Below are 72089 nucleotides of genomic sequence, written 5' to 3' on the forward strand. Positions count from 1 at the left end.
AGTTGAGTTATCCTTTAGGTATTTGTTGTTATTATCTAACAAACAAATAGGGGGAGATTAAAACGCATATCTCATAGCCTATTTGTTTATTCGAGGATTTAACTCAACTCAAATAAGGATGTAACAAGTAAATAGTGGTTCTATCGTCAGAGAGATCTCTCATAGTAACATATGTCAAAGGATTAAGTAACATTGTTCTTCTACAGACTTGATGACTTAATTCATTGGAAGAAGCTCAAGAAATTGATCAAGCCTCAATGATATAAATCAAGATTGTGGATTTAATCAAGTGACGAAGATCTCGTCAGGGTATCAATTAATTACAAGGATTTAGTCTGAAGAAAATCAAGAGTATCAAAGTCAAGGCATGAAGAAACGTCACGGAAGTTAGTCACTCATGAACCAGACAGTACATCGAGTGTCAACATTGAAGTGTGGAATTGATTCATAATTATCAGAAGATTCTCAGAAGAATGGTTGTTGTTCAAGAGTAGTATTAATTCTCTATTAATTAATTAAGTCGTATAATTTAATTAAGAAAATAAATTATATCTGCAAAGATTAATTTATTGATTAATTGATTAATTAATTCTGAATTAATATTATGTATTTTCAGAATTGATTTTGAATTAATATTCTATATTAATTCAGCAAGACTATCTTTTGTATTAGCAAGACAATCGGTATGACAATCAATAGTCATACCGAAAGTCATGCCAGTTCATTTGATTGTCTTGCCAGTTCAAATGGATTGTCTTGCCGAAAGTCTTTCTAGTTCAAATGAATTGTCTTGCCGAAAGTCTTTCTGGATTAAGTGGATTGTTTTGTTTACTTAACAACAGCAGCTGATTTCTCAACAGACGGAATTGAATACAGCCAACTACTCACGAACACAGAAAGAAAAACAGAAAGCAGTGAACTTATTATTCTCAACTGCAATATCTCAGGACATTCATTTCTAGTATTTATTGTTAAATCTTAACCACTAGAAATCCTTTTCTTGTTCTTGTGTAACTATCTAGCGGATCAAAATCCCTAGAACTTAATCTCAAATTGCATTTAGCATCTGATCCTTTTTATTACAAAAATAGAAAAAGTTTGTCGAATTTATTCTAGATTTGGAATAATTTATTTGAGATTAATCCCTTGTAAACGATACCGTTGTTGTAAAACCTTTAAAGTTTAATAATAGTTTTATTTAACTTGAATTTTGTTTCACTTTTTTATTCCGCATTTTATTCGATTAAACGGTATTGTTTGTATTCAACCCCCCTTCTACAAATATATTGAGACCTAACAATGCTCTATCTGAATACTGTCCGGCTTCATTTCAAAAGTGTTAGCCTGAATAGCCGGATGAAGGATGCTTGACTGAATGTCATCAATTTTAGGTCAAGAAAAGTCCATGAGAGCTGGATCTGCCGGAACTATACGATCACCCATGATTACTGGTTCTTTCTGCTCACTCTCTTTATCCGAATCTTCAAAATCTATCTTCTCCGGAATATCAAGAACTGAGTCTGTCTCCTCAGTCGTATCTAAAGTCCTCTTGCGAGTACGAGAACGTGTTTGCATAAGTGCTCGCTAAAGTACCTGAAACACAACCGGAAATAATAAGTAACACGTCTTAATCAATGAGTCCTAATGACCACTGATGGTAAGTACATAAACTAAACAAATATGCTGAGTCCCCGGCAGCGGCGCCAAAAACTTGTTAGGCACAAAACACGCGCTAATAATTCATGCAAGTATACGCGTTCACAAGTAATATAGAATAATTTCTAGTTCGTTCCCACAGAGACTCAGACTAATTATGTTCAATTAACACTTACTCACCAATGTATGATTACTTCTCAATGTCAAGACAATAACACGTAGATTTGATTAACTAATTATTAACTATAATTAACTACGAGAATTAAACACTTAATTGACACTTGAATTAACAATATTAAACACACATGAGATCATAACTTCATTACTACTTCCTTCAATAGTTATTGTTATTACCCTCAGCATGTAACGGTGATGATATTAATCGAACAACACGAAACTGATAAAAGACAACTTTCGTTGTACTAATACCATTCTACCAAACATCCACAATTAAGATAGAAGTTGAATAGCCATCAATTATGTTGAGACCCTATATGTCTACAGAATTTGACAACATAACAATTTAAGCACAAGTTATTCCTTATGATTATACAGGGCAAGTAAAACAGTTAGAGTTACCCACTAATCATGCATACACAAACATGAACCTATGCTAGCATGGCAAGTTCTAAACCTCAAGATCCACTGTCGCTTCACAAGAGATTAACACCCTATCTTATATGTTCGCGACGCACATAAGATGAATAAGCGCAACCTATACTAGATATCATACAATCATCACACACTAAGGTATTAAACAACTAACTAAATAATTCCATAGTAAATCCGTTACGACCCCATGATCACGATTAGCCCATGATAAAACTCATCGTCACCATGGGTTCATATGAAAACATGATAATAACACACAAGAATAACTAATAAGAATACTTATTAAAACCAGAGTACGTCACAAGAGTAATAAGGTTCAAAGTAAATAAAACTAGCATCTACTGATACAACGAATAAAAGAATCACAAGAAAACTATGCTTCCTCTTCTTCGTTGCGATGTGCTAAAACGGTCTTCTTCCTTCTCTCCTTGCTCCTTGATTGATACCACTATTCTTCTGTGAAACGTCTCTGAAACTACTTATATAGAAGCCCCACAAGACCGAACCATCTCAGAAGTCGGAAGTCTAACAGAAATAGAACTCTAAAAATCAGTATTTAATTCTACGCCCCTGAACGGGCGCCCAGCTTCCTAAGCGGCCACCCAGCCAGGCTGATCGGGCTCCCAGCACCTTACTGGAAAAATGCTTATTTTGCTCCCGTTCTCTGCTGCGTTCTGCTCCTAACTTCCCACTTGCAATGCCAAGCACTCCCTTAGGCTTATTCCTGATGAAATCTCCCCCTCAAACACAAGTAATACCCTAAAATGCAAAAACACTAGAAAAACGCATCAAATACACAAAATACTTGATTTAAAGATATCAATTCAAGCCATTATAAGACGTTCTAAGTGGTATAAAATGCCACTTATCAGCATATTTGAATTGCATTAAAGAAGAAATAATACCAAAAAGATTTCATCAACATACCAACAAAAAATTAACCGCCGCTAATAACTCAAACCTCAATGTAGTTAGTAAGGTTGATGCCTCTATCAATAATAAAACCTTCCAAATTAAGACATCTTTTCTCCTAGTTAAAGGAATACATCATCTTGTCATATTAGGTACACCTTTCTTCAATTTAACCCCCTATACTGTCACCTACGAAGGTATTACTTTCAAAACCCATGACACCAAACTTACCTTCCCATTTCTTGAAAAACCCAAAATAAGGAACCTCAATATAATAAAGGCATATTTTATATATAATAACGAGATAAATGCATTAATACAAGGCAAACATATACAATTATCCCATCTAAAATAAGACCTTTCCTCTCACAAGATTGAGAAGCAGTTACAAGACCGCTTTATCAAAGAAAAAATCTTAAAATTACTAAAACAAATAGAAGTGGAACTCTGTTCTGACTTACCAAATGCATTTTGGCATAGAAAACAACATATGATTGATTTACCTTATAAAAAGATTTTGATGAGAAGGAAATACCAACAAAAGCAAGACCTATCCAAATGAACTCCGACCTAGAACAACATTGCAGAAAAGAAATCACTGATCTCGAATCCAAAGGAATCATATCAAAATCCAGATCCCCGTGGTCCTGTGCAGTTTTCTATGTAAACAAAAATGCTGAAATTGAGAGAGGGACACCAAGGCTAGTTATCAATTATAAGCCTCTAAATAAAGCCTTAAGATGGGCACGATACCCTATACCTAATAAAAAAGACCTTTTACAAAAATTAAGATCTTCGGTAATATTCTCCAAATTTGATTTAAAATCACAATTTTGGTAGATTCAAATCCACCCAAAAGATAGATATAAAACCGCTTTTACGGTCCAATTAGGACAGTATGAATGGAATGTCCTTCCATTTGGAATCAAAACTGCCCCTAGCGAATTCCAAAGAATTATGAATGACATATTCAATGACTATTCTACATTCTGTATAGTATATATTGATGATGTTCTAGTTTTTTCAAAATCTATTGAACAACATTTCAAACACCTTAAAACTTTCTGCCATGTATCTAGGAAAAATGGTTTAGTCATATCAAAATCCAAGATTTTCCTATTTCAAACTCGTGTAAGATTTCTTGGCCACTACATATCAAAAGGAACAGTTACACCAATTAAAAGAGCCCTAACTTTTGCAACAAAATTTCCCGATAAAATCACAGATAAAACCCAACTCCAAAGATTTTTAGGAAGTCTCAACTATGTCCTAGACTTCTATCCAAACATCAATAGGATAGCCACGCCCTTACATGACCGCCTTAAAACTAACCCCGTCCCTTGGTCATCTGAACATACCGAAATTGTTCGATAAATCAAAGCTCAGGTTCTAGAAATCCCTTGTCTACACCTTTCTGATCCAAATGCTTCTAAAGAAGTTAAAACAGATGCTTCTGAGTTAGGATATGGCGGTATACTAAAACAAGTAGTCAATGGTAAAGAACAAATAGTCCAGTTTACATCTGCACATTGGAATGATTGTCAAAGAAATTATTCTACTATAAAAAAGGAAATACTTATAATTGCTTTATGTATTATAAAATTTTAGAGTGATTTATTAAATCAAAAATTTCTCCTTAGAGTCGATTGTAAATCTGCAAAAGAGGTTTTACAAAAAAGATGTCCAAAATATTGCATCAAAACAAATTTTCGCTAGATGGCAAGCATTATTAAGCATTTTTTATTTTGATATTGAACACATTAAGGGAGATATGAATTGTGTCCCTGATTTCCTGACCCGTGAGTTTCTACAAAACATATAGTCTCATGCCTCGAAAAGGCAGAGGTGGGGTAAAAACCCCAGCCTTTTCCGGACAACTCCCGGTCACTCAACAAAGCAAAGCGAGTACTTCTTCAGGAAAACCGATCACATCCTGGATCGATAAGGTAATTCCAGATGAAGAAGACAATAACTTATTTCTAGCCCTTCAAACCATCAAAGCCCATGGCCTCAACATCCAAAATCCCTCAACAGCCTCCCAAAGCTCTTCAAAAAAATCAACTAAAGTTACCCAACAAAACACTTCTTCCAGCCAACCTACAAATACTCCCTTTCAAACTATACAAACAGTCAGTTTTCAAAACTCAACCCTCTTAGTTCCTCAGAGACCTATGTCAAAATTAGAAATTGATACCCCAAAAATGCAAAACCAGGAGGTAGTAGTTAGTCAGTCAAAATTTTCAAAATCCAATTCTAATTATTATACCAAAAGAAACCATCAAAAAATAGTATCAGTCGAAAGGGGATTTAACAATGACGATGCCTCTCTAGCAATTTCAAATGTTTTCCCTAAAGGATGGATGTTCAAACCCTGGGATCTATAAAAAAAATAATGACTATTATCAAGCCATTCTCTTATCTACTGAATCGGTCACGTTCAAACATTTTTACAACGCCCAGGATAGAGAACACTCAACGCCTTCATACCCAACATGTCAAATACAAAAGGTCATCCACCCAAGTCAATGGGGCCAAGAACTCCACCGTCCAAAAAATTTTCCTTCAAACTTCAAAAGACAATTAAACCACTGCTCCTCATATTCCTACTGGGATTACCAGCAAGCATGGCATAATTCATTCTTTATTCAAAATCAGAAGAATAGTCATTCCTGGTTGTTTTATTTCAACACCAAAATCCAAGTTCAGGAACTCCCTGTTTGGTTCCTTCAATGGTGGGATTTCTTCGGAGCAATTGAAGAAATTCTTACTCCAAATGCATCTGAATGTCTAACTAAAACTGTTCAAAACACACTTCAAACCCACAGAATACGAAAGACGTTTTCCTCCTCTTTTAATGTTATGTTCAAATTTCTTTCTTACATGGGTCTGTTCGTGGGAGTTTAAAATTCATTTCAACCAAATACAATCATGTATTATTTTGTCCTTTAAAGTCAAATGGTGGAGCAATTTCAAAGAAGACCGAAAGATTTCCAAAGAGATCATTCAAAAATGGTTATCAAGTCAAAATTTTATTACCAACAAAGAAGTTACCACTTTCTTTGCCCAAAAATCAAATGTCTAGGCATTATTAGCCCAAGCAAAAACTAGAAGCCAATACAAAGAATCATTACTTCAACTCGCAAATTCAATTTATGATTCCGATGACGACAGCAGTCCGGTTCATTTAGGAGATGACAACGAAGATGACTGCCACGGGATATTTTTCCCTGTAGTTTCCACTGATTGAAATCTCAAAAAAAAAGAAAAAAAAAGAAAAAAGTTCAAAATACCCCCAAAAAATTTCATGCAAATTTACATCATTTCATATTGTTTAGTTTTCCTTTATTTCATTATTGTAATCAGTTTATATAGATATTTTTTACTCCAAATTATTAGGGTAAAATGGTAAAAAGTACTTAAAAAAAGGATATTATACAGTATTTAAATTTTGTATCTAGTTTTCATTATATCAGCATTTCTCCGTAAAATAAGCAGAAGACACAAAAGAAGACACTTCCCACTGAGACAACTTAGCATTATTCAAAAGAAGACAAAGAAGACACAAAAGAAGATTCCCACTGAGACCAACTCAGCATTATTCTCCAAACAAAGCAACTTTCGGTGAAAGAGGAATCAGACTCAAAATCCTGTGAAGAAAGCAGCCTCCCACTCAGGAAAGCAGAACTCCACTACAAGAAAAAGAATGATGTTGTTTCAAGAAATTAGACTCCTCATCCTTCTATAAATAAGAAGAATAAGAAGAAGAAGAAGAAGAAGAAGAAGAGAGTAGTAAACACACTTGAAATTAGAGAGCAAATAATATACACATCTTGTACCAGTGATAGCAGTTCATATTTTCGAAGTTTATTCTCAAGTTTTCTCAAATTGTACACAAAGACTAGCAGATTGCTTTCAGTTATATAATCAAAAGCTTTCCAAATAATTTCAAATCCTATTCTTGTTCATATCATGTTTTAATATTCTGTGTTAATTCTTATGTTTTGCCATGACTTAGTTATATATAATATGCATACCATGTCTTAGTCTTACTATATTACTATATATATATATATATATATATATATATATATATAGCTGCTCAAATAAGAACCTCTATTTTGGTGAGATATGAGATCTAATCTCGACCCTTAATTTTAATAATCTTTTATAATCTAAACCACACATTTTCATCTCCTTGGTTTCTCTCACCTGCCAAACAATTTCTTCATACACTTGTTATATACATACATAGATATACACTGCCTCTCTACACTCCCCAGCCAACCTACCCACCCACCCCCACTCATCGCCATCGCCGCCGCCGGCTTCTCTCACAGCTCCACCCCAAGCCAGTCGTCGGCTCCGACCCCACTCTTTCTCTCTCCCTCTCCTCCTTTAAAATTCACCGCCTTCCGCCACCTGAAACTCCGGCAATACATTTTCGTCGTCTCCACCATCATGAACACCTCCACTCATCCATTTAATCAGGCTCGAATTACAAACGCCAATTAAACCCAGATTTAATGTTACAATTAAATCATCGTCGAAGACATAGAAGACAAAAGAGATTCACGTGCAAAAGTCCTGTAGTCGATTGGGACGCCATTAAAGCTCTGCTCAAGCTCGAAACAGAAGCGATTTAGTGATTTTTCATTCAGATCTAAGAATTTTTAGTTTTCATATTAAGGTGTTTTTCTTGTCGACTCCGGTGATTTCTCTTATCTGGTGGTCGGAGTATGGTCGAAGTGGTGATGGGTGATGTTATTGTGGCGGTAAAAATTGTAAGTGGTGGTTGGATGGTTTAATATTGTGATTTTACTGTTCATCGGTGGTGATAATTGATGATTTTATGACGATGTGGTGGTTATTATGTTGGTATAATGGTTGAAGCGGTGGCCATGCCCGCATCGGGTTGAAAAAGAGAGTGACCGAATATAGTGATTTTTTTCTCCTGTGGTGATTTTCTGTTTTGCACGTGATCGGATGCGGTGATTTTTGATTTTCAGGTGGTGATTTTTGATTTGACGGTGGTGATTTTATATTTGACGGTGGTGATTTTCTGGTGGTGCCCGGAAATGGTGGTTGTCGGTGGTTGGAGGTGGTGGTGGGTCATGATAAGTAAAAAGATTATGATGGAGGATGTGATGGTTGAAGATGATATTGAGATTTAAAATGAGTGGTCCAGATTAAAAATAAATTTAAATTTTTATGGTGGAGATTAAATCTCATCTCACCATAAAAAAATTATCAATGGAGTAAGACCCTGTATATATATTTGTTTTTATTAATCTATCTACGGCAACAATTGCACCAACTTATACAAGTGACTGTGGGGTAATATTGATATGATTATTCACAAAAGTTTCAAACAAATCAATAACAGTTTTCAATTGTTTCGGTACTTATGCACTTCCAAAAATTACTAAGTTGATGGAATAGCCTATATGAATAGTTTTAAGTGTTCATATAGATGCTCCTTCTTTATCCTACATTTTCATGAGGAAAATAATAGGTCCAAAAGCGCCAGTTAAATTGATTTGTGCTATCTGGACCTCCTCATTCTGTACTCATTTGGCTTTTATAGGATTATACTTGTTTGATATTGAAAGTCAAATAACTCCAAATTTTAGAAATTTATATGTCAATATTACAATTGCTTATATAAGTCTCTTTTCATCTCATCTATTTTCATTATAGTAAAAAATTTGGGATTCTGTTAAGAAACCAATTTACTGCATCTGCAAAATGTGAATGATTTTCCTCTAAATATGAAAAACAAAAAATTGCTTAACTAAAATAAAAACACATGCAAAGTGCAAATTTAAAAAAACAAAAACAAGATTATTGCATTACATTTCTTACAACCTCGAGGCTTGAGCTAGCAAATCCAGAAAAATGGCAAATGGAGCAGCTATATGCATAAACAAATAAAATATGTATACACACATTTACTGTGTGAGACAGAAAGAGGAGTACTGTGTATGGTAGGGTTGCAGGGGGGTCAGGTCAGGGTGAGGGTCAAATCAGCAAAGGGAGCAGGAGGCCAAGAATGTCAAATTATTTAAGAATGATTACATTATCATTTACATTCTTGGTCTACCCTTCTGCCCCATTCACACGTGTCACAATCTGAGCTCTCCGATAAGACAGTCACAGACCACAGTGGCCGTCAGATTGAGGGCAGTGACATAGGACTCTCTGACGGTAGTTTATTTTTTAAAGGTTTGTCATGGAAATAGTAAAAACCTTTATTGAAGCATGGTTTTCACCCAAAGTTACAGTAAGTAGGTCATAAATGTAAGAAGGGGTTGCAGTGGTGCAGTGACAGTGGTAAATTTTCTTTTTGAGAAGGTCGAGAAAACTTTTGCATGAAAAAGGCTCCTTTTCCATTACAAAAGTCACTGGACCTTATAGTAATAAAGACCTCTTTATTGCTTCATATACTGCTGTCACCAACCATGCATGTTTTTTCATTTGTTTAAATATTTATTATTATCTTTTTTCTTTTTCAAATATCATATAACACAGTTATGTATAGGGAAAACAGATAGCATGGTGCATGTTTCTGTAATTTCTTTTGGGACAGATATTTATGTTAGATCATTTTAAATTCTGATTCTAATGTCATACAGTAATTGTGTGCTATAGGATATTAGAAATTTTTGGAATAGTAATATTAGATATCCCAAAATTTTCTCACATTAGTTATAAAATGATGTGATATAATTATATAATAAATTTAATTCGTGTGCGCATATGTTTGCACTCGTAATCTCATGTCATTAAGTATATCTTGCGGCTATAGCATTATTCTTTTTCTTTAATAATTAGGATATTATATGAAGTGAAGTTCTTGGGCTAGTTGATAAAACAATTCCATTTCCTAGATGCATGATTAGTTACATCTGGATTGTATGTATGCAACATGATGCAAGTATGCAAGCAAACATATAAGTATGTGGCAGTCCACATACACCACACATGATGCCTGATTACCAAGGGAATTTGGAAGAGACAAAGAAGAAGAACACATAAAACAATTACAGTACCAGGGGGCATATATCTATCGCATATTAAGGCGAGATTCTCGCGGGAGCCCATTTCATTTTCTAGTATCATAATAATATATATATTATGCGTGTGCATGTACATTATATACGCTTTGTATGTGTAGTTGATGTAAAGAGAGAATTGTAGTAAATGTGAAGGACTAGAGGAGGAGGAGAGAGAGATAAGAAAATGTCCACTGAAACGCTGATAGTAACTTAACAATGAAAGGACTTGTCATGGCCAAAGATATGCAAGTAACACCAAAAAGACTTATATATATATCTCTGTATATCTTGAGAGAGAGAGAGATTAAAATGATCATCAATGATTTTGTAATCCATTGCTTTATGATTGACGCCTCGCTGTCCCTCTACTGCAACCTCTCTGAAACATACACCCCTTTTCTTTTCAATTTCTACGTACAAAATATTTATGTGTATGGATGTATAAACAGGTAGGTCTGTGAATGATTCATAAATTTCTTAACAAATTGCAGCCTTTTTGTTGTATTGGTCAGCAGAGGAGGTGGGGACTATTCTTTCAACTGCTGCATCTGCATGGCTACTACTACCATAATACATACTACTCCTAAGTCCTAACTACTTGTCTATGATATAAATATACGAATTTTTTAGTGCAGGTTAACAATCCGTGCTTGACGAGTTGTCAAAATTTTATTGGTGGGGAGTTTATTAATAATGATGGATCCTGTGCATGCACAAAAATCTCCCCCAATAAAATTTTAACAACTCATCAAACACCGATTTTTAGCATGTGCCCTTACGCACACACTAGAAAAACCGATAAATATAATATAATATAATATAATATATATATATATATACACGTAGGACATGGTCTCGGAATGAGGGTGGAGAGGTCCCTGCATTTGATTGCGACCATACTTCTTATTACTATCTGCCAAACTCCCAACCTCTCACACCCCCCTCCTCCTGTCCTTGTCTGTCCAGCATTTAAGGCGGGCTCTTTCTCTTTCTCTTTCTCCCTCTCTCCATACATTTTTACTAGAGGAGTAATAATAATATCGTGTACAAATTTTTTGCATATTCTTATTTTATTCGGAATCCATAACTACTACTTAAAGACCGTTCAGGTAACTTGAATCCTGATGTATTTTGTTTGACTAGAACAGGGGCGGAACCAGAAATCTAATATTGGGTGGACCAAAATAAATAACAGTAGAAAATATACCGATTTATTTGAGATGTGCACGCCTTTCTTTGATCAAATAAAAAGAATCAATGATCTCCTGTCAGAAATGGTCTCCACAATCTCCTTTTCAATATACACTATCAAATAATCCCTAAAAAATTCATCTTCCATTCGATTGCGAAGACTTGTTTTCACAATTTTTATAGCAGAAAAAACTCATTCAGATGTTGCGGTAGATGCTGGAAGAGTCAAGACAAGCCTTAATAGTCTATCAACTAATGGATACATGTCAGCTTTCCATGTTGTTACCAATCCATGACATAAATCACCAAGAGTAGACGGATTCTTCAAATCTGGATGAACCAGAATATCTAACTCATAATGTTGTAGTTCACACTGTAGATGGATTTTTTCATCTCCCAAAAAATCTTCTGGATAAAACTTTTCAGCTAACTTGCAAATGTTCTCTATGTTGAAAGACCTGTAACCTTCCCTAGGATTTAGTGATGCACTTAAAATGAGAAGCTTCGTCATTTGTTCACTGAATCTATTGTTTAACTCCTGTAATTGTTGATCTATGGCAGCTGTAAAGATTTCTACTCGGTAATGATGTTCCATTGTGACCATTTGCTTTTGTTTTCCTTGTCGACGAAGAGATTTAAGCACATCAAAGTAGGGAGCATTCATATCTGGAATCAAGATAGTATGTCGTTCACAAAATGAGCTGAATTAGAACCATTGTTTTCGTCCAACTGTTAAACCCCTTGACAGTAAAAGTATTCGAGCCACACCTTCCTAATGGATTTTTAGCAAAAAGAAAACAATAAAAACAATATGCTGCATCTTTTTTTTGGGAGTACTCTAACCAAGGAAATTTATCAAACCAACTCTTTTGAAATCGACGGGGATGATTTTCTGGACCAAAAAAGAGATAAACTTGCACAGGTTGATATGGGCCAAGATCAATGTATGCTATCCTAATTAAATCTTTTTTATTTGGATGATAAGTCTCAATTTGTTTCCGCAAACTAGGATCACGTATTAACGAATTGAAATCAATAATTTCATCAGTGTTCTCAGAATCAATACCTTCATTAACAATCTCTGGATTTTGAGGATTTTGCTCGGAGTTTCTGTATATCCCACCAAAAATCAGAGGCTCAACTCCATCTCCAATGACTTCAATTGAGGCGGCAGAAGGTTCTTCATCTTCACAAGTAGTTGTTTGCTTCTTCTTGGGTTGAAAATATGATGTAATCTCTTTTCTCTTACTCATATTTACGGATTAGATGCAAAGGTAGAGTAGATAAAGAGAGATGATATTAGGGATTGTAATTTTGTAACTTGTATGTATAATGTGTATTGGGGGTTTTGGGACCGGAGCAGAACAACTGAACAAGTATGTTTTGTTTTTAGACTTTAGTTTTAAGTATCTTTTTTTTTTGTTTCAAATTGTACTATCTTTATCTTATATGTTTATTTATTAATTATTAAGATTGATGAACAAATTTCATGATTTCCATCTAATCAATATTATTTTGAATGAAATAATTAACAAAATCAATAAAATTTTGTATAATCAATTCTCAATTTCAAATTTTTTTTTTTAAATCTAGGGGGGCAAAAAAATTTTTGATAGTAAATTTTAAAATTTTATATTAAAATTTTGGGGTTATTCCGCAGTTGGCGGGGATCGGGGCTCCCTTCGGTCCCCCCTAGTTCCTCCGTCTAGAACCGTAAGTTGAGTCGTCATATAACTCGAATCCTACTATATTTAATTTGACTAGTGTTGGAATTCGAGTCACCATGTAACTCGAACCATGATGTATCTAGTTTGACTTGTTTTGTAATTCGAGTCTGGCTGTACGAGCAGTTCGAACTCAAATTTATTTAATAAAATTTGACTCTACTCGAGCTCGTATATAAGCCGAGCTTGATCATAATTATAAACTAATATAGTTAAACGAGTACATGCTGAGCTGGATTAAAACCCGGATCGAACTCGTAAACCTGATCTACTTGTTTGAATAGATAAAGTCGACCTTGTGTTACCTGGCATTTGTCGTTGGGGTTATGAAAATTTCTGAAAATTTCGAATTAAAAAATGGATTGAGAAATCTAAACTATAACAATACATACAAAATTATATTTATTCATAATTTAGTTAAAATACATTTATAAATAAATTATTAATTTAAAAATGTGAATCTAGGGACCAAGTGGTATCCGGGATACCTATTTTCTAATCCCCTGATGTGCAGATTATCTTCATACTTTTAGCTGTGAGTTGAAAATGAAGATGCGACAGACTTTTGATTTCACTAGTTTAATGGGCTATGGAATAGAACAAGATTGGCTATTGGACCTTCCAAACTTGACTCATAAACTATCAAAAGCTTATATTTAACGGGCCTGGGAATTACTAGGCCTTGCATTCCTCATCATTCAAAATTGGATAGTTTAATGTACTTTTGGTAAAAGTTTTTTAAAAAATCAGGCTTACACGAAAAAACTCGGATAGATATTTGATCTTATTCTTTAAAATTACTAACTTAAAATCCGTGCGATATTCCCATTAATATTTATATATCTTTATCTATAGTTTATATAATTTTATTAAAATTCTAATGTAATAACTAATTACTAGCATTAATATTCAATACTTATAATTTGATTGTGTATAATTTTAAGTTGAGATCAAATAATATAGTATATGATTGATTAGATATGAACCATTTACCTTATTCATAAATAATAATTAAAATTTTGTTGTTGGCGGGATTCGATTTTGAATATTTTTTTTATAAATAATAATCTACATGTTTGTTGTTGACGGGATTTGAACCTAAAAACGTATTGGTTACTTCATAAATAATAATATAAATATTTGTTACTGTGGTATTCGAACCTGGATGATGCATTATATTAGTATTTATATTAGTATTTAAATTTAACGGGGTTTGATCAATTAATTGATTTGACAGTCGTGATACCAAAATACAAGTTATAACTGTGTTCGGGGTATTATATTACAGTATATAGATATCAATTGATATCCCAATTATTTTCCGTTACTAATTACAAAAGTCACCTGGCCTCAAGAAAAGAAATTTACAAAAGTTACCTTACATGTATAGACCTGCCCGGCAATATTTAATAATCCTGAGCTGACTATGATTTATATTTATATATATTTTTGATAATGAACCACATCCACACATCTTAATTTTCATAATTCTGTCTATGATCTATATACATTTTACTCATGCCTATCTGATTTTACAAGATTCTGAGCATTGCCTAAAAGATGTCCACATCATATTCGAGGCCGAGCCAAAAATTTACTAAATGAGATCAAGTCATATTGTATACCAACTCATATGGCATGGACATACTTAAGACATGCCTTACAGATGCAGCTCAATTTGTTGACACAACACAAATTAACTTCCATCTCTGGATTTATACCATAGCACTGATATGTATCAAAAGAAAAACAACGATAAAAGACGATGTGACTTTATAAGAAGCAATTCTAGCACATTTTTTAGCAATATCAGCGGAAACATGATAACTTAATGAAACTCCAATCACCGAATCTTGCAAACTACGATTAACTCATATTGAAAATTGAGGTTGCTTCTCCCATGGTATTTAGAGAAAAGGGGAATAAAGTGATCAACTCAAAGGACTAATTGAAACTAGCTGTGTCCTACTCCCTCTATTTTTTATTTTTTAATATATGACGTTTGACTTTTTGGCAGGAGGGTTGACCACTTAATAAGAATTATTATTTTTAAGATTCTTTTTTTTAATAAAAATATGAGATCAAAACTTTTATTCACAAAAAGAATTTTTCGAAAAAAATTATTTTAACTATATAATCAAATCTCCTAAACATGTGTGTCAGAAAGTCAAACATTATATATTAAAAAACAAAGGGAATACCATTTTAACACATATGACCAATCAACTAATTGAAAGCAAGGTATCAAATAAAAAATTAAAAAACATCCAGCAATTTCAAAATTGACCAGCCCCTACCCTGAGAGTGTTGGGTTCAAATTTATTTTTTTCATGTTTAATATTTACCCAATTTATTTTTATCCAGCAATTTATTTTTTTTCATGTTTGAAAGGTCCTAGTGGGTCAAAGCATTAGAAGTTGATTAAGATCAGAATATTTAGGACAAGTGACATTAGGAGAAGCTATAATTTTAAAAGAAAGGACCATGGCCAAATATGATGTACACAGGAAAATTATCCAATACTACAGGTCTATAATCAGTCATTATGCGGTAGCATCCATCCAACAAAGTTCCAGGTGAATGTTGGAAAAGTTGAAGTAACATAAAAGCGCGAAACATAACAAAACCAGACGTCTTTAACATATCAAAACCAGAAAGTTAGAGTTCTCCACGGATCTAAATATTCACATTATCATGTCGACACATTTTTAGGACAACAGCAATGATATATGCAAGTACCCTCCCCTGATGAACAAAGCTGTTAAGTCCTAGAGAGCTGATCCGGAGCGGCCTTCAGCGGTCACACAGCAATCCTGGACCCCGTCACAATAAAAAAGTTAGGCATTTATAGAACAAGGTAAAGAAGCTGAAAACAAGAGAAATCACATATTAATATCATCAAACATGAAAAATGAAGCTGTAAGCGAATATATATCACAGAGCAACAAGTTGGCATACATCTGTTTCTTGCTGCAGAAGTCAAAAAAATGATATTGCCAATATAACCTAACCAAACCAAGCACATCACGAAAAAGGGTATTTGAAGGCTTATACGCAGACCTTACGCATACCACTTGTAAAGGAGAAGAGAGACTGTTTCCTTAAAATGATACAAAAATGTATACCATTTGTAAAAAAACTAAGTGTTTTATAAACAACCATCTCACAGCTACTTCGCAAAGAAAAGTGATAGGAAGATATACAATCAGATTAGATTATAAAAAGCTAATGTATATATTGATAGCAGCCGTTGAACTAGTACTTCACTGTATCTCAATAAAAGCAAGGAAACAGAACGGGGGGGATACATTCAAACTTGTCTTCGAAAAGAAAAGTGTGCAATAGGAAGTGCAATAGGAAGCTATATAATCAGATTAAATTAAAAAAAAAAGCTAATGTATATGCTGATAGCAGCTGTTGAACTAGTACTTCACTGTAGCTCAATAAATGCAAGGAAACAGAGCGGGCAAGTTTGAATGTATCCCCCCCGGGAACTTGTCTTCGAAAAGAAAAGTGTGCAATAGGAAGTGCAATAGGAAGCTATATAATCAGAATAAATTAAAACAAAAAACTAATGTATATGCAGATAGCAGCTGTTGAACTAGTACTTCACTGTAGCTCAATAAATGCAAGGAAACAGAGCAGGGAGGGAATACATTTAAACTTGTCTTTGAAACTCAACTTCCTTAATAAAATCTGGTTAAAAGATGATTGTCGGAGCACTCATTTTTCAGTTTTCACAAACCAGATAAAATTTAACATTGCACATAAGAATTCCAAGTGATACACCAAAGAAAAGGTTTTGTAGATGGTGAAAGGCTTTTAGAACATATATCTGCTTGAGGTGTTACTGGACTCTCCACTCAAGTAACATACAACACCTCCATAGTACATGCTTAAAACTTGTTACTAAACAGTCTAAACATGATATGCATTGATAGCATTAACCTGACCGTGTTTAGGTAAGAAATTAGCATCCAAATATTTAGCAACAGACAGTATAGTGTATACTGGGGCACCAAAAAAATCAGACCGTAGATAAATCTTATATAACAAAGTCTTTTACCACTATTTCATAAATGCTGCAATAATCAAAATACCTGGTTCTGCAGATTTAAAATTGCTGACCTCAGCAATGCATCTCCAGCGATAACCCTCAGCCTTTTCACAAAATCATCCCGGTTTATCTTCTTACTCTGCAACAGCATCAAAAAAATATGAATTCAAGTACAGACTAGCAAGAGATATTTCAAAAATGAAACAAAAGGATATAGATACATTAAACTTGCATCAACAGCCATACCCTGAATAACTCGTAATTACTACTGACAAGGTTCATATTGCTAGGGCTAATTCTGTTTGAGATAGCTTTAAACAGCATGGGGAAAGGCATCCATGTAGATTTAGGCTTCTTTGTTGAGTTCGAACCAATATCTTTAGCAATTCCTTGAGATTTTGGATCAGAAACCTGAAAGCAACCATTTTAGTAGACAATAATCAGATAGTCGAGTGAATACTGTCAAACAAAACAAAAATTTATAAGAAAAACCATGCTCCAGCTTAGGGCATTATAGGCAAAACCTATACTGAGATAACACTGCACCTTATTCTGGTACAAACTAAATAAATAGTATGCATGGACATGCATTTAATTGTAGGATCGAGACAAGGAACCAAAAAAATAAAATACTGACATATTAGTCTTCTATCCATGCTACACAAACAATGCTCGCAATATTCCCAATCATTCCAATGCAACCAATATAAATGTAGAAATGCCTGTTCTAGTTACAGTAATGTAAAATTCTCTGGGCACTGGACTGTGTATATCACTTATACACTAGAACCCAAAATTGTTGCCCAAGTAGCTGCCATAACAGAACAGGGACTAAGAATATATAAGATCCTATACCTAACTCACCAGCTCTGCACTTAATATTCTTAATATTCATAAAATGGCCTGCAAGTACCAACAAAACTAAATGATAGACGTAAATTTGGACAAGCACACAGCCTTTGGTGGAATCGCGTACTTACCGTATCACGAGAACCAGAATTAAATTGCAGTTGAACCTCAGGCCCTTGGCAAGTAGTGAGTCCTGAGAGATCAAGCTTGTTCCTATTTCCCCCCATGTGTCCTGTGGAAGCAACAAAAAAGCTATCGAGTTTTAACAGTTAGATTCCAACAAAAAAATAGCAACCAGACAGTGATAATTTTACAACATCCAGACTGTCAAAAATTGAGATGTGCTCCTAATAGCTTTTTTATAGCAAACCATCTGACATTTTTAGCAACTTTCAATGGATAAACAAGTAACAAATTTATATAGTTCAACACAATCATATGCAGTGGCTACATTGAGCCAAAGAAAAGAAATACAAAGAAAAGCCGAATAATTAAACGCTTACCTTCAGCATCAGAAGAAATCTTAAAACTAACAGCATATTGTGGGTAAACATGAGTATTCTTCTTTGTACCCCACACTATGTAGTGTCGAGGATCATTAAGGTCGTCAACCCCAGTATCATAACTCTCACAACTGGGATGCACCTGTTTGGATCCAGGATGAACAACCTCGACGTTCCCCATTATAACACGACATAAAATAACATATCGAACCCCATTTTCGTCAACATCACAGTAAGTTGCACTGAAAAAAAATCAGAAAAATAAATGGCTGCATATAACAAATAATACATCGAAGATGCAGTTAGTAATGCATCAACCGGGAGCAAGTACTGGATTACTACATTGTGCAATGATATACGCTACATACTCTAGAAGCAAAAAACAATTAAAAAGTTCATTGCCTCAAATTCAAAACATTATAACATATAACTGGTACAACGAAACTAAATACAGTTATATGGGCGAGTGGGACTTTCAACCAAACTACATCACCCAAAAACTAAGTGTAAGTTGTAATAAGCGCACCCATACTGTCATGAAACTCAAAATGCTAGTTCATTTAGAAGTACAGAGAGTTCAAGGTATCTTAAATATATTTGTAAAAAAAAATACAGAGTGAGGAAACAATATCAATTAGCATTCAGTAAGCTATACAAACCACTTCACTGGTTTTTTTGCTAATTAACCACTTCACTGGGTAAAAAGCCTTTAGTGGTCTCCCGAGCATTCTTAGTGGTCTTACTACAAACAATAAGGTCATTTTTAATCAACTAAATCATGGATTAATAGATGACATATATACTGACCTGCTTCGAGCGCAATTTACAGGTAAAAGGAGAATACCAGAGCCATATGAAGACTTCATTTTCGACAATTCACACTCACCAATCCCATAGGTCATGACACTAGACATTTCACCTTTAGAAATAGGAAGCCAGGCATATTTGACATTTGCATCTCCACGATACTTTTCCATGATCTCGACCAGCTTCTGGAAAAGTTCTGAGCGGGCCTGGGTTATAATACCTGAAGCACAAGATACTTCAAGTTTGTCAACCTTGAATAAGCTAAAAGCCTTGAGAATCATTTCCCGAACAGTATTGGAATCAATATTTCCACGATCAGGCCGAACCATCTTTTCACCTTGCTGGTTTTCACCAAAAGCCTCACAAACTTCCTCATTAGAAACTCTGATGCAACTGTTGTCGGCTTCTGCATCTAAGGTGGGCGTTTTAACAACTTCAACTTGCCTAACTATATCATCTGATTCACCGGTGGATTCCTTCAGCTTCGAGTCATCCCATCCACTAATGTCAATCTCAAGCTGAAGCTTGAAATTGTTGGACTCATGAGAATCCGGGACTATGTGTCCATGAACTTGCTCATTTCCAATACTTTTATCTTGGTTGGAGAATATTTCTGGGAAAAAGCAAGTATTTCTTTCATCGATCCAGGCAATCGGCTGCTGTGTTCCGGTCTCCAAATCCACTTTCATCATGTGCAGAAAGTCTATTAAAAACATTTTCCCCTCAAGCTCCACCTCAGATGCTGCTTTCCTCATCTGGAAGTCCTTTTTAATCGAAGTTACAGCATCCTGTGGAAGATTCATCCATTCACCTTTTTGGTAACACATCAAGCGTGCTGGAGGAGCACTCCTTTTTAAATTTGAATAATACCTCAGTAGGGAACTTTTTGATTGCGAACTGCACCAATCATGTTGGGATTTCGATGTGTCCAGCTTTCTCCGCTTACTGATCTTGTCGATCTTGTTGACTGAAGACTCAATAACAGGCGGGGCTGCTTTATTAGTGCCGATAACTGCTCTTGGATTATACAGCTTACTTTGAAGTGCCCTCTTCCTTTTCAATTCATTCCAAATTTTCCCGCTATCCAATACCTTTGCGAACTTTGGATCCATTTTTACTTGCAAATACTACCCTTTTAAACAGATTGAAAGTCAAGTGTTCAAATACGACGACACTGTAGGCCTCAGTTTTGCCTTTTGTTTAAAGGAGTGCCATGGTGGATGCCATTTTAGTAAAGAAATCCTGAGCAATTGGAACCACTTTAAAAGCTATACAAAGCAGTCAGAGACAACAAAGAGTACCGCAGAAACTCTTTTGAATACTTAAAAACCACATATGACATAATACTTAATGGCATATCCTATAATATATTTGAGGTACAACATACAGAAGTCTAAATCAATTACAGTTACAGTTTTCTAGATGTGAATGAAAAGAGGCTGTTATAAAATGAAATCTGATGAGTTGATCCACCTACACGTCTTGCTTGTACTTTTGAATCTGATGAGTTGATCCGCCTACACGTCTTGCTTTTACTTTTGAACGTACAAAACAAACTACACAATGTGTACAAGCATAAATCAAAGTTTGTTCAACTAAGAGGAAATCAAGCAGAGGTTGCAAGTTCAAATTCTGGTTTGAAGGATGTCTACGGGCGAGTGACTGATGTGTGTGTGTATATACTCTACCTACTCAAATAGGAAGCAACACGATGCTGGTGCTCAGTTAAAATCTTAAAAGTATTTTGAGGTCAAAGATACTTTATTGAAAATAATCACATTTTAAAAGAAACAAGATTTTAGCCGTGCTTAGTTTCCCAACTTCCAATGTGGCCGAAGTCACTCATCTAAAGTGCCATAAATGTCTTGAAAGTTTACAAAAAGGTTCTAATATAAAAATATTGCAATTCTGCGGGAACTAGACAGAGCTGCTAGGTTGACGATATAACACAGTTATAATTTTACATGTTTTGGGCTAAAACTAAAAAGATGGGGTAACAGAGCAAGTGCATCGTTAATAATTAAATTCAAACTGGAAACTGAAAAAAATAGGGGGAGAGGAGTGAAATCTCCATGTAACTGATCCAACCTCTTCGCTTGTGGTCACTATGCCGCATCAGTAACCTCTCGGATATGAAGTACGTCTCTCCCGAGTACATAGCTTACTTAATTAGTAATAATTTTTACTACTTAAGTTATTACAACTCTTAGTTAAGCTACTGATTTGTTAATCTCCAAAAAACGTGTGTGTGTGCGCGTGTTGGTTTGAGATTATAGTATTGCATATTATGCTATAAATGTCGGTATTTAATGGCTAATTTTTAAAAGTTGTATATTAGAAATAGGAACTAATAAATATTAATTTTCCATGTAATATCTGTTTCACATATTCCATGTTAGGACATCATTTATTATACACCATAATATTATCTATATGTTTCCATCACAAAAAAAAAATGCAATGCTTCCATATATTACGTAGAGACTATTCACTTTGACATGTTACCCAAATATATTATACAAGGTCCAAACTGCCAGGAAGCAAAACAGTATTGAACACGACAACCTATTGTACATGTACACGTTTACTTGAATAAATGGTAAAATCAATACGCTTCTAAAAAGAGGTTGTCGTTTAGCGATACAGAATATACAACAGGTTTGTACACGTTTACTTGAATAAATGGTGAATCAATACGCTTCTAAAAAGAGGTTGTCGTTTAGCGATACAGAATATACAATAGGTTTGACAAAAGAATGGACTATTAAATCGTAATAATGAGGTAACAAACATGCACAAAACCGAATAAAACAAAATTCATAGCTCTTATCGATCGAATCACCAATTCACATAACGTTAAAACTCAAGCAACTCTACTCACAAAAATTCCGGGGAAACAGGAATTCAAAAACAGAGAAAACTCATGTATCTTCTAACTACCAATCAAAACACTCCGTAAACACGTACTCCGAACTTCAACCACATACATACAAAAAAACATATAACAATCGATAATTCCACAACAAAAACAATCAGAAAAATCATTTTCAACGCACAATTAACCAAAATTCACTAAGCAATGTCAACGAATTGAGAATCAAAATCACCGAAACTTTCTCCACAGCAAATTTAAAGTAAAAACACAAAAAACACAGATCTACAAATTCAATCACTATAAAACAACACGTAAGCCTCTAAAATCCAATAAAAACACTTAAAAACTCATGAAATCAACAATTAATTAAAAAACATGCATAAAAAACAAGTAAATTTATTCATAAACGTATAAATATGAATAAAAAGTGAGAGTTGCATAGAGAAATTGAAGCGTGAAGTTGAATAGCAGAAGATCTTACTTCGATATGCTGGTCTGCCTCTTGCTGTGTGTATTATTTTGGGGAAAATAGTTGAAAACCCTAGGCTTCTAATATCAATTGTACCCCTTTTACCAAGGCCACCGCCTTTCTTTTTTTCGGTTTTTAATTTTTTAATTTTATTTTTTCGGTTTCGTTATTGTGAATAAATGTTTGTGATTTTACCTTTTTGACCTTTGGTCAGTTTTTTTGGTTCTTCTTTACACCCTCCGTCCCATTCAGTTTAAACATTCTCTCTGAAGTGATTTTATTGATTTTAAAATTTCAAATATTATTTAATTAACTTTAATAAGTTTAATTAAGTGTGTAATATTCATTATTTGGTGATAAATATGTTGTACTTTAGCTATGTAATTACCTAGTTACAGATGAAAACTATCCATTATTGAAATATTTTTATTTTGTAAAATGAGTAGTGTAGAAACTTAATAGTTTACAAGATTGTGCACAATATTTATAAACCGACTTAGTTGTGTTTTCGGTCCATGTTTGCAAAGTATAAGAGTCACATAGATGACAAAACTGTGGACAAAGAATTTTTTTATGTACCCAATTCATAAAAGTAAAGTTTTTTCTAACTTACATAGTTTCATCCATACACAGCAGTTCTTGTATGAAATATTGATTGGTACATGATGTGATTTTGGTTTGAAATGTGTATAGGTACATGATGCCCTATCTGTCAAATTTCCTTCTCTATACTTGGGTTGATGTGTCCCTGATGTTCTTCATCGATTCAACAGATGCAGGAATGTTGTTTGCAATTCACTAAAGGTATGTGTTACTTCATAGTCTAATCTAACTTGCCTGTTTTATTTTATATCATAAAGTAATATAATATAATTTGAATAAATAAATATAAAAAAATATTATGTTTAAATATTTTTGATAAATTATATTTGTGGAATAAAAACCTGAGTACTTTAGTATTTAATGCTAGGGTCGGTGAGCTTCGAGCTTTAATGGTTGCTCTTGTGTTCGGGACTATCGGTCCTTGCAAGATGCCTGCGTATCTCTGTGTTGTAGAGAATCAAGCCAAAAACGTAGTTCTAGGTTGAGGGGTAGAGCCCTTTATATAGATTTGAGTCTGGGGTTAGACTTCTGTTGGGAGACTTAGTGGACAAGTCTCCAACTTAGATGGTGATTAGGAGTCCTATTGAGGAAGGAGTTCCAGAACCTTCTGTGTAGGACTTCGAGTCCGTTTAGAACACATGTCTCTGCTCTTTCAGCCGTATTGGGCCTAGTCCGTGATCAGCTCATGTTCGTGGACTTGGACGACCTCCGCTGGTAGGCCTTGACTGTTTGGGTCGTCATGGGCATGTTACGAAGCTTCGGACCAGACAAGCCTGCTATGAAGCTTGGACCAAACAGGTCTGTGTTGGACTTTTCAGACAAGAAGCCCAAGTGTAATTAATGCGACATTTAATGTGTCTTTAGGATGTATTTTCTATCCATATCATTTGCCCCCCCAACTTCCGTGAATACTGCTCGAGTTTTCGTGGAAGTTATAATGGTCTATTCGTGACTCGGGGTACTTTTGGCCCTTCTCGGGTATCGACCCTTCATGGGTATCGGCCCTTCATGGGTATCGGCCCTTCATGGGTATCGTCCCGTTATCGTAAAGTGTGGAGCGACCTACACGTTTACAACGGCTTATTAGTGTGAGCATACATAATTAAGGCCCTCGTAGGGGCTATTTGAATGGTGTTCAACACTAAACGATCCTAATCGGGACTATAAAGCGAGCGTTTATTACCCCTTAACCTTCGTCAAGGTTAATTATAGGGTGAAGGCTGCTAATTGGCCCTAATCGGGGCTAATCGACCCTAATCGGGGCTAATTTCCATGTACAAGTTGCTAATTAGGCTTCAAAGAGCCTAATTTTAAGCTATAATGCACTAATTGACCTTAATCGAGGCTAATTTGCCCTAATCAGGGCTAATTAAGACTAATCAGTATGTATAAGACACTAATTATCCTTAATTCACACTAATTATAAGAGTGAATGGGTTAAACGGCCCTAATCTGGGCTAATTTCATCATACAAATCACTAATTATCCCTAATTTGGGTTAATTACGCTTAATATACACTAATCAGCCCTAATATGGGCTTAATTTCACTAATCGGCCCTAATATGGGCTTAATCTTAGAATCCTGAAAATTTAAAAAAATAAAATTTTTCTGATTTTTTTTTCCATTTTTTCGAAATTTTTCAAAATTTTCGAGGGGGGGCATCGGGGTCGAGCAGAACCTCCTGGGGCAGGAGGCTCTGCTTGGCCTCATGCCCCCAATTGTGGGCTTCTCGGCCAGTTTGGAGGAGACCCTCCTGGTCGGCCACTTCTTGGTTGGCCTGGAGGTGGTTGCCCAAGGGTTCCTGCCCCTCACTTTTTTTTTGAGCTTCTCACTAGGAGTTCAAGATTTCTACATACCTTTTTATGTCCTTGTTACTCTTGGTTGTCCATGGAATTAATTTTATGGTTGCTTTGAGTTCCTCAGGGCTCTGCTATGGCTGTTTCAGCGAACGTTCTGTACTCATCCCGGTGGATGTTCTATACTCGTTCTTGCTGAACACTCTGTGTTCTACTGAACTTTCCCTTATAGGAAGTCTTATACTTCATTAAACTAATCCAAACTTCTCTTGTTGGATGTTATACACTTCAACCAACTCGTTCTCATAAACGTTCTAGTCTTCACGAAACTAGGTTCTGCTGAGAGTTATCGTTTTTGAGAAATTTCCTAAGGACCTCTCAAGAGGGTCTCCGGAATAACTTTTGAAGGCCTCATAGCTCTCCTACAGGAATTTCGCTGAAAGGCCTCAATTTGTTGGCTGGTAGGCCAAGGCCACTACGGAGGCAAGTTGTGGCCGTCATGGCTCTGCTACAGAGGCTCCTGGTAGGCCAAAAGGCCTCCATTTTTTGCTTGGTCGGCCGGAGCTTCCCCGCATGGAAGTTGTGGCCGTCATAGCTCTGATACGGAGGCTCCTGGTAGGCCAAAAGGCCTCTATTTGTTGCCTGGTCGGCCGGAGCTTCCCCGCATGGAAGTTGTGGCCGTCATGGCTCTGATACGGAGGATAATGTTTTGTTCTCGTACTCGTGAGTTTAGCTGGAAAGCTAATCTTATCTTAATCTTCACTAATTTTGTTGATGATGGTGATTAACATAATCGTCCTTCAGTTAAGACTAATGACTTGTATTTGGTTTCAGCCAGGCTTTTTTTGGAAGACTAATACGATAAGCGATGTCCTGTATCACTTTTCTCTTTTATTATGTCGTCCTTTCTTGCCTTTTGATCGCTCTTCTTCACCATTTTCGGTGTTCTTTTAGCGAGGTACCTGCTAGCGCGATCCAGGCAGACTTACGACCTGATGTAGCAGGTGACCTTTTTCCTATAAAAGAAGATGAGAAGTGCTCATTTTCATTCACACCTTCATTTCTCAACTTCTCAAATTCTCAAATTCTCTCAAGCTCTTAACTTTCTTCAAGTTCTCCAAGAATGTCAGGCGGATAAGGCCCTGCCAAGTCTTCTTTCTCCGAGAAGGAAGCTATGCATAAGAGGGCTACTCTTCGCTCACTCCAAGGTATAGCTCTTGTCTCCCCCTTCTCAATTAATCATTGTTCGAACAGTTTGAAGAGTATGTTGGATGAGAGGGCGGACGAGTACCCGAGTACCGTCCATTTTGATGCATTCCATCACCGAAGTATGCTTCGTGAGAAGGACATCGAGGTGATTAAGTCGACTTACTCCTGGCCCGACTGCTTGAGGGTTCGTAGAGCTAAGCCAAGTGAGAGGGCTTGTAACCTTTGCCACCAAAGGCTGTTTGTGTTCAAGGCGGCCTTTAATTCCGGGCTAAGGTTCCCCCTGCACCCCTTTATTCCGAGGCTTCTAGCCAAACTCAAGATATATCCATGCCAGCTCTACCCTAACGGGTGGTCTTTCATCATTCTATTTATAGTGAGATGCCATGACTTAGGCATCCCTTTGAGTGTGACAATGTTACGTAGTCTCTTCATGAAAAATGCGTCTCCTATGATTCGGCCTGGTTGGGTAGTGATCCAACACCGAGCCCACGTTCCTTAAATGGTGAACACCAGTCCCCTCAATGACTCAAACCATAATTGGAACAAGAAGTTTATGGTCGTTGAGTGGAAGGATGGAGACTGGGGGGCATAATTGAGACGTGATTTTAGTAGCCCGTGTTAGGTCACACAACACTGTAGAAGGGGGTTGAATACAGTGTAGAATATAATCAAATCGATTTAAAACACAAGTAATAGAAAACAGATGTATTCGATATAATAAACTCTGTTACAATGGAGTTGTTCTCTCTCCGTGATGAACAAATATCACGAGAGCTGCTAGGTTATAATGTATGATCTTCTCGATGATCGTAACTCTTATAGAGTAAACCTATGTCTGTGTTTATATAGACACACAGTTACAAGATAACTTCTAATTGATATGGAATATAATTTTGTCTCCTAAAATATATCAATCAGATATCTTATATAATTCTTTTAGTCCTCTGACTCTTTCCTTGCATATCTTCTTCTTGTATTAGTCTCGATCTTCTTTCCTGTAACTCAGCTTCCTTCCTTAACTGTTAGTTCTCCAGTACTTAAGTTCTGATATCCATCTTCTAATATTATCTTCTGATAATCTAAGTGCTGATATCCTTAAGTCCTGACTTCCAGTAAGTCCTGATTCCAGTAAGAACTGATATTTCCTGTTAGTTAAGATCTGAAAACTAAACATGAAACATATTAGACCTGACATCTCAAATATATCCAACAATCTCCCCCAACTTGTAAATTATGCAAGAATGTACAAGTTAATAGATTTGATGATGTCAAAAACATTTAAGTTCAAATGCAATAAGAGTTTAATAAGACTATTAATTACAACTTACAAAACATCCAGCTTTACCAACATCACCGAATCAATCTGAATCCATAATGATTCTTAACAAAATCATTTATCAGATTATCTTCAGCTTTCTTCAGAACTTCAGCTAACTGTGCTTTGACCTGCATCAGTTCTTCTTCTTTACTATCACCAATTTGATAAATGACTGTTCTGAGAGCTTGAATGGATGTTCTTTCAAGTCCATCACCAAGTCTAATAACCTTAGGATGTGAAGAGTTTTCATTATAACATAAGCATCTTCCTTTCAGAATAACTTCCACCTTAGCAGAATTCTTCAGCATAGGAATTTCTCTTCCATCACCTTCAGTAATCATTGGACTATAATGAGAAGTCTTTGTACCAGAGATTATGAATAGATCTCTTATAGCCTTCAAAATGTATTTTGACCATCTTCTTGTAACATCAGATTTTACTTCCAGAAGATAGTGAATATGTTAAATTTCTCTGATTGACTTCTTTAGTACATCAGTATCAGCTAATCTATAAGTCCTTCCATTATTGAGAAATAAGATCAATTTCTCTTTTAGATTCTTCTTATCATGAGCATCTATCACAACTTGAGCAGACAACACCTTGTCAAGGTGCCTTTATTTGATTTGTTCATATGGTTTGTCTGTCAATATGAAAGGATCTCTTAGAGTAACCTCCACTCCTATTTGAATCTTCTCTTCGTCAGAACCTAATCCAACTTTATCTCTAGGTTGTTTGGCTCTCAACCCAAATGTAGCGAGTTGATTAATCACAAGATTGGATTTTGGTTCAACTGGAGTAGCTTTCTTCCATAACAGCTTCTTCTTATCAGCAATTGTCATTTTACCCAAATCAACTTGAGCATTGTCAGTAGTTGATGTCTTGATAGCTTGATCAGAATTTGTTGTTTCTTCTGTACCTTCCTGTCCTTTATTCTGAATAATAACTTGAGCAGTGTCAGAGGTTGTTTTAGAATCTTTATTTATCTTTCTTCTTTTCAGAATTTGAACAGTCTCATCTTCAACAAGACTATCATCAGTTACTTGAACCATTTTACACACTGGTTTCATCAGATCTTGAGAAGTTTTCAAGTCCAGTGACTTGGTTGGTTCATCAACTTTTCCTTTCCCTTTGTCTTTGGGATCACTCTCAGTCTGTGATCTAGTCTTGAACTTTGAAGTTTCAGAATTTGACTTTTCCTTGATCACAATGCCTTTTTCCTTAGGCCTTGGAGGTTTCTTTGCATCAGAAGCTTAGACTTAGGATTTGTCTTCTCAGCAGCAAATCTAGCTTCTTCCTCCTTGAGAGTTTCTAAATCTATTCCTGGATTATGTTTCAGAAATAATCTTCTTGCTATCTCCTCATCAAGTGTGTGGATTTTAGGATCTTTATAATAAACATTAGTCTGCTTCCCCTTTAACTTCAGAGTTTGCAAAAACTTCTGAGAGTCTTCAGATCCTGACTAAATCAGAATATCAGAACTTGACATCAGACTTTGCTTATCACCACTTGACTTCAGTCTTTGAGCATTCACAACATCAGAACTTGACTTGTTCTGAATAGAAGATTTTCCTTGGACTTTTCTTTGACCTCTGCTCTTTTCAGAGTTTCCCTGATCATCACCTTTATCATCCTTTTTCTTCAGTTCTTGAGTAGGTGAGCATTCTACCTTCTCCCCCTTTTTGGCATCATCAGGAAGTAAGAGAGAAAGAAGAAGTTCAACTGAAGATTGGATTTCATCCAATTGAGCTTTCTGAGAAGCTTGATTAGCTAGGACCTCAGCAATTTGATCCTGTTGCTTCTCTTGACTTTTCTCAATGGCTGCAACTTTCTCAGAAATAGGTCTGATATACCTGTTCTTGTCAAGCTTGATCTGTAGATCTAGCTTATCAGCTTTTTCTTTAAGTGTATCAACCTTTTCATGAGTAGAAGTATGTAGACCTTGAAGATGTTTAGTAGACAAAGTTGTGATCTTGAGTTGTGTCTTGAAATCATCATTTGTGAGCAACTCATCAGCTTTTGTAATATTCTCTGTCAGAACTTTGAAACATGGAATAAAATCTGATTCATTCCACTTCTTGGTCCACTCAACACCTCTGTGAGTATCCTCCTAAGGAATAGGTGCTTCCTTTTCAACAAATTTCTTCACCAATTCTTCCTTGCCCAGAGTAGGTACTGAAGTCTCAACAGAAACACTGTCATCAGAACTTGAGGAAGACTCATTATGTTCTGATAGCTCAATAGCGTGTGAAGCAACTGGAGATTCAGGAATAACATCATCTAAATTCTGATCAACAGAATTTATCTCCAGAGCTGGTGTCTTTGATGTAGATGGAGCTTCCAGATAAAGAACTTCAAGTATATTCAAATTATGAATATCTATTTCAGAATTGTCAGTTTGTTCTTTAGCATCATCTGTAGCTTTAATAGGAGAGACATGAGGGGTAACAACTGTGTCATTAGCAGTGTCTTTGGCTTGAGCTGGAAGGGCTTAATGATAATTGGTTCTTGTGAGATCAGAGATTCCTGATCCCCTTCCTCAGCTTCTTCAGTATCTTCTGATATAGCCTTAGCCAAATACCTCCTAGCCTTCATTTTCTTTAATCTCCTTGCCAACGAAGGAGTTGCTTCAGCAGCATCAGAATTTACAAATTTCCTTTTCAAAGTATCAGAACTTTGAGCTGCTGTTTCTTTCTGAGAAGTAACATTCTCAGCTTCAATTATCACAGGTTCAGATGCATGAACCTGTGCTTCAATTGTTTCCTCTTCACTCTCAGACTCATCTCTGAGAATCATCTTCCTTCTCTTTTGTGGAGGTTGAGGAACAGACTTTGTCCTCTTAGAAGGTTTGGAAGATAAAGGTCTGGTTATTTGTGCTGATGGTTGAGAAGTCTGATGTGTTTGTGTAGAGGTGGTAGGTGCTGATGATTGAGGTTCTGATGGTTGGACATCAGGATATAGTGCATTGTATTTAACTGGATCATAGGTTATTAAGGCTTGTTTGACTGATAAAGGAATTCGGAGGGGTCTTAACACATCATTCTTATTATCAGTATATAATAAGTCATTAAAAGCTCTTTTAGCTAGTCTGAATGATGGAATTAATTCATTAGCTGATTGGGGCTTGTCATCACAACAAAAACTATAAATAAGCTGACAGAATCTAGCAAAATAAACAGTATTTCTGTCTTCTGTCATCCTATCCCCAATGAAACTTAAGACAACACTTGCATAATCAAAATCAGTTTGATTAATGAGAGCATACCCAATTTGTTGACTGAATATGGGGATTGCATCAAAGTTAGAACATTTGTTTGCAAAAGCCTTGGTGATGCAGTCAAATAAGAAACTCCATCCCTCCTTATGTAAGGTCTCTTCAATTGACCCAGCTTTGCCAATGTCTTTTCATACCCCAGACTGGCCATCATATTTTGAAGAATAGGCTCCTCAACAATTGTATAGGCTTTATTTTCAGGCAACTGCAGTGCTTGGCGTACTGTAGCCAATGTTACGACTTCCTCATCCTCCCCTGTTGTAAAGATTATACTTGGGGTCCCTTGAGCACCACCATCATCATATACTCCACTTCTCCAAAACTCCAGCACTTGGGTTCCAGAGATTACTTCAGGTTGGGTTAAAGCATACCCAATATCAGAATTAGCGAGAAAATCCTGAATGAAGTGAAGTTCCGATGGAGTTTCAGCCTTGCTAAGAATGGCGGAGTAGTTGTTAGGAACAAACTTATCTCCATTGAAAATTACGTCTTTTGGTGCCATCTCTGTAAGAAATTAAGTGAGAAAGAGAGTGTTTGCAAAGTGTTTGTTAAAAGTCCTGAAAGAAAATGCTTCAGAGAATATTAGAGAGAGAGAGAGAATAAGAGAGATGAAAAATAGAAAAGTAAGTAAAAGATTAGAAAATCTGTTAACTCCCATATATATACTTTCTCCACTCAACAATTATATTTTTGAAGCATGGGATACACTTTACACCTGGCATCATGTGAACAGTCAATAAACAGTTTAGAGCAGGAGTTAATGGGCACGTAAAATAGGCAATAATTATCGTGCACATGCAGTTTTTCAAGACATACACTTTAACCACTAACCCATAATGATTATGACTGTTTTTATCTCACCCAAAATTATTCTGATTTAAATATGACTGTTTCAGATTTTACCACAAATAAGTCAAGTAAAAAAATGCCACGTAAGCATCAAAGATTCCATCAGGATTTAATATCATAACTTAACTTATATCATATTTTAACAGTCATCAGAACATGGCTTATATACTTAAAAAGTGAATATCTTTTTCTGTGATTCTTCATACAAATACTGACTTGTTTTCTTCAGAGTTTAATCATCAGAACTTCCATCAGAACTTGTCCTTAGAATTTATGCAAATGACACTTAACTGTTTGTCAAAAACAACTTAATCACCATAGTAATTTTCATTATTCATATATGGAGTGAAAGTGTGCGCATTCAACAAAATATCAGATAAAGATTAAAGTCTAATAAACTTCAGTACATCTTAGAAATAAGGCATAACTCAGAAAAATGCTTAAAATCTGTCATCAGTCATGAAGTCTACTATGGAACAAATTTATGTAAGAGTCCACCTCAACTGTTTGTGCTCATTTTATGCATCTTTTGAAATTCCTTTTTACAGTGGCTTCTCAGTGTAAGTGAGTCACGACTGCTTATTAGAATTTATGCTGTTATCAGAGTATTTCTCCAGTAATCATAGAGTGTGAAAAGTCACCAAGAATTTTTTTTGCTTTTCTAATGCATATTACTTAATACCAGCAATGCACTTGGGTCTTCCCTTCCACATTTTTACTCTAGATCTCAAAGGAGTACCTGACTTTTATTCTTTTTTTTTTCTTTTCTTTTCTTTTGATAAGTGAGGCTTATCAGCACTTAGTTCATTCTTAAGATTTACTGACATCAGAATATGACAGATAAGAAACAAGAATCTAGTTTGTGACTTAGTAATAAGATACACAAAGTAAACTTGACTAAGCTCAATATCAGAATCTGCTTGTGTTAATGAGTTTCCACATAAACAACTAATTCAAACATGGGATTTCTAGTATATTAAAGACTACTAGGTCAGCATCTAGCACAGTTATCCCTATTAGATTGAATAATCACAGATAATTCAAAACACTTATAAGAGTATATAAATCCACATCAGATAACAATCAGTATTTAATGAATTTTCAAATTAAGCACAAATTATATATAGATAATACAATTTGTAAACACTGATCATAAAGTCTGATGCATGAGAACAAAAACTAAGCAGATTTAGAGAAAGAACCTGAAACCATTCCAAGTTCATTTACCAATCTTATAAAAGTAGCTTCACATAATGGTTTTGTGAAGATATCTGCTAGCTGTTGATCTGTTGGAACAAAATGCAATTCCACTGTACCTTCATCCACATGTTCCCTTATGAAATGGTACCTAATGCTGATGTACTTTGTCATTGAGTGTTGAACTGGATTACCTGTCATAGCAATAGCACTTTGATTATCACAGTAAATAGGGATTTTAGAAAATTCTAAGCCATAATCCAGTAACTGATTCTTCATCCAAAGAATCTGTGCACAACAGCTTCCTGCAGCAATATATTCTGCTTCTGCAGTTGATGTGGAAATTGACTTTTGTTTCTTGCTAAACCAAGAAACCAATCCGCTTCCAAGAAATTGGCAGCTTCCACTAGTGCTTTTCCTGTCTATCAGGTATGTTTCTCCTTGTGTAAATTTTCGCTTAAGTTCTCTTTTTCTTAGAACTTGGAAAATATTATAGGGATCACTCTTTGGGGGCTCGGCCCTTTATACTCAAACTCATATTTTTGTTGTCAGGCCAATGCTTATTTCGTGGCGTCATCTACTCAAGCTATCAAAATGAGAAGTGACTATCATACATTGCAGGCTTCCATGAAGTAGATGACTATCTCCTCGGGGAGTGGGAGTCTAGGGCTCATGAGGTGGAGGGCAAGCTCGCCATCATAGAGAAGAAATATGCTAGCTCGGAGGAGAAGAGGAAGAAGGAATGGAAGGACCTCGAGGCTACTTATCAAAGATCCACTAGGTGTACCACAATGATGGATGAGAACGATGACGAGATGCGCCCTGTTAACCTGGCAATAGGTTGGAATAGGGGAGTCAAAGACGCTCAAGGCGTATGGCCGAATGTGGTTGATCCAAGCCTTTTATCTTGCCCCTGGCAGCTGCCTGTTATGGACCTATCTGAGCAACCTTCCAGATCTTTGCCCTCGACTCCTCGCATGAGGCCCCAGTCGAGCTCCGGTCACTTGGGTTCCGGTTCCGGCTCTAAGGGCAAAGCCCCTTTGGGTAGCCCCAAGTCCAGGGCAAACCTTCGAGGGAAGATGAGGGAGCCGATTCCAGGGAGAAGTGGTTTTTCTTCTGAGGAAGGCTCGGATGGCGAGGTGGAGGACTCTTCTGATGAGTGAATGATATGGCCTTGCATGGCCTTGATTGCCGTATGTGGCTTTTACTTTCAGAACTTATTAATTTGAACCTTATTGGTCTGTAACCTATTAGTCCTTTGGGACTTTAACTTATGATCCTTCTGGATTTTTTATCTATGCACTACGTTTAATTTCATTTCATACTTTTATTTTCGGCATTTGGTCCTTCGGGATTTGCATTCTTTAGATGCCCGTACTTAAATAAATTGGTAGACAAGATGATAGAAATAAACTTGCATAAATAGATAATATCTCTAAGAAATGGGTTCAACCCTTACATAAGATGGTTTCGTCGACCTTATTTCTAAATTTAATATTAAGTACTGGGAATATGTAGTGAATGTCCTAAATATAATAAACCTTCAGGTTTGAAGCATGCCAAGTGCGAGGCACTTCATCACCATTCAGGGTCTCTAACTTGTAGGATCCTCGTCCCAGAGTCTTCCTAACCTTATAAGATCCTTCCCAGTTGGGGGCTAGTTTTCCTCTCTCCCCTACTCTTGATGCCTCAATCTTCCTCAGAACCAAATCTCCCTGTTGAAAGGACCATTCTTTAACCCGTCTATTATAATAGAGGGAGGCTCTTCGTTGATGCTCTACATTACGGGCGTTGGCCTCATCCATGACCTCGTCAATGAGATCGAGAGCGAGCCTCATGCCTTCTTCATTTATCTCTGGCTCGTAAGCTTCGATCCTAGGGTATCCATGAGTGATTTCAAGGGGCACCACTGCCTCGGCTCCGTTAGCCAGCATTAATGGGGTCGCTTCAGTTGTCACTTTGCAGGTGGTTCGATATGCCCATAGTATAGGCAACAGCTCATCCACCCAAGTGTTTCTCGAGCGTTCAACCCTCTTCTTAAGTCCATCAAGGATGATTCTGTTAGCAACTTCTGCCTGCTCGTTTGCTGAGGATGTGCAACCGAGGTGAAGCTAAGTTCTATGCTGTTATCGTCGCAGTACTCTCTGAACTCTGCATTATCAAATTGTTTTCTATTATCCGTGACAAGGATACGTGGGATTCCATATCGGCATATCATATTCTCCCAGAAGAATTGGGTAATTTGCTTGGTGGTTATCTTGGCTAGTGCCTTAGCCTCAATCCACTTTGTAAAGTAGTCTATGGCTACCACAATGAACTTCCTCTGTCCCGATGCCATAGGAAATGGTCCAAGTATGTCCATTCCCCACATCGCAAAATGGATGGGTGTACTGATCGATGTAAGCCTCTCTGAGGGCTGTTGTACTATTGAAGCTTGCCTCTGGCATCTGTCGAATCTCTTCATATAAGCCTTTGCATCGGCTAGCATAATTGGCCAGTAGAACCCCAATCGAGTTATCTTGTGAGCGAGGGCCCTGCCCCCCAGGTGTTGTCCACAAATCCCTTCATGGGCTTCTTTAAGTGCCTCATCTGCTTCAAGAGGTCTTAAGCACTTCAAGTACGGAATAAAAAAGGACCTTTTGTAAAGAAGGCCTTTAAATAAAGAGTTTCTTAACGCTCTAACCGACAGCTTGCGTGCCCCCTAGGCATCATCGAGGAGCCACCCAGTTTCTAAGTGGGTCTTGATTGGGTCTATCCACCAGCTTGCCACAACAACCGGTGCTATCAGATTTATGACATGAATAGTAGGAGTCTTCAAGACCTGGAAGTAAATACTTCTCGGATAGTTCTCGATTTTAGACGAGGTGAACTGAGACAAGGCATCTACCGTAGTGTTCTCCTCTCTCGGAACATGTTCTACGTACCATTCATAACACTGAGTCAGTATTCCCTTTACGACTCTCAGGTACTTGGCCATAGTATCATCCTTGGCCAAAAACTCCCCATTAACTTGAGCAACTACAAGCCTCGAGTCTCCACAGACCTTCAGGTTTTTTGCCCTCACGACTCTAGCCAAGCCTAAGCCAGCTATTAATGCTTCATATTCTGCTTCGTTGTTCATAGTTGGAAAATCCAACTACAAAGCATACTCAATCATAAACCCATCGGGGCTTTGCAATACTAGGCCTGCACCACTAGATTTTGTTTTGGACACTCCGTCAAAATGGAGAACCCAATATTCTTTCAGAGTTATTTCTTCATCCTTCTCTCCTTCTTCTGGGGTTATTATCTCTTGTCCCCCCGACTTCTTGGTCGTTAATAGTACATTCGACCACGAAGTTTGCTAAGGCCTGAGCCTTGATGGTCGTTCAAGGCTTATACTTGATATCAAATTCTCCTAACTCAATTGCCCACTTGATGAGCCTTCCATTGGCCTTCAGGATATGAAGAATGTTCCTCAAGGGTTGGTCCGTCAGGACTTCAATCTTGTGAGCCTGGAAGTATGGTCTCAACTTCCTCGAGGCTGTGATGAGAGCAAGGCAAACTTCTCCGTGGTGGAGTAATTCAACTTTGCTCCATGGAGCACCTTGCTTACATAGTATACAGGCTTTTGGAGCTTCTGCTCTTCCTTCACGGGGACCGCACTCACGGCTTGTTCAGACACCGCGAGGTACAAATAGAGAGTATCCTCCGGACTTGGTTTAGCCAACAACGGGGCTTCAGTCATGTACTTCTTCAGCTGTTCAAAGGCATCTTGGCTCTCAGCTATCCATTCAAAGTCCTTCACCTTCTTAAGGGTTTTGAAAAAGGGCAGCCATTTGTCTCCAGACTTGGAGATGAACCTCCCTAGAGCTGCAATTCTTCTTGTCAGCTTCTGAACATCCTTGATGGAGCGTGGTGGCTCCATGTCTAGGAAGGCTTTGATCTTGTCGGGGTTTGCCTCTATCCCCCTCTTAGAGACCCAACGCCAAAAGCACACTTGGCTGGGTTTAACATCATCTTGTGGTGTCTCAACACTTCAAATGCCTCTCTGAGGTGGCTAATATGATCGGCTTTGCTTAGGCTTTTGACTAACATGTCATCAACATAGACCTCCATGGTCTTCCCAATTAGATGGGCAAATATCTTGTTTACCAGTATTTGGTAAGTAGCTCATGCATTCTTAAGTCCAAAAGCCATAAAAGATAACAAAATACACCAAAGTCGGTTATGAAAGATACCTTAGGGGTGTCATCCTTATGCATTCTAATCTGATTTTAATCACTGAAGCCATCCATAAAGCTTAGCATCTCGTGTCCAGCAGTGGCATCTATCAGTATATCAATTGTTGGTAGGGGTAGCAGTCCTTGGGAAAAGCATCATTCAAGTCAGTGAAGTCAATACACATCCTCTACTTTCCATTGGTCTTCTTAACCATTACGGGGTTGGCCAACCATTCAGGGAATTGTACTTCCTCAATAAATCCAACTTCTAAAAGCTTCTCGACCTCTTGCTTAATGACTTCCAGCCTATCAGGGGCATAAGTTCTCTTCTTTTTCTTTACAGCCTTCCGAGTTGGATCAACATTCAACCTATGAGTTATAAGGTTTGGGTCAATCCCAGGCATAACAGCTGTTGTCCAAGCAAATACATTATTGTTTTTTTGGAGGAAAGTTGTCATTCGGCCCTTCAAGGGCTTGTCCAGAGATGCCCCAATATACGTGACCTTCTCCGGATCTAAGGGATCTAAGGGAATTGGGACCAAGTCCTCGGCTGGCTTCCCTCGTAGTTAATCATTTTCTCGGACATCCATGTCTTCTATGGGGAGGACCTGCCCCCCTGTTCCATCGGGCCCAAGTGCTACAACATAGCAACTGCGGGCCATCTTCTGATATCCCCTTGCCTCTCCAACACCATTTATAGTTGGGAACTTCAGTACCATGTGGTAGTTTGAGGGCACAGCCTTAAAAGCATGTATCCCTGTTCTACCCATGATAGCATTGTAAGTAGAGGCTGCCTTGACAACCTGAAAGTTCAACATCTGCGTGGCCTCTCTGGGCTCTTCCCCGATAGTTACGGGAAGTTGTATTGCTCCTTCGACTTTGCATTCCACATGGTTAAACCCGTAGATGGGTGCGTCAGACGGAGTTAGCTGAGAATCATTGTAGCCCATCCTTATGAATGTATCATGGAACAGAATGTCCATGGAAGCTCCATTATCCACTAGGACCCTCATAACAAGAGAATTTCCAATTATCGGAGTGATAACCAAAGGATCATCCTGAGGAAATTTTAAACCTTCAAGGTCTGGGTCACCAAATTCAAGCGTCATCTCTGACTTAGAACGCTTAGATGGCTCTCCAACTATGCTCATCACTTCTATTGCATAAGCTTTTCGAGTGTTCCTTGTAGTACCAGCTGCTGTAGGTCCTCCTGAGATTATATTGATTACTGGCCCTCAGGGCTATGGGTTGCGATCTCTGTCGTTACCCCTTCAATCGTCATCTCTTCAATCATTATCTCTCTTTTGGCCTCCGGCCTCTTCACCCTTGGTGAAACGTCCAAACTTTCACCTTCAGATCAGATACTCAATCTCATCCTTGAGTTGCCTACAATCGTCACTATCATGACCGACATCTTTATGAAACCTGCAGTACCGACTCTTGTCTCTTTTCTCGGGGTCTCCCTTTAGTGGCTTCGGCCATTTGAAGTCCTTATCCTTTTCAATTTCCATAAGGATTTGGCTCCTTGGGGCGTTCAACCTCGCATACTCAGCAAACCTTGGCTGCTGATTCTTCTTAGAAGAGGAGGAGTCAGAGTTTTAACCAATTCGTGGATACTTGTCCTTACCGTCATACTTCTGATCCGTCTTCCTTTTCTTGTTTCCAGTAGGTTCATTGTTCATAGCTTTCTTCTTCATACTCTCCTCCACCTTGATATACTTTCCGGCTCTATCCTGGAGCTCCAACATACTTTTTGGAGGGTGCTAAGCCAGGGACATCTTAAAGAAATAGTCTCTAGTTCCTTGCTGTAGAGCTATCATAGCTACCTTATCATCAAGATCAGGGACCTTCAAAGCCTCCTTCATAAATCGATTCAGATACTCTCCCAGGGACTCCTTTGCTCCTTGGATTATGCCCATGAGAGAAGCTGAACTCTTCTCGTGCACTCTGCCACTTATGAACTGCTTGATAAAAGCTTGACTCAAGTCCTTAAAGGATCAAATAGAGTTTGGGGGCAGATGGCTATACCACCTTTGAGCCATCCCCGATAGGGTTTGAGGGAAGACCCGACACTTAATAGCGTCGTTCACGGGTTGTAGTAACAGGGCATTAGAGAATGTCCTAACATGATTAGTAGGGTCACCAGTACCATCATATACTTTGATGGTGGGCATCTTGAACTTTCTTGAGATGTGATCATTCATTATCTCATCAGTGAATGGTGGGTTTGGATCATCAGGATCTCCTAGGGGCATAAGATCACTTGGATCAGCCCTTGGGGCAACTGCCCTTCTTCGTATTGGACCATCAAGGTCTATGATTGGAGGAGAATTTCTCCGCCTCAGAGCAAGTGGGGGTCTTGGGGCCAGATGTGTCGCCAGGTCTCGCTTCAGCCTTTGGATCTCAGCTTCGTGAGCTCTGATCCTCTCTTGAACATCTTGGGGATTCATCCCTTGAGTGCTCCTGGAGCATTGTTCAGTGTCAGCCATCGGCTCTTTTCCAGCACGCCTCCTTCTTGGAGCAACATCATCATCCGATGACTCAGAGTCTCTTTCAGTATAAGGTCTAGAGAATTCTTGATCCTCCGGAATAAGAGCCAAGCCACGTATGTATTGGGGCGTCCGCCCTTGTGCTTCACTCCTATTAGAGTGCCCACTCCTTCCAACTTCGGGGTATAGAGGCATCTCGTAAGGGGGGTTGGTAGTCACAATCGTCGAGTACTCATACCCAACGGGTTGAGAGTTCACAGGTGCATGTAGCTGCTGAAATTGGGAATTCGTCCCTTGAGGAGCCAGAGGATTCGTTCCTTGTGGCTGAGCCTCAGTTGCCCATACCAGGGTTCCTTCTTGGGTGGAGGCATAAGTTGAGTGCGGTGGTATGTCCACCATTGATGCGATTGTTCGCGATGGGATAAGAGTGTCTGTCCCACTAGTATTTTTGCTCCGTGTGTTCACCATGGTTGTTGTAAGTTTCCCACAGACGGTGCCAAATGTTGTGGAATAAAAACCTAATTACTTTAGTATTTAATGCTAGGCTCGATGAGCTTCGAGCTTTAATGGCTGCTCTTGCGTTCGGGACTATCGGTCCTTGCAAGATGCCTACGTATCTCTGTGTTGTAGAGAATCAAGCCAAAAACGCAGTTCTAGGTTGAGGGGTAGAGCCCTTTATATAGAGTTGAGCCTAAGGTTAGACTTCTGTTGGGAGACTTGGTGGACAAGTCTCTAACTTAGATGGTGATTAGGAGTCCTATTGAGGAAGGAGTTCCAGAACCTTCTGTGTAGGACTTTGAGTCCATTTAGACCACATGTCTCTGCTCTTTCAGCCGTATTGGACTTAGTCTGTGATCAACTCATGTTCATAGACTTGGACGACCTTCGCTGGTAGGGCTTGAATGTTTGGGCCTTCATGGGCCTGTTACGAAGCTTCGAACCAGACATGCCTGCTATGAAGCTTGGACCAGTCAGGTCTGTGTTGGACTTTTCGGACAAGAAGCCCAAATATAATTAATGTGTCTTTAGGATGTATTTTCTATCCATATCAATTATAATAATTAAAATACCAAATATTTCTATAATACGCGACATGCGCACACACGTATCACATGTATGAGTGGAAATATAAGATTAGGTGAGCGCGTGATCTGATTTTCATATGTAGTAGTTTATTATTATCATAAAATTATGATAAAAAATTGTTAATAAATCATAACAATAATACCAAATATTATTTCATTCATACCATGTGTATGATTGAAAACACAAGTAACGTAATTTTCAGTGCAATTATTTATGTATAGTAAATTTTCATTATTATTTTAATTTTTCACTAAATTAAGTAATTAAGAATTGTATAAAAAGACCTTATATAATACATAATATATTACAATCTGAATCAATAAGTATAAAAATTTGATAAATATTAAAATATGTTAATCGAAACACAATAATAAAACTAACAAAAATTCCTTCATTCGTGCGATATGCACACTCTTATAATTTGTATGATATAAAACACAAATGAGTGATTTTCAATTGGTAAGAAAATGTCTAAATTAGTGTATATACTCAATTTCGAAAGCCCTAAATAATAATTATTTTTTAAAAGTAAGCACAATGATAAGTTGGTCATTATATTTTTATCCATGCGACACTCACACACACATATAATTTGCATGATTAAAAACACATGTGAGTGCTTGGTCTAGTGGTAGGAGATGTTCAATCTAGTGTATAGACTCAAGTTCAAATTCATTTAAATAATTTTTTTTAAAAAAAATTGTAAGTCTAAGGAAAATTTAGACATTTTAAACTGAATAAATTGTCTTAATATATACATGGAATAAAATGTCTCTTGAACAAATAGCCCCATGTTGGGCTATCACTGGTCATTATCTAACAATGTTTTAGAATACATAGTGTATATTTTTTAAAATTTTAGTTTGTGCGGATTTTGTTAGAAATAAAGTATCTAGCCCCTAATAATTTAAAATAAAGTGTACGAAAAATTTAAGTGGAAACATCTTATTCTCAATCATTTTCTAGCCCGTTGACTAAATTCGAAAGTAAAAAAATACATTTTAGCTTGATAAAGCTCTGACATTATTTATGAAAAACGGTCAAATTTTGAGTATTTTTTTAGAAATTTAGTGACATTCGGATGCTGAGTTCAGAATAAGCTCAAATATATTATTCCAAATAAAAATTTGAAATAGTTCTACCCATAAGTACATAGAATAATACTTTGTTTATCTTATTATTGTTGACTTTTATAACTTTACAGTCAATTTAATTAAATGACTAAAGTAGCATATATAAAAAGAAACAGATGATTAAAAGTCGGAGAAAAATATCCTTAAGTACGTACTTAGGGTAGTTATATGAGAATATAGTGTATTTTTAATAGTCCAATTTTTTAATCAAATCCTGTAATTATAAAAATACCCATGCATTTAGGAGCATTAAGTCCTGGAAATTATTCGTCAGTCACAATATATATAATGCCAAATATTAACTTCTTCAAGACACACAATCATATCTAATATGTGTATGATTAACAACATATATGGTTGTGTGACTTAGTGGTATGATGTTCTGTAGAGTATTTTCAAGACCAGGTTCGATTCCCACTAAAAGCATAACAAATGTAAAAAGGGATAGATAATTAAAAATTATTCGTTAGTTACAATATATATATATATATATAGTACTAAATATTAACTTATTCAAGACACACAAGCATATCTAATAAGTATATGATTATTAACTTAGATGATTTAGTACCTTAGTGGTATGATGTTGTATAGAGTATTTGCAAGACCAATGTTCAATTCCCACCAAAAGCATTTTTTTATAATTGCAAGACCAAGGTCCGATTCCCACCAAAAGCATTTTTCAATTGTTAAATATATTTATGATGTCATGTCTAATATGTTTCATATTTAGTTTTCAGATCTTAACAAACAGGAAATATCAGTACTTACTGGAATCAGTACTTACTGGAAGTCAGAACTTAAGGATATCAGGACTTAGATTATCAGAAGATAATATCAGAAGATGTATATTAAAACTTAAGTACTGGAGGATTAACAGTTAAGGAAGGAAGCTGATTTGCAGGAAAGAAGATTGAGACTAATACAAACTCAAGATATGCATGGAAAGAGTTAGAGGACTTAAAGAATTGTATAAGATATCTGATTAAAATATTTTAGGAGACATAATTATATTCCATATCAATTAGAAGTTATCTTGTAACTGTGTACTATATAAACACAGACATAGGTTTACACTATATGTGTTATCATTATCGAGAAGATCATACATTGTAACCTAGCAGCTCTCGTGATATTTGTTCAACACTGAGAGAGAACAGTTCCATTGTAACAGAGTTTATTATATTGAATGTATCTGTTTACTGTTACTTGTGTTCAAAATCGATTTGATTGTATTCTACACTATATTCAACCCCCTTCTACAGTGTTGTGTGACCTAACAAGTGGTATCAGAGCCTATCTGTTAACACACATATAGTAAAGATCCAAAACAATCATATCGGAAGAAGCAGAAAATCCAACCAAGCCCGCCAAAACTGAAGAAACTCAAAAGACTCAAATCCACAGTCGATATGAGACTATAAGGGTTCCCATACTAAGACCTTCTGAGTACCCCATATGGAAAGTGAAGATGACTATGTTTCTGGAAGCTACAGATCCAGAATACCTTGACAGAATTAATGAAGGACTGCATAAGCCAACCAAGCTCTCTTTTGTAGTTGCAGATCAGCCAGCAAAGACCATACCAAAGGAGAAAAGTGAGTACACAGCTGAAGATATCTCATCCATTGCCAAGGATGCAAAGGTAAGGCCTTTGCTGCATAGTGCCATTGATAATGTCATGTCAAACAGGGTAATTCACTGCAAGACCGCAAAGGAGATATGGGATGCTTTGAAGACAAGATGCCAGGGAACTAATGCAATCAAGAAGAACAGGAGGACTATACTCACTCAAGAGTATAAGTACTTTGACTCAAAAAGTGATGAGTCATTAAATGACTTATATGATAGGTTTGTCAAACTCTTGAATGATCTGTCACTAGTGGAAAAGGAATATGATCTTGAAAATTCAAATCTAAAATTCCTTTTAGCTCTTCTTGAAAGTTGGGATTTGAAGGCTACTATTATAAGAGACAACTATGCTCTTGATGAAACTACTCTTGATGAAATTTATGGTATGCTCAAGACTTATGAACTTGAGATGGATCAAAGAAGCAAGAGACAAGGGAGAAAGTCAAGGACAATTGCTCTTAAGGCTGAGGAGGAATTCCCCAAAGTGGCTGTCTCAAAGAAAGGCAAAGGAAAAGCTCTCATCACAAAGTCTGATTCAGAATCATCAAGTTCTGATGATGATGATTCAGAAACTGAAAGTTTACCTGAAATAGATGCTGATGAAGAGATGATGAAATTGTGTGCTCTTATGGTAAAGGGTATCACAAAGATAGCCTACAAGAAATTCAGAAGGGGAAAAAAGTTTTTCAAGAAAGGTGGAAGTACTGATAAGAAAGGTTTCAGGAAATCTGAAGGCAAATATTGGATATATTTGAGATGTCATGTCTAATATGTTTCATGTTTAGTTTTCAGATCGTAATAAATAGGAAATATCAGTACTTACTGGAATCAGTACTTACTGGAAGTCAGGACTTAGTGTCATATCAGAACTTAAGGTCATATCAGAACTTAAGTACGAGAGGACTTACAGTTAAGGAAGGAAGCTGATTAACAGTAGAAGATCGAGACTAATACAGAAGAAGATATGCAAGGAAAGAGTTAGAGGACTAGAAGAATTATATAAGATATCTGATTGATATATTTTGGAGACAGAATTGTATTCCATATCAATTAGAAGTTATCTTGTAACAGTGTAGTATATAAACACATACATAGGTTTACACTATATGTGTTATCATTATCGAGAAGATCATACATTGTAACCTAGCAGCTCTCGTGATATTTGTTCATCACTGAGAGAGGACAGTTCCATTGTAACAGAGTTTATTATATCGAATACATCTGTTTTCTGTTACTTGTATTATAAATCGATTTGATTGTATTCTACACTATATTCAACCCCCTTCTACAGTGTTGTGTGACCTAACAAGTGGTATCAGAGCCTATCTGTTAACACACATATAGTAAAGATCCAAAACAATCATGCCGGAAGAAGCAGAAAATCCAACCAAGCCTGCCAAAACTGAAGAAACTCCGAAGACTCAAACCCATAGTCGATATGAGACTATTAGGGTTCTCATGTTGAGACCTTCTGAGTATCCCATATGGAAAGTGAAGATGGCTATGTTTCTAGAAGCTACAGATCCAGAATACCTTGACAGAATTAATGAAGGACCACATAAGCCAACCAAGCTCTCTGTTGTAGTTGCAGATCAGCCAACAAAGACCGTACCAAAGGAGAAAAGTGAGTATACAGCTGAAGATATCTCATCTATTGCCAAGGATGCAAAGGTAAGGCATTTGCTGCATAGTTCCATTGATAATGTCATGTCAAACAGGGTAATTCACTGCAAGACTGCAAAGGAGATATGGGATGCTTTGGAGACAAGATGCCAGGGAACTGATGCAATCAAGAAGAACAGGAGGACTATACTCACTCAAGAGTATGAGCGCTTTGACTCAAAAAGTGATGAGTCATTAACTGACTTATATGACAAGTTTGTCAAACTCTTGAATGATCTGTCACTGGTGGACAAGGAATATGATCTTGAAGATTCAAATCTAAAATTCCTTTTAGCTCTTCCTGAAAGTTGGGATTTGAAGGCTACTATTATAAGAGACAACTATGCTCTTGATGAAACTACTCTTGATGAAATTTATGGTATGCTCAAGACTTATGAACTTGAGATGGATCAAAGAAGCAAGAGACAGGGGATAAAGTCAAGAACAATTGCTCTTAAGGTTGAGGAGGAATTCCTTAAAGTAGCTATCTCAAAGAAAGGCAAAGGAAAAGCTCTCATCACAAAGTCTGATTCAGAATCATCAAGTTCTGATGATGATGATTCAGAAACTGAAAGTTTACCTGAAGTAGATGCTGATGAAGAGATGATGAAATTATGTGCTGTTATGGTGAAGGGTATCACAAAGATAGCCTACCGAAAATTCAGAAGGGGAAATAACTTTTTTAAGAAAGGTGGAAGTTCTGATAAGAAGGGATTCAGAAAATCTGAAGGCAAAGGAGGAAAGTCTGACAGAGGAAATTACTCAAATGTCAAATGCTACAATTGTGGTGAAAGAGGCCACATATTTCCTGACTGCAAGAAAGGAAAGAGTGACAAAGGCAAGGCACTTGTCACAAAGAAGAAAAGCTGGACAGACACTTCAAATTCTGAAGATGAGGTGAACTATGCCTTGATGGCAAATGCTGATGGCAGCCCTGAAACTGCTGAGTTAAAGGTACCTCAAACAACTTATGGCTTTCATACTGATGATATTACTGAGTTGAGATTATATCTTAAAACCATGTTTATTAGCTACAGAGATCATACTTTAACATGTGAAAGATTAACTTCTGAAAATCTTGCTTTTAAGAAAAGGAATGATTATTTAAAAAAGGAGTTAGTTATGTTCCATCAAACTCAGAAAGAGAGAGATGATGCTTTTTATGTTAGAGATGAATTGCTGAAATTGAATAAATCTCTAAAAACTGAGTTAGAAAAAGAAAAAGAGATTAAGTAGTGGAAACTGGAAAGAGGGCTTAGGTTATGGAGATGACAAAAGTGAAAAGGGAACTGAACAAATTGAGCCAATTGTTGTTAAACAAACTGTTAAGCCAAAGGTAAATCCTGTTAAGTTTGTAGCTAAAACTGTAAAGTCTGATTCTGAAAAGATGAAAGAGTCTGAGACAAAAGTTAAGGAGAAGTTAACTTCTGACAAATTAGAACAGGATAAATTAACTGAAGTCAAGATAGGCTTAATGACAAAGAAGCAGCTTAAACATAAGCTGAAAGAAATAAGGAATGTCAACAAGGTTAAGGCAGCTAGAAAAAATAGGAATGGAAAGGAAGGTGTGAATAAAAGCAACAATTATATGCCTGTTCCTAATGCTCCTAGAAAGAAATGTTATAACTGTGGAAACTCTAACCATCTTGCTTCTTTTTGCAGGAAGAATAAGAATATAAACTTTTTATCTCCTAAGTTAGGAGTTAAAAGTCAGTCTGTTAGGTTTAAGCCACAAAATCCTTGTTTTCATTGTGGTAGTTTATGACATTCCATTTATACTTGTAAGGAATATGATAGTTTATACTATGATTATTATCAAATAAAACCTTCTTTAAAAAAGGTTGCTTTAATTCCTTCTAGTGTAAAACCTGATGCAAAGTCTGATATAAGTTCTGATAAACGACATGTTAGCATAAACTCTGATATTAAATCCGCTGCAAATGCTAACAAACTTAATAAGGCCAAAGGATCCAAGCAAGTCTGGGTCCTTAAAACTAACCATTAGTGGTCTTTGTGATTGCAGGGCAACAGGAGAAACATCCTAGTACTGGATAGTGGATGTTCCGGACATATGACTGGAAATAAAGCCCTGCTCTCAGACTTTGTGGAGAAAGCTGGCCCAGAAGTTTCTTATGGAGATGGCAACTTGGGAAAAACTCTGGGATACGGCAATATAAATCTTAGGAATGTCATCATTGAAACAGTAGCTCTGGTCTCAGGACTTAAACACAATCTGTTGAGTATAAGTCAAATCTGTGACAGAGGTTATCATGTGGATTTATTTGAAGAACACTGTGAAGTTGTAAGTAATTCTACATGCAAAGTGGTTCTGAAAGGTTACAGGCATGGTAACATTTATGAAGCTAGTCTTTCAACAAGTACTGATGGTTCTGCAATCTGTCTGTTGAGTAGAGCATCAATTGAAGAAAGCTGGAATTGGCACAAAAGACTCTCTCATTTAAACTTCGACAACATAAATGAGCTTGTAAAGAAAGATCTTGTGAGAGGACTGCCAAAATCAGTATTTGCTCCTGATGGCCTTTGTGATTCATGTCAAAAGGCAAAACAAAGAAAATCTTCTTTCAAGAGCAAAACTGAGTCATCAATTCTTGAGCCTTATCACTTACTGCATGTTGATATATTTGGTCCGGTCAATGTCATGTCTATTGCAAAGAAGAAATATGCTATGGTTATAGTGGATGAGTTCACAAGGTACACTTGGGTGTACTTCTTGCTCAAGAAGAATGAAACTGCATTTACTCTAACTGATCATGTCAGATAACTGGATAAGTTGGTCAAAGATTATGTTAAAATAATAAGGAGTGATAATGGCACTAAGTTCAAGAATTCAAATATGGAAGAGTTCTGCAAAGAGCATGGAATCAAACAAGAATTTTCTGCACCTGGAACTCCTCAGCAAAATGGAGTTGTAGAAAGAAAGAACAGGACTCTCATTGAAGCTGCACGAACTATGCTTGATGAAGCAAAGCTACCAACCTATTTTTGGGCTGAAGCTGTACAGACTGCTTGTTTTACACAGAATGCCACACTCATAAACAAGCATGGAAAAACACCATATGAGATGGTGAAGAAAAAGAAGCCAAATCTGAAATACTTTCATGTATTTGGTTGCAAGTGTTTTGTTCTTAAGACTCATCCTGAGCAGCTGTCAAAATTCGATCTAAAAGATGATGAAGGAATTTTTGTTGGATATCCACTTTCCACAAAAGCCTTCAGAGTCTACAATTTAAGAACAAGGGTTGTCATGGAATCTATCAATGTCTCTTTTGATGATAAGAAGATTACTGGACCTGAAGATTTCAATGATCATGATCAGTTGAGATTTGAGAATGAAGACTTAAATTATGATTCTGTAAATTCTGATGACTTAAACTCTGAACCTGTAAGTACTGATGTTATTGAATCTTTGGTAACAACTCCAAAGGGAAATGAACCTGTCCAGGGGGAGCAAACTGAAGATCCTACCACATCTCAAGACTCTAAAGAAGCATCAGAACCTGTGACTGGCTCTTCAAGTGCTGATTTATCTAGTTCTGATGAGCCAAATTCTGATAATTCTGGAAGCTCTGATTCTTCAACTCATGAAAAATCAAACTCAAATTCTAAAGTCTCAGAGAGCATAACTACAGGGGGAGCATCGGAAAATGCTAATGAAGACAGCATGGATCATGGGGGAGGATCCAGTTCTAGAGATCAACTTCCACCTGCAAGGAAGTGGACTAAATCACATACACTTGATTTAATCATTAGATATCCTGAAGCAGGTGTCCGAACTAGAACTGCAACTTCAAATGGATGTCTTTATCATTCCTTTCTATCTCAGACTGAACCAAAGAAAGTGGAAGAAGCTCTTTAAGATAATGATTCGGTGCAAGCAATGCAGGAAGAGTGTGACGCCCTCAATCTCGGGGTTAGGAAATGAGGACTCACACACCTCTAATCTAATAATTAAATAAGCATAAACCCTGATTAACTACTAACAGGATCAACATGATAAAGTATGAGACAAGATTACAACTACCAATCATAAAATATAACTTACAACCCCAAAAATATTATTAAATAAATAATATCGATTCCGGCTGGGAACCGACAGATAACCCATTGTATCTTTAAACATTTCCTTCTAGGCGCGTGCTCAGTCAAAATACCACTACCTGCTCTGGCAACCGGAAGCCCTCAACACGGTAGGGACCACCAGGTACGCTCTTACGAGCAGTGCGCCTAAGCCTGGCCATCTTCTTTCTTAACTGCCATGGTTAGATTAAAACAAAACATATGAGTATAAAACTCAGCAAGTAACTATAAAGCAGTTCTACGATATCAAATCACAATATACTTTACCAAACTCAGGGCATTCTACTTTATTTGTTCGAGGTGGCAGATTTCCAGCTTTTGGGTTAAGGAAAGGTTTTGAAGGATAATATGGGGCTTTCAAGGAACAAGGCTCAATGCAGGACGAAAGCCGACATTCATCACAAATCATTAAAGGATCAAATAGATCTTTCAAAAGAGGAAAGCAACAGTATTTCAATATATGGAATCAATCATATGATCAACAGATTTAAGAATCAGGGTTCTCGAGCTTTAAGCTTCACATTAACATAATCAACTCTTTTCAAAACAATATAAACCATTTTCATTTTCAAGAATCAATTTACTGAACGGAAAGTTTCAGTTCCCTTTTAAATAATCATTTAGAACCCTTGATTGGATCACTTTATCTTTCCATTTCATTATAGTACGGGTGATCAGCTCGTACCGACCTCCATTCCGATCTTTAAGGAACCAATTGGCATAATTTCAGCCTTAAGTTGGACTAGCCCCGCTAGCCTCTTACCATGACTGGACTAGTGCCACTAGCCTCTTATGTCCCAATCCAATCCATCAGGAATTCGTTTGGAAAACTTCGAGTTGGAAAAACAAATAGGTTTTCTAAAATCCATTTTATCGTTACCAAGAATATGAAATCATTCAGACTCCTTCGAGTCAAAACTCATTCTTAAGTCAGATTTTAAGAAAAACAAAGTTCAGGGAATGATTCAAGGATAAACAAGGAACAATTCTTAAGGATTCTGTATCAAGGATAACAAGGCATTTAAGTTAAAAGGATCAACATTTGTCTAGGGATCAATAGGGTGATCAGGAAATAAAGTATCATTAAACAGGATTCACAAGGAAAATTATAGGGTTCAATACGGTTTATAGCTTTAATAAATAACTTGAACAAAGAGGATAGGTTATCAAAGGTTTGAATCAAAAAGCTTATCAATAACAGTTTATCAAGATTAAGGGCAGGGTATCTCAAATCAATATCAGGGTATCACTAGTTAAACAGTTCAATACTCTACATGGCATGAACAACATTCTCTTTATAACCATTTACACAAGTAATCAGAGTTACTTGCCTGAATTTGCTTTCCTGAAGGTTGAACTACTGCCACCTAGTATATCCTTTCCTTTCCTAGCCTGAATGCCATCATGCTCCTTATCTACAATAAAACCAAAACCTTAATCAGTTTCTCAACTCTCGTTCCCGGAACGATCACTCAATACGATAACTCGATTATATCCTTGACTCGAGTATATGATTATAACTTATACACATAAGCACATAGCACATAGTATATAACATATCCCTTTCTCGTAACTTTTATATCTTTATATACTTAACAATCAAAGCGTACTTGCTTATCCTTATTTTCTCAAATCACACTAATATAATTCTTACGAGTACATGATTTATTTACAATTAAACCTTTACGACCATAACTATCACTTATGGTTTTCAAAATCAATCAATCTCCACCTTAGCTCACATAAACATATAACATAATCAAATATCTTTAAAAAGAATCATTTTCTTCTCTTTTAACATCAAAATTCGAACCCAAACAATCATGTAAATCACATAATCTCTAAAATTACTCATGTATTGACTTAGCATCAAATCAATTCCTTTTATTCCTATATTCCATTCGGCTATATCCACAAAACACAATTCAAGGGTCGAATATTGACATGCAAGCATTAGATTTGCTTAAAAACTTGAGATTATTCAAACACTCATCCTTTTTAGCTTATTTTTAACTTGACATTTACATGCAAGGCTATACTTTAACATGCATTACTAATTCTTCTTGTAAATTAACATGCAAATCTCGAGACTAGCTAATTAACCAAGAATCAAGTTACAAAATTTTAACTCCCTTTTCATTAGTACAAAACTCGGAAAAAAACTTAACATGCAACAACAATTTCACTCCTTTTAATCCATTAACCCTTCTAATGACAATCCCTAATTATTTTATTAAACAAGAAAAATCAAATTAATCACTCCAAGGATCAAAACCATTCGGGTTTTTCAAGAAAACAACACATGCAAATGATTTCTCTTAATCCTTCAATCACAAATCAACCCATAATCAATTCATCAACTTATATTCTTATAAACACTTATCAATTTAACTTTTAGAAATCCAAAACCCTTTTTGAAATTTCAACGATCCAAGCATGCAAACACCAAAATCAAATTTTATGGTATTAGAGTTTAGTTTTTCACATCACAACTCACCACCGGTTCACCGGAGTTCATCACCGGTGGCGGTGGTTTCTCGGTGGTGCCCTATTTTGGGGTTTCCAACCTTGAAACCTCCGATTTATGTATAGGCAAGGCACATGCAAGACTCAATTTGTTACGACCGGCATTTTATGTAATATTATCTGTGGATTTTGTGTGATATTAAAGCCGTAAGTGAATATACTTAATGGTTGTACCTTGTGTGAATAAAAAATTTCTGCATTTTAAATTTGCTTTATGTAGTATATGATTTTTCAAAGCAAGAGTTTATTTATTTCCTTTATTTTTGATTAATAAGGAATATTCTAAACCTTGGAAAAATTTTCTTTTAAAAGTTATTTTGTTCACAAATTTCAAAAGTGATTTTATAAAATTTCTAAAAATCCAAGTTATTTTATGGTATAAATTTTATAATTTTTGACCTTGTATTTTATTTTATAAAAATAAATCTTTACAAATTTTATTTGTTATAATTATCAAATTACATAAGAGACCTTGCATGCAAATCACCCTTCTATTCTCTCAAAGTGCAAATAAGACTTTTCCAACCCCACTAACTCATTTGATTATTACCAAATTACTACATTAGCCTTGCATGCAAAATGGCCTAACTTTTGCTAAAGGACATTTTTGTAAGTTCTCACTTCCACTTATTATTTGTCAACCAAAAAATATAAAACAAAAATCAAAGTGGGAGAAGTTATTCCACTCATTCCACACTCCAACACACCACAAATTTTCTCTCCTCCCCCTCCCACCATTGCTCTCGGCCGAAGGCCTATTTCCCCACCCCTTCCATTTTTCAATTCATTCTTCATCTTCCCAAGTGTAAATATTCTACCTACATTCATATTATATACTTTCCAAGAGTTTTGTGACTTGGAAGTTGAAGTTCCATGGATGCATGTGTAGTTCTTATGTGATCTCCAAAGAGAAACTCTTGATTTTTGTGAATTCAAGAGCTCTCTATGAGATATATTATATATATGTGCTAACTAAGTGTTTTATGGAGATATCATGCTTTAAAATCCTTTGCATGCTACTTAAATTTCATTATATATTTATGTTTAGCCATGCATGCTAGTTTTAAGACATTAAAATGATGATCAACCATGTTTTGCATGCTACTCTTTTCGAAATCATGTTGTTATGTTTAAAAATCTATAAATTCAAAATATGTATGCTTAAAATAGATTGTTTCCATGATAAATTTCTTATTAATAGTTAAAAGAAGTTATATTTCATGATTATTAAGGATGAGTAATAGGTACAAGTCGATTTTGAAAGCATTTAAAACTTTATGCCTAGCCGAAATCTTGTTATGTGTTTTCCATGAGTTGCATGTCATATTTTTAGTTGCATGTTGTTAATTTTTGGGCATGGATGATCTCCCCTTCTGTTGAGGCACTATTTTAGGACATTAAGACACTAGGTTTGCTTTGGAAAGAGTTGGGTGCTTGGTTATTAAGTGGGAGTTAAGGTGGAAAGGGATTAGTTGGTGTTTTCATTTTTCCAGATTTGATGCACTAGTTTATGGGGAAGTTTTGAATGAGCATTTGTTGTGCACTTTGAGGCCCAAACCACCAGAAGCTAGCACTAGGAGTATATAAAAGGTTTTAGGTATTTGTTTGAGGTTTATAAGTCGTTTGGTTAGGTGCACAAGTGAAATCACAAAATCTGTCCAGCAGGGGATAGTTTTGTTGCAACTTAAAAATAGGAAGTTTTGACCATGTCATGGGTAGGCCCACATTAGGCCCTGTTGGGCCTTAGTTGGAGGGAGTGTCAGAAAAGTTTTTCCAGCCATAGTTCATAAGATATGAGTTAGAACCATGTGTCACAAGTTAGTTCAAGTCGGGGCGTTTTCTGCCCAGAAAAACAGGGGAACCATGGACTTTAAGCTTAGGCCCAAGGAGGCCCAAGCTAGGTCCTTGAGCCACATCAAGTTTGGGAGATGCCTTATGGTCAGAAGAGTCTAGTGTAAAAGTTTTGGAGGTAAACTTATAGTTTAAGAGTGTCTAATGCACTCAAGAAATCATAGATGTCATTCTGAAATTTACTCCAGTGAGCACTTTCACTTATCACATAGTTTTAGAATACTTAGGAGTGAGATCTAGGTTGACCATTATTGTTGCAAGATAGTATAAAGCCAGTAGAGTAAAAGACTCAAGTGGGGGTCAATAGGTTTTGGATAGTTAAGTAAAGGCACATTGAGTAAGAAAGCCAAAATTTGGGAACTTTGTCTAGTTTAGCGACCAAGTGACTTAAGTTGGGGATCGAGATCATCCAATCCTAGTGTTGCATTATGGTGTATGTGATATTATTTGATATGTGAGTATATGTGGTTATGTGTACAATTATACTTATAAGGTGAATATAAATTGCGTGTATATAGGCCTAAGTGCCATTTGTGTTGTAAATAGGTTGAGTTGGTGAGAGTATAATATAATGGGGTTATTATTAATTGTGTAGGATCTCGAGACGCGGGTAAACTTGCCATAAAGGTCGAGTGAAGTTTCCAGTTGCTCCTACCAGCCAGACCAGACCAGCCTTTCTCAAGGAAAGTGATTCAACTTGTCTTCGTATTCACTGCGAATGTGTAACAATTAGTTCATATATATATTTTGATGCGATTATCCTGAGTCATTTTGATATACTTGAAACAAGCAATTCTTACGCCTATCTTTGAATTATATAGAAATGCCATGAACCCTCAAGTACGTATTGCAAGTAGATCAAAGGTCTTATCACGTTAGTATATTAAAGTAATTGGAATGTCATGATAAAATAAAGAGTTATTATAATACTTGATTGATCTTCTTGATCAACATGCAAATGATTCCTAAAGTATTGATATCTCACCCTGATGTTTGAACCCCTATAGAAACTTTACCTTGATACTTAAAAGCCAGATATTCATCAAAGTTGTCCATAATTGATTGATACCCCTCTTTCTTACCCTAAAAGTTTGAAAATCCTGATATACCTTGAGCTAAAGATCATTTTTTGAAACCTTAACACCCTTAGTATTCATGAAGCTTATCTTCTTGATGTTCTAGCACTTGTACCTTGTCTAAAACCATTGCTTTAAGCCTAGCTTGGCATTATTCTTTCTTATTATCCAATAGCCTTGTTAAATTTCCTTGTCAAAGTTCTTGTTTATGGAAACCTCTCAATTACCCTAATATAGTAAAGTCTAGTGGATCATGGTCTTGAGATTTTGTGATATATTTCCAGTGTTTCAAGTTGATCTATAATACCTTGATAAAAATGTTTACTACTTAAGAGATTTTGTTATAAATCAGCATCAGTTTTTGAAATGATTAAAATGTGGATTTTCAGTCCCAAAGGGGGATACATGTTTTCTTTGAATAGTGGATCTGGACTGAGACGCGAGTCCTTTCCACACTTATATTGTAGGCTTAAAAGTTTCCTAGGGATCCCATTAATGTTTTAGAACCCAGCGAGGTTCGGGATTACTTCGCAGCCGATCACCGGCTGTAATCCGTAGCGTCATAAAATGATTTTGATTAAGATATGATTTTGAAAATGTTTTGATACAAGCAAATGATGCCATCACCCAAAGTTTTATCTCTTGTTATTATTGGTTATGTCTTCACATTGTCATTCTTTAATATATATATCTCGATTTATGTTTTGTATCGTATTGTTTAGCACTTGTTGAGCATTTGGCTCACTCCTTGCTTTACCCTGATATTACAGCTAGCAGCTATGGTTAGATTCAAACAGACAGCACGTAAGACCTGTGACGCTGATGCGTATGTTCGAGCTCAGGTAGAATAAGAGATAGTTTTGTGTCAGGAATCGATATTAATATCAGTTGTAATAGATGGTAGTGTTGGGCTGTTCCAAACCCTAAACTGTAAGATCTTGGATTCGGTTATGTTTACTTTCTTCTAAATATTGTAATAGTTAAATTTATTTTGTTTGTTAAGTTGGGGGTGTGACACACTTGGCTTTGAAAATCATTTTTCAATCATAAAATCACCTCCTTAAGCACATATTAGACCATATACACACACATACACACGCATCAAACATGAACACACACACACACATCGAGCTTGCATGCAACAAGATATTCACACATGCACACTCCAATAACCAGTTATGTATGTTTAACAAGAGATTTTGAGAAGGATTGGTGAGAGTTATCAAAGAAACAAGTGGTTTACCAAGAGAAAAGAAGAAGAACCGAGAGAGAAAGAAAGAGAAAGAAAGAGAAAGAGAGTAGCCGAGAGAGAGAGTGTGAGAAAGAAAGAGAGAAGAAAGATTGATGTGCTCGGGAAAAAGAAAGAAAAGGGGGGAGAGAATGAGTTTTATAGTCAATCAAAATTAAGGGCATTTTAGTACATTACTAATTCCCCTTTTTATTCTTATTTTTTCCTTCCTTTTTACTCAAATATAACAAGAATTAAATGTAAAATATCTCTCTCTCGGGAAGTCGAGAATTACTGAAAATGACAATTTTAATACGTAGGTCTCGAAATTAGCTTCCCAACCATTACTCATAATAAGATTTTGAGCGTACGGTTGATTTTATATGAATTTCGCAAGCTCGCCTTAATAATAACATTTTCCACATAAAATCAATTTAAAAAATGCAAAGACCACCAAATAAATCCACTCATCATTTTTAAAAAGTCTCTAGGACTACTAAGAAGATATCAAAACAAATCCCATGCTTTTATCTTACTCGGATGATTTTATAAAAATGCGCGAAGGTTAATTAAACCTTTATTTAAATCACATAATCCCTTAAAAATTCATAAAAATGTCACAGAACACATAGTCATGCACACAAACAACAATCTCACATATATAATCACATAACGACTCAGGTCTGATCATAGAATTTATCCCTCTTTAATCTTTATCCTTTTCTACGCGTACCGGGTCACGTTCAGCCTGACGGCCCGACGCTCAGCATTTCGATTACGCTTCTCATTATCTTTACCAATGAACACGTCACTTAGGACGAAATATTTTATTTAAACATTCATTTCATTCAATCACACATAATTCTCATTCTATATTCTTTAACTCCTTATTAGGACGGGTTCCGTTCTACCTGATGGCCCGACGACACAGCTTAACTCCTAAGCCGACTCTTTAAATTGGAATGTTTTTATTTACGCTCCTCTATTCTAATATACAGAAAAGACAATTAATCAGCACTTAGTCACATAATTATAATCACATCACATAAAGCATACTTTATTGACTTAATTACGTCACAAAATTCTCAGTCGTCACAATCTACCCTCCTTAAAAGGATTCTGTCCCCAGAATCTAATCTAAGCAAATAGATGGGGATACTTTTCTTTCATTTCACTTTCTAATTCCCAAGTCGATTCTTCGACTAATGGATTTCTCCATAACACTCTAACTAGAGGTACAACTTTGTTTCTAAGCGTCCTCTCTTTTCGATCCAAAATTCGCACTAGCTGTTCCATATAGGACAAATCTGGTTGGATTTCCACTGGTTCCAACTCGATCACATGGCTCGCATTAGCATTATACTTCTTTAGAAGAGATACATGAAATACATTATGCAGATGTTGCATTTGCGGAGGTAGCGCCAACTCATATGCCACTTTCCCAACTCGACGCAATACTTCAAATGGTCCAATGTACCTAGGACTCAACTTTTCTTTCTTTCCGAATCGGGTTAAACCTTTCCAAGGAGATATCTTTAACAAGACTTTGTCTCCAGGTTCGAATTGCATGTCTTTCCGTTCTTGATTTGCATACTTTGCTTGATGATCTTGAGCTGCAATTAATCTCTTTCGAATCATTTCGACCTTTTCCTTTGTTGGTTGAACTAGCTCTGGGCTAATTAACTTGCGTTCACCAACTTCGTCCCAATAAGTAGGGGACCTACACTTTCTTCCGTACAACACTTCGTAAGGCGGCATGCCAATACTCGCGTGATAACTGTTGTTGTAGGAAAACTCAATTAAGGGCAAATGATCGTCCCAATTTCCTTTGAAATCTATTGCACAGGTTCGCAACATGTCTTTAATTATCTGAATTGTCCTTTCACTTTGTCCATCTGTCTGCGGATGATATGCCGTACTCATTTTCAATTTAGTTCCCAAATGATCATGGAATTGTCGCCAAAACCTCGAGTTAAACCTTGGGTCTCTATCGGACACGATAGACACAGGAACTCCATGACGCATCACAATCTCATCCAAATACAATTTGACCAACTTTTCCAATGAAAACCTTTCATTTATCGGCAAGAAATGTGTTGACTTCGTCAACCGATCGATTACCACCCAAATCGCATCATGATTTGACTTGGTTTTAGGTAATCCTACCACGAAATCCATCGCGATATGTTCCCATTTCCATTCAGATATGTCCAGTGGCTGAAGCAATCCGCTCGGCCTTTGATGTTCCACTTTGACTCTTTGGCACGTATAACATTTACTTATCCATTCCGCAATTTCCTTCTTCATATTTGGCCACCAATAACTTTCTTCTAAATCCTGGTACATTTTCGTACTTCCAGGGTGAATTGAAAATCTCGAGTTATGCGCTTCTTGCAAAATTTCGTGCTTTAGTTCCCCGACATTAGGTATCCAAATACGTGAGTTAACACGGTACATTCCTTTCCCATCTTTTTGAGCTTTAATTTCTTCTCCCGTCAACTTATCATTTTCGTGATTCATCACTTGCTCTTGACAGCATCGAATCTTTTCCAAAATTTCGGGTTGAAATGACATTACATATATAGCTTCACCTCCAAATTCTGGAGTCTGCACCTCTATTTCCATCTTTTCAAAGTCCTTGATTAATTCTTCTGATGATGTAAACATATTCAACCTTTCCTTACGACTTAAAGCATCAGCTACCACATTCGCCTTTCCAGGATGATAATTTATCGCACAATCATAATCTTTGATCAATTCCAACCACCTTCTTTGTCGCATATTCAATTCTTTCTGAGTAAAGATATACTTTAAACTCTTATGATCCGTATAAATCTCGCACTTTTCCCCGTGCAAATAATGCCTCCAAATCCTAAGGGCAAACACAATTGCTGCCAATTCCAAATCATTCGTTGGATACTTTTGCTCGTGCGGCTTGGGTTGCCTTGACGCATATGCTATTACCTTCCCGTATTGCATTAACACACATCCAAGTCCTTTATATGAAGCATCACTGAATATCACAAATTCTCCTTTATCATCTGGTAATACCAACACTGGGGCGGTTACCAACCTCCTCTTTAACTCTTGAAAACTTTCCTCGCACCTTTCTGTCCAAACAAACTTCTCGTTTTTTCTCGTCAACTTTGTCAACGGAACGACAATCTTAGAGAAATCTTGCACAAATCTTCTATAATATCCGGCTAATCTCAGAAAACTTCTGACTTCCGTAGGAGTCTTGGGTCTTTCCCAATTCATTACAGCTTCTATCTTGGCTGGGTCTACTTTGATTCCTTCTTTATTAACTACATGACCAAGAAATTGCACTTCCTTTAGCCAAAATTCGCACTTTGAAAACTTAGCATACAGTTTCTCTTTTCTCAGAATTTCCAAGGAAATCCTCAGATGCTCCTTATGTTCTTCTTCCATCTTGGAGTAAATCAGTATATCGTCGATAAACACAATAACGAACTTATCCAAATACTGCTTGAACACTCTGTTCATAAGATCCATAAATGCAGCTGGCGCATTCGTCAAGCCAAATGCCATTACCAAAAACTTATAGTGTCCGTACCTCGTTCGGAATGCTGTCTTGGGTATATCTTCCGCTTTGATCTTTAACTGATGATACCCAGACCTTAAATCAATCTTGGAGAAACACGAAGCTCCTTTTAACTGGTCAAACAAGTCATCGATCCGCGGTAGAGGGTACTTATTCTTAATCGTCAACTTATTCAGTTCACGGTAATCAATACACAACCTCATACTTCCATCTTTTTTCTTTACAAACAACACCGGTGCACCCCACGGGGATACACTCGGTCGGATCACTCCTTTTTCCAATAATTCTTGCAACTGAGCTGCCAATTCCTTCATCTCGACTGGCGCCATGCGATAGGGAGCTTTTGACACCGGTTCTGTTCCAGGAGCCAAATCAATCGTAAACTCAATTTCTCTGTCTGGAGATAGTCCAGGCAATTCATCAGGAAACACATCCGGAAAATCTCTTACTACCGGAATATCCTCGATCTTCACAGATTCTTTCTCCATATCCACGACATGAGCCAAATAAATTTTGCATCCTTGACGTAGTAATCTTCTTGCATCAATAGCCGTTAGGAATTTCTTCTCTTGCCTCTTTCCTTTGAATATCACTTCTTCACCATCCTTGGTCTTTAATTTCACCTTCTTACTTTTACATTCTATTTGCGCTTCATGGTTTGACAACCAATCCATTCCTAGTTTAACCTCAAATTCTCCTAACTTAAAGGGAATTAAGTCAGCAGAAAAGTGCCGACCTTCTATAGTCACCTCACAAACAAGACAAATCTTGCTAGCAATAACTTCCTCTTAATTTGCTACCTCTATAATCAAATTAGGTTCTAGAGGGTACGCAATACAATTTAACTTATCAAGAATACTTTCAAAGATAAAAGATCTAGTTGCTCCAGAATCCATCAAAATGTTTACTTCTACTGAGTTTATAACAAGCATACCTGCAACCACGTCCACATCTTGCACCACATCTTTCATCGATATGTTAAAGGTCCTAGCTCTGGGTTGAGCTGATGGTGCTGGGAGAGACGGCGGTCCAGCAATCCTGGGAACATTAGCCTTCTGAATAGGCTCTTTATAATTCCTGGCCATATGGCCCACTTTACCATACTTGAAACAAGCCAAATCTGGCTTCCTCGCTCCACTTGGGCATTCTGAAGAGTAATGTCCCTTCTGGTTGCACTTAAAACACGTTATATCCAGCTTATTACACCTTCCCGGGTGTCTCTTTCCACAATTCCTGCACTCTTGAATCCGGGGTCTGCTGTCCTTCCCCGGTTGTCCATCTTTCTAGAAACGGTTCTTCGGAGCCCCGTTACCGGGTTTAAACTTCTGAAACTTTTGGTTCTGACCTCCACCATTCTTACCAAACTTCCCTCTAAACTTTGAGCTCCCTTGCTCTTGCTCAGAGCTTTTAAATTTCCTCTTTCTCCCTTCATTTTCTCTCCTTGCAGCTTCCCGCTCACCTTCCACTATCATTGCCTTTTGAACTAAGGCAGCATAATTCTTAATCTCCAACAGTGCTATTTGACTCCTAATCCACGGCTTAAGTCCCTGTTGGAACCTCTTAGTCTTCTTTGCTTCCGTATTCACATTTTTGGGTACGAATCTAGACAGTTCTGAAAACTTCACTTCATATTCTGCTACTGACATATCCTCTTGTCTAAGATCCAGAAATTTCATTTCCAACTGGTCTTGCATATAACTTGGCAAATACTTCTCCAGAAACATCTCGGTGAACTTCTCCCAAGATAAGTCTTTGCCTTCCAACAACGCCTTTGAAGACTCCCACCAGAAACTTGCTTCATCTTTCAGGTAATAACTTGCATACTGAGCTTTCTTATCGTCCTTAACTTCTGCTAAATCAAAAGCTTTTTCCATTTCTTTCAACCAAGACTGAGCTTTAATCGGGTCTAGCAAACCTAAGAATTCTGGGGGATGAACAGATTGAAAGTGTTTGAAATTTCCAACTTTAGGGGCCACAGGTTGTTGTAAAAGCTGAGCAAGTCTGCTCATCATGGTGGTTTCTGGATTTAGTTCTGGGTCTTGGGTGGGAATTTCTTCTTCTAGGTGATCTGGTGAGTTGGCCATTTCTTACAAACCTGATTGAGCAATTATTTAGCAATATGATAGCATGGCATAACAATAGTTTCTATAAAATCTCTTTTGTAGGTTTTAAGTTTTACCCAATTTGCACATGCAATCCTATTACTACATAATTCTCATATTAGTGTTGTTTTATCATGGCACAGAATAGGATTTTATGAGCTTTAAACATGGTTATACGAAAACATGGTTGTATTAAAACATGGTATTGAGAACAGTTTATGAGATATTTAAGGTGCACAATGGAAAGCAAGACAATGGATTTATTTAAACAAGGGTACATAAAGATAGTTCTGGCTATCACAGGTTCTGAAATAAGGTACAATAATATAGCAGGGTTAAACAGAGGAAAAACTGGAAAATATCCCCCTATCTACCCCTAACTTCCAACAACTACTACTATGATACCGACCTGAACTACAACAAAATAAATGAAAAAGGGATCCCGACATCTGACCAAGTATCCCAAAGCCTACCGGCGCTGAAAAACAACAATCTACGGGCTCAACCAATAGTCCCGTCTAATCCTCTAGAATCTCTCTCAACACAACCAACATCTAGCGAATGATCTTATGCACCCTCCGGGCCTCAACATCAGCATCACTAGTGGATGGTCCCTCATCCAATCTCCTCCTGACAACCTGCTCCACCAACTGAATCCTAGCTCTCCACTCCTCCATCACAACTGAAGTCCTCTGCCTAGAATCTCAAATCAACCTATCCACCAAAGCTCCCAACTCAGGAATGCGGGAGTACACAAAGTCTCGATCCTGAGCTAACTTGCCACCAATACTGATAGGAACAGTCTTAGGCATCTCGGACTCTGGCTCAGGGGCAGGTGTCTCTGAATCTGGCCTCAAGGGTGAAATCTGCATAAGGATCTCACTACTCTCAGAAGGGTCCTCCTCTGGGTCTGAACTAACATACACAGGCTCCTCTGGAGAGGGTGGAATGGGGTCCACTGGGGTACCAGTCAAACTAATCTCTGAGTCTGAGTCACTACTACTACTAGGATCCTGAGAGAAAACACAAAACAGCAACCAAGAAATAATGTTAGGGTTAAATAAAGCTTCCAGCTAACTCACACCCTAACTCTAGTTTCCACTTCACCAATAAACACTTTCCTTAGACTATACCTAATAGTCTAACTCAACTCTATATGAGTCGAAATCTCTCGCGATATAGATATATTCCCAAAATACCCCTTTTTATTCCTAACTTGTCTCAGGGACTAGATCATGTAGCTCTGATACCAACTTGTGACGCCCTCAATCTCGGGGTTAGGAAATGAGGACTCACACACCTCTAATCTAATAATTAAATAAGCATAAACCCCGATTAACTACTAACAGGATCAACAGGATAAATTATGAGACAAGATTACAACTACCAATCATAAAATATAACTTACAACCCCAAAAATATTATTAAATAAACAATATCGATTTTGGCTGGGAACCGACATATAACCCATTGTATCTTTAAACATTTCCTTCTAGGTGCGTGCTCACTCAAAAATACCACTACCTGCTCTGGCAACCGGAAGCCCTCAACACGGTAGGGACCACCAGGTACGCTCTTACGAGCAGTGCGCCTAAGCCTGGCCATCTTCTTTCTTAACTGCCATGGTCAAATTAAAACAAAACATATGAGTATAAAACTCAGCAAGTAACTATAAAGCAGTTCTACGATATCAAATCACAATATACTTTACAAAACTCAGGGCATTCTACTTTATTTGTTCAAGGTGGCAGATTTCCAGCTTTTGGGTTAAGAAAAGGTTTTGAAGGATAATATGGGGCTTTCAAGGAACAAGGCTCAATGCAGGACGAAAGCCGACATTCATCACAAATCATTAAAGGATCAGAATAGATCTTTCAAAAGAGGACAGCAACAGTATTTCAATATATGGAATCAATCATATGATCAACAAATTTAAGAATCAGGGTTCTCGTGCTTTAAGCTTCACATTAACATAATCAACTCTTTTCAAAACAATATAAACCATTTTCATTTTCAAGAATCAATTTACTGAACGGAAAGTTTCAGTTACCTTTTAAATAATCATTTAGAACCCTTGATTGGATCACTTTATCTTTCCATTTCCTTATAGTACGGGTGATCAGCCCGTACCGACCTCCATTCCGGTCTTTAAGGTACCAATCGACATAATTTCAGCCTTAAGTTGGACTAGCCCCGCTAGCCTCTTACCATGACTGGACTAGTCCCACTAGCCTCTTATGTCCCAATCCAATCCATCAGGAATTCGTTTGGAAAACCTCGAGTTGGAAAAACAAATAGGTTTTCTAAAATCCATTTTATCGTTACCAAGAATATGAAATCATTCAGACTCCTTCGAGTCGAAACTCATTCTTAAGTCAGATTTTAAGAAAAACAAAGTTCGGGGAATGATTCAAGGATAAACAAGGAACAATTCTTAAGGATTCTGTATCAAGGATAACAAGGCATTTAAGTTAAAAAGATCAACATTTGTCTAGGGATCAATAGGGTGATCAGGAAATAAAGTATCATTAAACAGGCTTCACAAGGATAATTATAGGGTTCAATACGATTTATGGCTTTAATAAATAACTTGAACAAAAAGGATAGTTTATCAAAGGGTTGAATCAACAAGCTTATCAATAACAGTTTATCAAGATCAAGGGCAGGGTATCTCAAATCAATATCAGTGTATCACTAGTTAAACAGTTCAATACTCTACATGGCATGAACAATATTCTCTTTATAACCATTTACACAAGTAATCAGAGTTACTTGCCTGAATTTGCTTTCCTGAAGGTTGAACTACTGCCACCTAGTATATCCTTTCCTTTCCTAGCCTGAATGCCCTCACACTCTGAATCTACAATAAAACCAAAACCTTAATCAGTTTCTCAACTCTCGTTCCCGGAACGATCACTCAATACGATAACTCGATTATATCCTTGCCTCGAGTATACGATTATAACTTATACACATAAGCACATAGCACATAGCATATAACATATCCCTTTCTCGTAACTTTTATATCTTTATATACTTAACAATCAAAGCGTACTTGCTTATCCTTATTTTCTCAAATCACACTAATATAATTCTTACGAGTACATGATTTATTTACAATTAAACCTTTACAACCATATCTATCACTTATGGTTTTCAAAATCAATAAATCTCCACCTTTGCTCACATAAACATATAACATAATCAAAAATCTTTAAAAAGAATCATTTTCTTCTCTTTTAACATCAAAATTCGAACCCAAACAATCATGTAAATCACATAATCTCTAAAATTACTCATGCATTGACTTAGAATCAAATCAATTCCTTTGATTCCTATATTCCATTCGGTTATATCCACAAAACACAATTCAAGGGTCGAACATTGACATGCAAGCATTAGATTTGCTTAAAAACTTGAGATTATTCAAACACTCATCCTTTTTAGCTTATTTTTAACTTGACATTTACATGCAAGGCTATACTTTAACATGCATCACTAATTCTTCTTGCAAATCAACATGCAAATCTCGAGACTAGCTAATTAACCAAGAATCAAGTTACAAAATTTTAACTCCCTTTTCATTAGTACAAAACTTAGCATGCAACAACAATTTCACTCCTTTTAATCCATTAACCCTTCTAATAACAATTCCTAATTATTTTATTCAACAAGAAAAATCAAATTAATCACTCCAAGGATCAAAACCATTCGGGTTTTTCAAGAAAACAACACATGCAAATGATTTCTCTTAATCCTTCAATCACAAATCAACCCATAATCAATTCATCAACTTATATTCTAATAAACACTTATCAATTTAACTTTTAGAAATCCTAAACCCTTTTTGAAATTTCAACGATCCAAGCATGCAAACACCAAAATCAAATTTTATGGTATTAGAGTTCAGTTTTTCACATCACAACTCACCACCGGTTCACCGGAGTTCATCATCGGTGGCGGTGGTTTCTCGATGGTGCCCCATTTCGGGGTTTCCAACCTTGAAACCTCCGATTTATGTACACGCAAGGCACATGCAAGACTCACTTGGCTTTGAAAATCATTTTTCAATCATAAAATCACCTCCTTAAGCACATATTAGACCATATACACACACGTACACACGCATCAAGCATGAACACACACACACATCGAGCTTGCATGCAACAAGATATTAACACATGCACACTCCAATAACCACTTATGCATGTTTAACAAGAGATTTTGAGAAGGATTGATGAGAGTAATCAAAGAAACAAGTGGTTTACCAAGAGAAAAGAAGAAGAACCGAGAGAGAGAGAAAGAGAGAGAGAGTAGCCGAGAGGGAGAGTGTGAGAAAGAAAGAGAGAAGAGAGATTGATGTGCTGGGGAAAAAGAAAGAAAATGGGGGAGAGAATGAGTTTTATACTCAATCAAAATCAAGGGCATTTTAGTACATTACTAATTCCCCTTTATATTCTTATTCGTTCCTTCCTTTTTACTCAAATGTAACAAGAATTAAATATAAAATATATCTCTCTTGGGAAGTCGAGAATTATTGAAAATGACAATTTTAATACATAGGTCTCGAAATTAGCTTCCCAACCATTACTCATAATAAGATTTTGAGCGCACGGTTGATTTTATATGAATTTCGCAAGCTCGCCTTAATAATAACATTTTCCACATAAAATCAATTTAAAAAATGCAAAGACCACCAAATAAATCCACTCATCATTTTTAAAAAGTCTCTAGGACTACTAAGAAGATATCAAAACAAATCCCATGCTTTTATCTTACTCGGATGATTTTATAAAAATGCGCGAAGGTTAATTAAACCTTTATTTAAATCACATAATCCCTTAAAAATTCATAAAAATGTCACAGAACACATAGTCATGCACACAAACAACAATCTCACATATATAATCACATAATGACTCAGGTCTGATCATAGAATTTATCCCTCTTTAATATTTATCCTTTTCTACGTGTACCGGGTCACGTTCAGCCTGACGGCCCGACGCTCAGCGTTTTGATTACGCTTCTCATTATCTTTACCAATCAACACGTCACTTAGGACGAAATACTTTATTTAAACATTCATTTCATTCAATCATACATAATTCTCATTCTATATTCTTTAACTTCTTATTAGGACGGGTTCCGTTCTACCTGACGGCCCGATGACACAGCTTAACTCCTAAGCTGACTCTGTAAATTGGAACGTTTTTATTTACGCTCCTATATTCTAATATACAGAAAAGATAATTAATCAGCACTTAGTCACATAATTATAATCACATCACATAAAGCATACTTTATTGACTTAATTACGTCACAAAATTCTCAGTCGTCACAATGAGTTAAATGAATTTGAAAGAAATAAAGTTTGGACCCTAGTGCCAAGACCAAAAAATAGATCTGTTGTGGGCACAAAATGGGTGTTCAGAAATAAAATTGATAGTGATGGCATAATTACAAGGAATAAAGCAAGACTGGTTGCTAAAGGCTACTCTCAACAGGATGTTGATTATGAAGAAACATTTGCACCAGTTGCTAGATTAGAAGCCATAAGGATCTTTTTTGGATTTCCTTTTCCAACTGGATTTTATTCAAAAGATGTTTGGCTTATGCTGCTCACAAAAATTTTAAAGTCTTTCAAATGGATGTGAAAAGTGTTTTTCTTAATGGAGAATTGGAAGAAGAGGTATATGTTGAACAACCTCCAGGCTTTGTAGATCCTAAATTTCCCAATCATGTCTACAGGCTTGACGAAGCACTTTATGGCCTTAAGCAAGCTCCAAGAGCATGGTATGAGACTTTAGCTCAATTCCTTCTGAAAAGTGGATTTCACAGAGGCACAATTGACAAGACTTTATTCTACCTCAACCATGGAAAGGACTTACTTTTGGTATAGATATATGTTAATGATATCATATTTGGTTCTACAAATGCCAAACTCTGTGAGAGGTTTGCAAAGCTAATGTAGTCAAGATATCAAATGAGTATGATGGGAGAACTCAGCTATTTTATGGGCCTTCAAGTCAAGCAAAATGAAGAAGGCACTTTTATCTGTCAATCTAAGTACACCAGAAATTTACTGAAGAAATTTGGAATGCAAGATTGTTCAACTGCATCCACTCCCATGGCCACTGCAACCAAGTTAGATAAGGATACTGGTAAATCAGTAGATATTACTAACTACAGAGGTATGATTGGATCTTTACTTTATTTAACTGCAAGTAGACCTGATATTATGTATGCTACCTGTCTTTGTGCAAGATTTTAGGCTGATCCAAGAGAACCTCACTTAATAGTCGTGAAAAGAATTTTCAAGTACCTTAAGGATACAGCTGATCTGGGATTGTGGTATCCTAGAGAATCAGATTTTAAGCTAATTGGTTACTCATATGCAGATTTTGCAGGATGCAAAATAGACTAGAAAAGCACTAGTGGAAGCTGCCAATTTCTTGGAAGCAGATTGGTTTCTTGGTTTAGCAAGAAACAGAAGTCAATTTCCATATCAACTGCAGAAGCAGAATATATTGCTGCAGGAAGCTGTTGTGCACAGATTCTTTAGATGAAGAATCAGTTACTGGATTATACGTTAGAATTTTCTAAAATCCCTATTTACTGTGATAATCAAAGTGCTATTGCTATAACAGGTAATCCAGTTCAACACTCAATGACAAAGCACATCAGCATTAGGTACCATTTCATAAGGGAACATGTGGATGAAGGTACAGTGGAATTGCATTTTGTTCCAACAGATCAACAGCTAGTAGATATCTTCACAAAACCACTATGTGAAGCTACTTTTATAAGAATGGTAAATGAACTTGGAATGGTATCAGGTTCTTTCTCTAAATCTGCTTAGTTCTTGTTCTCATGCATCAGACTTTATAATCAGTGTTTACAGATTGTATTATCTCTATGTAATCTGCACTTAAAATTTAAAAATTCATTAAATGTTGATTGTTATATGATGTGGATCTTTATACTCTGATAAGTGTTTTGAATGTTCTGTGACTATTCAATCCAATGAGGATAACTGTGCTAGATGCTGACCTAGTAGTCTTTAACATACTGGAAATCCCATGTTTGAATTAGTTGTTTATGTGGAAACTCATTAACACAAGCAAATTCTGATTTTGAGCTTAGTCAAGTTTACTTTGTGTATCTTATTACTAAGTCACAAACTAGATTTTTGCTTCTTATCTGTTAGATTATGATGTTAGTAAATTTTAAGGATGAACCATATGCTGATAAGCCTCACTTATCAAAAGATTTTTTTTTATAAAAGTCAGGTACTCCTTTGAGATCTAGAGTAAATATGTGGAAGGGAAGACCCAAGTGCATTGCTGGTATTAAGTTATATGCATTAGAAAAGCAAATAAATTTTCTTGGTGACTTTTCACAATCTCTGATTACTGGAGAAATACTCTAACAACAGCATAAATTCTGATAAGCAGTCGTGACTCACTTACACTAAGAAGCCACTGTAAAAAGGAATTTCAAAAGATGCATAAAATGAGCACAAACAGTTGAGGTGGACTCATGCATAAATTTATTCTATAGTAGACTTCATGATTGATGACAGATTTTAAGCACTTTTCTGAGTTATGCCTTATTTCTAAGATGTACTGAAGTTTATCAGACTTTAATCTTTATCTGATATTTTGCTGAATGCACACACTTTCACTCTATATGAATGATGAAAATTACTGTGGTGATTAAGTTGTTTTTGACAAACAGTTAAGTGTCATTTGCATAAATTCTGAGGACAGGTTCTGATGATTAAACTCTGAAGAAAACAAGTCAGTCTCTGTACGAAGAATTACATAAACAAACATTCACTTTTTGAGTACAGAAGCCAAATTCTGATGACTGGTAAAAACTGATATAAGTTAAGTTCTGATATTAAATCCTGATGGACTCTTTGATGCTTATGTGGCATTATTCTTTACTTGACTTATTTGTGGTAAAATCTGAAACAGACATATTTAAATAAGAATATATTTGGGTAAAATAAAAACAGTCATAATCATTATGGGTTAGTGGTAAACGTGTTAGTCTTGAAAAACTGTATGTGCACAATAATTGTTAATTATTTCCCGTGCCAATTAACTCCCGCTTTAACTTTTTACTGACTGTTATTATTACACATCGGTCTAGGGAGTCGAGGGATCATTATTTTTGCTTGTAATTGTTAAACAGTTCTCGCGTCCCTTGGTATTCCATTAGCTATTTAAATGACTGATCATTCATCAGTAAAATCACATCTTTTCATTGCTCTCAAACAATGGCACATTTTAGTTGGTTTTATTGCTATGGCACAGACATTGTGACCATTTTTAGAAATGGAATTCCGACTTCATATTCTATCAACAACATTCCATTCGACATTTGGATTCAACTTCAAGACAATATTAAAAATGATCTGCTGTCTTTCCAAAGAGAAGTTCATCTTCGTATTCTTAAATAGCAGGAGCAAATCATTCATCTTACTGTTCTCTTTGTTGAAAGTTAGAAGAAGAATTAATTGTCATCTGTCCTTTTCTCTTCACCGTTAGCTTTGTCAGGCTTCTTAGACTAGGACTAAGGCTGTTGATGTCAAGAATCTTAGCATAGGACTATCTTGTAATTTTTGCATGTAATTGATAAATTTCATGAAATGTACTCATCTGATATTTTAATGAAATTTCCTTTAATTGCAAGATTTAGTCTCTGTTTCTCATATTATATGACCGTGCATGTTTAATTGCAATTTGTTACTCTTTACTTCATCTATTTTTAACTTTATCCTGTGATGAATGTTTTGATTACAATTATGGCTGATAATAAATTTTGTTGATTTGAGGAGGAAACGATTAAAGCACAGGTTCCTGCATCAGAATCTGTGATAAATGAAGCTGAGAATGTTACTTCTCAGAAAGAAACAGCAACTCAAAATTCTGATACTTTGAAAAGGAAATCTGTAAATTCTGATGCTGCAACAACAACTCCTTCTTTAGCAAGAAGATTGAAGAAAATGAAGGCTAGGAGGTATTTGGCTAAATCTTCATCAGAAGATAATGAAGAAGTAGAGGAAGGGGATCAGGAACCTCTGATCTCACAAGAACCAATCATTATTGAAGCTCTGATTTCTTCAGCTCAAGCCACAACCACTGCTACTGATACAGTGGTTACCCCTCCTGACTCTCCAATAAAAGCTACAGATGATGCTAAAGAATTGTTATTCCCAAGGAACTAACAGTGAGATTTACAGAAGGGGGGTTGAATGTAAATCTCTAAACTTTTTCAAGTTTTGAGCAGTTTCAAAGGCTAAGTGTTTTGATGAACAGTTGTGTGTGAATTGCTTTGAGCAGGTGCAGACAGATATATATTCAAGACACAAATGTAAAGAACACAAAGGCTTTAAAAACTTTTCTGGTGGATTTGTTGTTCCACCAGAGATGTGTATTTCAGAAAATCTGTGATTCAAAAGAATTGATCACAGCTGCGTCCTAGTACAAACTAGATGATTTTTTCTCTATGTTTTTCTAAACAGCTCTAGAAAATTCACCATCTAATTACTAGCAGCAAATTGGTTTATATATATCATCAAGATTACAAGTGAAGATAAAAGTACAAATACAATTAAAAAGGTTCTTCACATATTTCTTCTTCATTTCTCTATCCAATGCAATCTAGGATAAACTGTGAATCTTTGAATACTTCCTTGTTTGCACCAGAATGGAAATGCTGCATTTTCTTGATTCCTCCAAGAGGCTACCACATTCTAATTGTCTCTGTCAACCCATGTGCCTCTGTCAGCTTATGAACTGTCACTGTCAACTGCTATTGAACTTAGCATCCGTTGAAGCTTTCATCCGTTGATGGCTTTATCCGTTGATGCACTAGCAGTTGAAGCTTTCTCCGTTGATGCACTCATCCATTGATGGATGTTATCCGTTGAAGCTTTGTTTCTCATCCGTTGAAGCTTTGTTTCTCATCCGTTGAAGGCCTTTAATCTATCAGTTGATACTACTTCATTTATACAAAATTACAAGGCATAAAATATTTGCAATTAGCCCTCCTATTTGCATATCCACTAGTTGTCAACATGACTTATAATTTCTCACAACATCTAAGAATTATAACTTAAATACAGAAACTGAAATGTGCTACAATACTAAACTTATTTCTAAGTAAAGCTACTCCATCAACGGATAGCCAGAATGGTCTTATCTATTGAGGCTACTAATACTAGATTTCTACTTAAGTGTTTTGTTTAACTTATCATCAAACTAATACACATATTCCTAACAATCTCCCCCTATTTATGTCTACTAGATTTGTAGGCATAAATTTGGGTTTAACTTGATGATAACAAAACACTAATCAAATATGTGAACTGAAATCAAGTAGAAATTCAAAAGTTCTGCAAAAGTGTATGTACTGAGATAGAATTGAAGAATTACATTGTTTTCAAGGATGCTCCTTTAGACTGTGCAAATTATTTT

General features: G+C 36.4%; 3 protein-coding genes across 4 annotated transcripts; all 3 read right to left on the reverse strand.

Moving 5' to 3' along the window:
- Window positions 1-11619: 11619 nt before the first annotated feature.
- On the reverse strand, window positions 11620-12090 carry LOC141673456 (uncharacterized). Its single transcript, XM_074480207.1, has one exon. The coding sequence runs from the start codon at window positions 12088-12090 to the stop codon at window positions 11620-11622; it is 471 nt and encodes a 156-aa protein (XP_074336308.1).
- Window positions 12091-15650: 3560 nt separating this feature from the next.
- LOC141672264 (inactive poly [ADP-ribose] polymerase RCD1-like) lies at window positions 15651-22855 on the reverse strand. 2 transcript variants are annotated; one of them, XM_074478824.1, is made up of 7 exons: window positions 22723-22855; window positions 19367-20608; window positions 18560-18801; window positions 18188-18288; window positions 17454-17618; window positions 17251-17346; window positions 15651-15963 (listed from the first exon to the last, which is right to left on the reverse strand). In XM_074478824.1, the coding sequence occupies exons 2-7, from the start codon at window positions 20476-20478 to the stop codon at window positions 15919-15921; spliced, it is 1761 nt and encodes a 586-aa protein (XP_074334925.1). In that variant the 5' UTR covers window positions 20479-20608; window positions 22723-22855; the 3' UTR covers window positions 15651-15918. The 2 variants fall into 2 exon arrangements, with proteins under 2 accessions (XP_074334925.1, XP_074334926.1); XM_074478825.1 differs by lacking the exon at window positions 22723-22855 and adding an exon at window positions 20844-20922.
- An 11626-nt stretch (window positions 22856-34481) lies between these two features.
- Window positions 34482-34889, reverse strand: LOC141673457 (uncharacterized). The gene has a single exon (XM_074480208.1). The coding sequence runs from the start codon at window positions 34887-34889 to the stop codon at window positions 34482-34484; it is 408 nt and encodes a 135-aa protein (XP_074336309.1).
- Window positions 34890-72089: the final 37200 nt, after the last annotated feature.

Source organism: Apium graveolens, chromosome 7 (genome assembly GCF_009905375.1).
Source record: "Apium graveolens cultivar Ventura chromosome 7, ASM990537v1, whole genome shotgun sequence".
NCBI lineage: Eukaryota > Viridiplantae > Streptophyta > Magnoliopsida > Apiales > Apiaceae > Apium > Apium graveolens.

Excerpts from the sequence above, each read along its gene's own strand:
- LOC141673456 (XM_074480207.1), bottom strand. The coding sequence starts at position 12,090 with ATGAATGCTCCCTACTTTGATGTGCTTAAATCTCTTCGTCGACAAGGA.
- LOC141672264 (XM_074478824.1), bottom strand. The coding sequence starts at position 20,478 with ATGGATCCAAAGTTCGCAAAGGTATTGGATAGCGGGAAAATTTGGAAT. Across the intron at positions 18,802-19,366 it reads GTAAATTGCGCTCGAAGCAG|TGCAACTTACTGTGATGTTG; the intron begins GTCAGTATATAT and ends ATTTTTTTTCAG. Across the intron at positions 18,289-18,559 it reads GATTTCTTCTGATGCTGAAG|GACACATGGGGGGAAATAGG; the intron begins GTAAGCGTTTAA and ends TTGCTTCCACAG.
- LOC141673457 (XM_074480208.1), bottom strand. The coding sequence starts at position 34,889 with ATGCTGGCTAACGGAGCCGAGGCAGTGGTGCCCCTTGAAATCACTCAT.